Here is a 72,089-nt window from a genome sequence, read left to right as displayed (position 1 = left end):
GATCTTTTAAAAATTTAGTACCTAATTCCGGTCGCTGCGCAATTATCACATATTTCTTCGACCACGAATAACTTTGCAAAAAAAAATTAAATGTAAATTGAAAGAGTAAAATGAATATCTAATAACTAAGTAATAACACTTTGAGAGAGCTTTCAGGTCAACATGTTTTAGAATCCCAGTAAGAAGAGGAGACTGATAGAATCATGAACTAAAGGAGTGTTCATCGAAGCAACTATTTTGATACATGCAATTCGGTTCGATTACAGTTCAGAAAACAAAACAGAAGCTTGATACATCACTCAACTTGAACGACGTCTTTTATACTACCTAATTTTAGTGTAAAAAAGTTTCTGATACTATTTCTTCTCAAATTCGCAAATTATCACATATTTCTTCGACCACGAATAACTTTGCAAAAAAAAATTAAATGTAAATTGAAAGAGTAAAATGAATATCTAATAACTAAGTAATAACACTTTGAGAGAGCTTTCAGGTCAACATGTTTTAGAATCCCAGTAAGAAGAGGAGACTGATAGAATCATGAACTAAAGGAGTGTTCATCGAAGCAACTATTTTGATACATGCAATTCGGTTCGATTACAGTTCAGAAAACAAAACAGAAGCTTGATACATCACTCAACTTGAACGACGTCTTTTATACTACCTAATTTTAGTGAAAAAAAGTTTCTGATACTATTTCTTCTCAAATTCGAGGATAGAACGGAACTTTGTCACAGTCTAATACTAGAAAAAAGTTGGTTTATTTTGGAGCAATTGTTTTCCTTGCCCAAAATGCAGTTTGGTTTCCACGACTCATTTTTGAGCATTTGTTTTGAATATCCAAAAAAATTTTCCTTCAATTTTTTAAACCAAATAAAGTTTGTCTAATTTTGGTTTTCAGGTTTTGAAGCTCAAACTTTGAAATGGTTGAAATAATTGAATTTGTTCAACGGCAAATGTTTTTGTAATTTTTTGTTATCTTTGAGGTGTTTTTGATAGATTTTGAATGAGAGTGATTTTGGCTCCGTGAAATTGAATTTTAAAGTATATTAACTACGTTGATCTGCATTTGATAAAGTAAATTGATATACCCAGTACCATATTTTTTACCCACATAACCATTCAAAGATACAGATTGAGTTGTCGCATATTTTCACTAAACTCATTGCGTCTTCTTATTGTTTTTTGTGTTAATCTTTCGAAAACGATAGCATGCGCAACACAGCAAAACAAAAGGGCTGAAAATGCAAGCAAGCAAACACGAAAAGAACAATAAAAGATTTGCAACTCCGCGCCATAAAGGCATAAAATTGGACTCTTTGAAATCAAATTGAATAGTTCTTCTCTCAGATGCCATCGAATCAATAAACTTCTCCAGCCTCCGAGCAGAATCGACACTTGATTCTTCGTTTACTGTTTTAACATTTTTGAGATAAGTCGGCAAGTTTTGATAGACGTTTTCAACAGCTGTCAAGAGTTCGTGTTCGGAAGGGGCGCGACTTATGATTGTTCCGAAGTTGTACTTTGTGATGACTTTGGAAGCCATTTCCTGGTCACGCATTTGGGGACACCCGATGAAGGCTTTGAGATTAGACACGCCCTCCATTGTAGAACTAGCACCGCAGTGGGAAAGGAATACTTTACTAAAACCAGTTTAGCTGTTATTAGGGATCTCTTTAACTATATCCCCCTTTTGCAAAAGGGCAGAGATTCGTCTCTAGGTTTAAAGTTCTCAAATGCTTAACCGTTGATTTATTTCTTTATTGTGGGATATTCGTTTCTAGGTACCCGAGGGGGATGTAGTTAAAGAGATCCGTTATTATTTATTATAACCTTATTATTAGTACTAAAAATATTATTAACCTATTTTTTACCGAATATAGTTTGATGCCGTATTTGTTGAGGCTTGTGGTTTTGCTTCAATTCAATTGATTATTATTGTTCCGACTTTCGATACAAAAGTAACGGAACATTTGTGCTCGGGGTGGGTTTTTTTTCGTCACACAAATTTCGACTTTTTAACTAGCCATTTTTGTTTCAGCTAGATTTTCATGAAAAAATTTCAAATTTTAGAAAAAAATTTTCATTTTATTTTATTGCATTTAATTTTTTTGTCATTAGTTTTTCATAAACTTTAAAAGGCAGTCGGCACATTCAGAGCTTCGCCTTGATACGAGCAGTCTTGTTATTATTGTTCCGACTTTCGATACGAAAGTAACGGAATATTTGTGCTCGGGTTGGGTTTTTTTCTTCAGACAAATTTCGACTTTTTATCTAGCAAATTTTGACGGAAGTTTTTTCATATCATTCAAAAGGTATTGTTGTCATGAGCTTAAAATTGAAAAGATATTTCACCTGTGATCATTTTTCGTGAAGTTATGGGGGTTTAAAAACTGCCAATTTGGCCAATTTGCGACAATTAACGCGCGATATATTTCGCGCTATTAGCGCTTAAGCGAGGGATTTAATCCGTCTTAGAAATCGTTCCAAATTGGTTGAAACAAGCTTATTTGCCATAATTGATTCGTTACAAGGAGCGAAATCTGGTTGAAACAAGCTTATTTGCCATAATTGATTCGTTACAAGGAGCATAAACCTTAAAAGGCAGTCGGAACATTCAGGGCTTCGCACTGATACGAGCAGTGTTGTTATTATTCCGACTTTCGATACGAAAGTAACGGAATATTTGTGCTCGGGGTGGGTTTTTTTTCGTCACACAAATTTCGACTTTTTAACTAGCCATTTTTGATGGAATTTTTTCATATCATTCAAAAGGTATTGTTGTCGTGGGCTTAAATTTGAAAACATATTTTACCTGTGATCATTTTTTGTAAAGTTATGGGGGTTTAAAGATTGCCATTTTGGCCAATTTGGGACAGTTAATGCGCGATGTATTTAGCGCTATTAACGCGTAAGCGAGATTTAATCCGTCTTAGAAATCGTTCCAAATTGGTTCAAGGAAGCTTATAAGCCATAATTAATTGGTTAAAAGGAGCAAAATTTATCACTTTGTACTTTATACGTTTCTACAAAAAATCTCGAATTAAAAAAAAAATTTAATTTTATTTTTTACCTTTAAATTTTCATGTTACTTCTGCTTCATAGACCTTAAAAGGCAGTCGGAACATTCAGGGCTTTGCCCTGATACGAGCATTCTTGTTATTATTATTATCTTTCGTCGGACGTTTTTTTCAAGTCTATGAACTACGTTTTATCACCCGTGCTTTGTTGCCACTCTGGCTGGGAATTTTCTTCCCTCAATTCTATCGCATACTAAGGCTATGGGGAACGATCGCTGTTCGACTTCCGAATCGTAATGGCTGGTCTAAAAAATTGCTCCCTTTTTGTCAAGAAATATTGATATACACGCCCCCATCTGACGAATGATAGTCTGGCACGTTTTTCTACGAGGTATAATTTTGATTTCTCGGGCCCATTGAAGGAAAATTATATGGGAGAAGTGTGTGAAAAGGGGTATTTTTGCGAGAGAACTTACACTTTTGAATACGTGAAAATCTCTTTTTGCGGTTGTTTCTTCCTAATGAACATTCTGCTTCTATCATACTCTCCTTTCAACTCTTGCTCCTCACTCCATCCCGAGTGACTCCAGATTATATTAAATCTCTCCTGCTTCATAAACGCAGTCTTCATCTTTTCAAACTGCTCGTCACTGAAGACAGCGTATGTTCCGAGTGCCACGTAAAGAATGTCTAATTTGCTGTTCTCGATGAAGATGCGCAACTCTGCGCTCATTTTCTTTGGATCTGCGATTTCGGTGGGCTGCATTCCGGCGATGTATAATTTGCCTGGAACTTCCTTCAGGGGAAAAATAGGCGGGCCTGCAAATTAGCCTAAGATTTTAATTTATTCATATAGGTTAAGCTCTCTACTACAAATGGACAATTCGAAAAATAGGTTATTGTCAAAAATAAGCTGTAACTTTATAGCTTATAGCATTTTACACGAATTAAATTAGATATAATAGCGCAGTTTCCAAAACTTCCCAGAAGCTCTCCCGGAAGCGCAAGTTCAACTTGAAAGATAATATTCGTAGATTTTTTAATATAACGGCCTCAATGAATACCAAGGTAGTTATACTCAAAAGTTTTCGGAAGCTTTTAACTTTTTTTTCAGTTTACCTGCTAGAGCGAGTGATGGGTAGGAGTTCATGATATGGTATGCATTTTCAAACTCTTTGTTGACTCCTTTCTCTTTTACCATCGAATTGAACAACTCATTGGCCTCGCTCTGCAGAAAACCCCATAAAACCGCCACCTGAGAAAAAAACAGAGTTGTGAAGTAGTCCAGCACCCATCTTGGTTTGTCCTCGCTTGGTGTGTACAGGCCAATCACTCCAGCGTTCAGTTCGTAACCCGCTTGGTACATGGCGGGGTGGGGGGTTGCACCTGCCCAAATGGTAGCGTAGGGAATGCTGTTCAGTTCGGCGATGAGAGAAACCCGACAGTTGAAGAGTTCGGCAAGAATCAAGTCGGGTTTGTCGTTTTTGACGAGTGATTCAACTGCAGGGTATCCATATGTCAACGGACCTTAAAAAATTTAACTTGAAATCCATTAATTGAACTTAATTAGATTCATTTAAAAATTTAAACAAAGAGAACAGCCCCAAATGCCTAGGTTGTCAAAAATTTGTTTTCTCTGAAATTGAATGAACCAAATGTGAAGAAAGTGTCTATTTGCAACTGATATCAAATAATGAGTTCACCGAACGAAAAAGGTTTTTTCTTTTTAATACTCTTGCGATTAGCAAGCGTCATGAAACTGGAATATATACTTTTTTTCGGGTTAACAATTTGTTAAACAGAAACATTTGAATCACTTGTATCTTGGTTCAGAATGAATTCATTTTTTTTGCATTCTCAGCAACTTTAGCTTGGAGGTAACGATTATGCCTTGGACTGCAAAGGTCCTGGATTCGAATCTGAGACGGACATGTTTTTTTTTCAAACGCGAAATATTCTGTTTCAAATAAAATTTTCGGCCAATTATTTGTCTGCTTGTTTGTTTTCGACTTAGTTGCAATAACTTGAATTGTTTTTTTTTGCTGCGCGCAATTTTTTTATCGTTGCTTTAAGCGTGTGATTTACTCCTACAATATGTAACTTTACTTAACTTAATTTTGTATTTCCTTTTTTTTTGTTTCGCTGAAAAAAATCCTCGGCCCAAATTAATTCGGTCTATTTTTCATTGACTCAATGACCAAAACTTGAATCACTTCAAAGGAAACACAATTTCAACACTTTCCTCCGCACTTTTCATGTTGGTTGTATATTAACCAATCGCTTTGTTGAAATTAATTATTACGTTTCTGAAAATGTTTTCACTTTGGCAAAAGTTTTTGTTTTTCTCACGCAATTCATAAAAAGGTATCAATTGAAATACCGCCCATTTACCTGTATACCTGAATACTCCTCTAGAGTCTTTTTCACTTGACCCCTCTGTTTACCACCTTAAAAAAAGTGTGGGATATTATTCGAGATTTTTTTTTTTCGTTTTCTTGATAACTGCGCCTCTCAAATCTGCATTTTTGGTTTAAATGATTAGCACTGGTTAGGTAATGTCCCTGCATAAGCGGTTATGACCAATTTTTTTTCTATACAAAAATTTATGCTCCTCGGAATAGTCCACTTTTTGATTTTTGACGGTTTGGTGATTCTTTATGGCCTCGCTCAAAAATTTACATCTAAAATCTGATATTGCGAGTTCAAGGGAGTTAACAAGCCATAGGAAGCTCCCCTGCATTAGTGGCTACTCATAAAGTTTTTTTACACAAAAAGTTATCACCTTCGAAAAAAATGACCTCTTTTTAATTTCCCTGCCATATTTAAGATTTTGGATTCAATTCAAAGAAGGGGTTGTAAAAAGCTCATTTGGTTGTGCGACTACTCCCCAATTTCTTTGATATGAGTTTTTTTGGCCCTTGGCAATTTTGATTTTTTGACCGTTTTCTTATGAAAGTTTTTTTCTAATCGAAAACTACTCTCCCAAATCTGACATTTTGATTTTGATCGAATTTATAGGTTGCTTTAATTCCTTCTGCGTGTGCGGTTCGGCCCTAATTTTTGCAAAAAAAAAATATGGTTATCGGAATTGACGATTTCTAAATGTTGACCGTTTTTTTTTTTACTTTTCTCGCCAGCTATTCTGCCAAACCTGATATCATAGGTTTAATCAAATCAATAGGTTGTTGAACGACTACGTTTATAATTGGCCATACTCAGTTTGCTTAAGAAAAAAATTATGGCCTTCAAATAAGTCGAAGTTTTGAAACTTAGACAATTTTTTGAAAACTTTTTGACTTTTCGCGAAAACTAACGTGCCTTTTCTCAGGTTATGCTCAATGGAGAAACTCGGTTTTGGGAATCTTCTTTGCATAAGCGGCCACAACCTACTCTCTGCCGAAACATGTTGCAATAATTTTTCCTACAGAAGCGTCGGCTCTTTAATTTCTTGTAAGAGAATTGTTCTATCCTTGGGAAAATTGATTATTTCAAAATTAGTAGAGAAACAACTTAGGTTTTGGACAAAGTCCAATTTTTGAAATCACATTTTTCGTGACGCATGAGTATTGAAAATTCATTCAGTACCAAACACGTAGCTCCAGCTTTAGCTGAGCCTCTATTTGTTTTTTATCGAGACATATGAAAACTTTGGTTCTCTTAGTTTTTTCAACATTTAATTTTTTTTCCGACTTTTTTATGTTCGTGTTGTATTGCAAGTGGTGCGAAGCTCCGCCTCGCCTCTGTGTGAACTTTTCTTGCTGTAACTTTTTTCCTAAAAAGAGTTTTCAGAAAAGGAAGCGCATCTAACCCATCGACAAGTCTCGATTATGTGAATTGAATCCAGTGCCATTCCCAGGGTAGCCCCAGGGTCCGGTATCGTAGAAATCAGCACCCAATTTATCTGCAACATCTCGACACTGAGATCCGATGATAAATGTCACTCGGTACTTGTCTTTGACGGAAGAGTGGTGCAGTAGCGAGTAGGCGATGGGAGTCATTGACGAAAGGTGTGAGTCACAACCCGAGACAAGAGCAACGTGAATAGATTTTGGTTCTTCCGCTTCAAGAAGACCACTTAATAGCAAAACTGCTAAAATGTCTAGGAATAGCCTGAAATTTAGATATTCCATAGCTAGAGATAAATTAATTGAATTAAGCATAAATTGAGATTATAGATCAGTTCAAATAAACAATCTGTTGTTTAACTGAGGTTTGATTTGACATCCCAAATAAGGATCGAGGTTTGTTAACATGTGCTGCAAAAATTAGTCTAACCGTGACGGTATGCATAAGTGAGTTTTATCATTTCGGCATGGCGCCAGTAAAATTTTTTACCAGTTTATGAAGTTTGAACTGAGTGCCTAGTTTTTAAAAAACTTAGAAGAACATTTTCTTAGGATTTTTCAGCCCATTTGAAGGCTAGCACAATCAGTGTTTGAAAAAGGACACTTTCCACGAAAAATGTTTTAGGTATTTTAATTGTAAATTTATATCTATGAAAAATGCAAAGGACTAGATGTACTTTTTTCATTCTGAATTCAAGGCAGACGCGGATCTTGCGATTTCTTAAGGGTGGCACCAGCGGATTTAGGAAGGGGGAGGGGGGGTGTGGGCAAACGCGCTTCTTCCCTCCCCCTCAGGGATTCAACCCCCTGCCGACCCAAAGGGTCCCCCTTTGTACTATTTTGAGATATCCCTTTTTGGCTGACTGACCATAAAACTTTTCTTAAGGCGCCTTGGGCGCCAAATATACTAATTTTAAGGAGGGAGCGCTCGCCGAAAAAACGCGATTTTTTGGTTAACATTTTCCAAAAAGTGCATAAAACGCCTTTTTTGGCCTGTTTTTTTCTGGGTCTTTGTAGTGCTTTGGTAGAGCTCGGAAAATTAGTTTGGTCGACCTAAAAAAAGGTCGACAAAATTTTTGACATTTTTTCGAAAATCCCCCCCCCCCTCTGAGAAAATCTTACATCCGCCCCTGAAGGAGGAGTTCGGATTATCAAAAACTTTGATTGTCTATGATTGATTGTCTAAGATAGCTAGGATCGACCAAAACACTAAAATGAAAATGTCTTTTTCTTGCAAAATTTTCTGCGCCGCGTGCGAGTTTTAGAAGAAACAAGCCAAAAACACTATTTAAGGTTTTTTTGAAAGTTTTCAATAAAAAATTTCAATTTTTGGAGCGTGCTCCCCCTTAAACTTAGTACCAAAATGCCAATAGACACACTCGGTCTGAAAAAAAAAGAGTTTCATAAAAAATGCTATCAAAAGTTGGACATATCGGTCAGGTGGTCGAAGCTCTCAGAGAGGGGGCATCAGGGATTCGACAGGGATTCGATCCCCTGACCTCTCAAAGAAGTTGCAGTGTTTTGGACAAGTTTCGAAAATCAGTCTCTTTGAACCAACCCCTTCTTAAATAAGCTACAAATTCAATGCATTGGTATTTTATAGATTACCTAGAAAATTCAGCGATTTACTAATCGAAATAATTTTTACCCGGGAAAAACTACATCAATTGCAAACTTTCTGCGACATTTATAGAAAATCTTATCAAAATGTTGCGCAACCCTGTTTGTGCAATTCAGTGAAGTAAGCGAACTACAACAAACTGATTAAGTTTTTATTTAAAATTTTCAAATTAGATTTCCAACTTCTAGAGTCTAGCTAGCTACAAGTTTGAAAATACGAATATATTGTTTTGTCTAAATTTAATTTCCATTCCGACTTTAAATTCAATGACGGATTACCATAGTGCTTGGTGTTTTCTCTCCAGCATATTCAAAGATTGATTTTTGTAAATATTAGCTTGAACAAAGATTTAACTAGCATCACGAAAACACTGATACTCGGAGCTAACTAATCAAATAAAATTTCCCTTGCAGTCATTTTTGTTAAATTAAAGAGCAAAGTATTCCCACTCAGAAACTATTTCAAATTCAAATTTAATTGAGGAAAATTGATGCATGCAAATATACAACTTGATATATTGTTTGTTTATTGTCATCGCGTTTGTGGAAGATTTTCAAGAAAATTGGAAAAAAAATTGTTACTTATTTCTGAAATAACTGTTGAAAGAATTTCTCTGGAAAAATTATTTCAAACATATTAGAAAGCAATCAAAAAATGATTTTTGCCTTGATAAAAAAATTGCAGTGACACAGTATGGATTGGTTTTATTGACAAAAAAAAAACAGGTCTCTCCAACTGGAATAAATATTTAATTTGGACTTAGCAAAAAATATATCATAGTTTATATGCTAGCGAGCAACTAGTGTTTTAGTACCAACCTTCTTTTTTTCTAAGTTAACTCGCAAATAAAAGTGTTCATTAGAAGGGTTTTTTGTGTGCCTTGAACAATAATGAACAATCTGTAACTTTGGACATTTCATAGCATCTGTTCTCGGCTTTATTCGTGGCTAGTGTTTGAGATCGACTATGCGTCTGTGGTTGAGTTGTTAGTAAGTGAGACTCCTAATGTCTTGGTTGTATGTTCCAGTCCGACACGGCGCCGAACTTTTTCTAATTCGAGGCACGGCGCCGAACTTTTACAATTCTAGAGCTGCTTTTTGTCGTGTTCTCACTAATGTTTGCAAAGCGCAGCCTCGCCCCCATATCAATGTTTTTTGTGTTTATTTGTGTTTCATGCTCCTAGACTTTTCTTTCGTAAAATCAGTTTAACTGTTTCAGAGGAATAAACTGGGGCAGAGTCAATTTTCATAACAGTTTAATCGTAATTTGCATTTCAAAAAGATATTTTCTAGAGTTTTTCAGGTGTTGAACAAAATTTTTTCTACTTAACTTATTAACTCAATTTTTTTTGTTTTTTTTTTCTGCTACAATCCCCGCCTGAAAACTTATACATCTAAAACATCTGTTTGCATTATCCGATTGTTGTGAAAATTGATATTATGATTAATAACGCCCTGGAGAAAATATCAAACATACAAACTAAACTTTTAAAACCACTCGTCACACAAAAAAGTTGATCCTCGTGTGCGAGGTTGAAGGAGGAGGAGCCGAAAATTGAGTTTCTGTCTGTTTCTAGGACAGAGACGAACAGTTCAAACAAATATAAGAGACGGTTAAAAAATAGGGATCGCTAGTTCAAAAATTCCCGCAAACCGTTTTATAGGAGATCAATTATGTTGTTTTAAAAGTAAGATTGGGGCAAGATATATTGATCAGTTTAATAAAGAAAAATAATTAAAAAATACTTTTTGATCAAAGTTTCGAGTAATCAACAGTATAAATTACCTAATCCACGTCATTTTTTTTTCAAGCACGCTTATTTGAAGCGCTTTTGCATGTCATTTTGCCCGAGGTCAATTTGTCCTAGCTCATTTTTTCCTACTCCAACTTGCTCCACAAATCACTTTGTTCTATTCAATTTTGCCAAGATAGTAAAAAACAAAATATATTCTACATTCTTTAATACCCTTGAAGATCATATTGTTAGCATAAATTAACCTTGAATTAAATTGCGGAATCATTAGAAAATGTGCTAAATGAAAGGGAAATCAAAACGTGCATAAAGAAATTGAGAGCCACAAAATTTCATTACAATTTTCATGTCGAGTTGGCCATGCCAAAAAATTGATTGCTAATGTTGTGAGCTGACTTCGCATAGATATTAGTGCACAACATTCTTAGTCAAAAGTCAAGAGTTCAAAACTCGAAAAAGTGATGAACTTTAATATGAAATCATGAAACGCAAGCGTGCAGGTACTTTCCCATCCCAGAACCCCTCATACTGGGTACCACAGTCTGAGAAGAGGGATGAGAGAAAGTGCAAATTTGGCATATGGCCAATTATCCTGTGTAAATAGTCCTAACACCACAAAAAATAATATATGAACAACAAAATGAGTGTGTCTACTTAGTTGCCCAATTTTTCATATAGAGGTTAATTTGAAAGTATTTTAACAAAAGAGATGTTTCCCGGTTATTCGGTTCTAAGATTTGCTTTATAATCTATTTGCTGAAAAAAGGTTTGATAAATTCCCTTATCACACTCCTACTCTAACTGAGTTAATCAAAATTGCAGTTTCAGTTCAACGGTAGTCAAAGTTTTTTCTGGGTACGACGGAGGGACAAATGGGACAAAAAAATATTTATTTTGGTTTTCCAAAGATCAAATATACAAATGTCAAGTTTCTACAATCTAAAATATTCTTGAAAAGATCAGATGTAGATGATATTATCGATTAAACAACCAATATTTAGCACTTCATCGCAAAAAAGGCCAAAGGAAATTGCAGACGCATAAAAATTGTGTTTCAAGTTTATACCAGAATGTGGTACCAAGATTAGCTTAAAGTTACTTAGATTTGTCTTGGTACAAAATGGAGGGTTATGAATACTTTTATGCTTGTGTGCTTTAGCGTGGGGCACTGCAAGAATTTAGCAGTTTCTTTGATTTCTAGTTTAGTTTTTATATCAAAAACTTTGATCTATGCTCAGCGGCAGGTACCTAAGCTTTGTTGGCTCAATTACGGCTAGATAAATTTTGCCTGAATACTACTTTAAGCCGGCAATTTCGAAGGCATGTTCCCTCCGAATCGAATTTCAATCATCCAGACACGTTTAAAAATTTTGGTAGTGGCTATTCTTATTTTTTTCAATAGATATTTTTTTCTCAGGTGGTTTCTTCTTTCATGTCTGGTAGCTTGCCATGCTATGTTTGTGATGTATCGCAAGTGATGCTAAGCTCTTCATCAACTCTGAGTGTATGATACTAGTCCAAACTAGTCCAAATTGAAATAATTCAAGTATCTAATTTCAAATTTTACGCAAAAAAAAAACACTTTTCTCAAAAGTGTTTCTTGGTTGCGTTTCGAGAATGAGCTTTTTTGAATTATGATGAATGCGCAATTTTTTGGAGCTTGTTTGAAGTATGTTAGAGTTTTCTGTGCCTGACAAATCGCTAAGGGTGCTTAGCTTCGCTTGGTGTTTGTGTTCAGCTTACTTCAAAAATATGTTCAAAGATCTAGAGGAAACTTTGAGAGACCTTAAGTTTTAATTATTTGTTTGCAGCAACTTCAACTATTTTTATAGTATGCCAATTCATTTTTAATGCAGTATTTTGTTAAATGTTTCGCTTTTTCATCTACTTCTAGGGCTTTTTGAGAGATCTTTTTGTATTCAATAGATTACCCAGAAGTGTCATTTAGAGATTCTCGAAAGAAGACATCAAATTTGCAACATCGAATTCAAATGTCAATGTCACGCTCAATTGTGCTATAAAAAGAACATTACATTTTATGGAAAACAGTTGCTTATAATGGGAATTCTTCTAAAAAGAACACTTCAAAGCTGCGCCTTTTGTTTTCGTCTTCTGATCATCCGGAAATAATTTGAAAATCGTGTAATCAACTTATTAAAATTCCCTGAAACAAAGTAAATTAGATCATTTTCCTTCCTTGGGATTTTTCGAAATTATTCAAATTTATTTATGTCACAAAGAATTCGCTGCCTCATTCAAAATGCAACTCAACATCCATTTTCTTTTAGTCTGAAAATCAATTAAGAAGCGGAAAAATTTGCGACCGTGGAAAGTGAATATTCTGAATGCACTCCTTATTTATCAGCCAAATTGCTCTTTTTGTATGAAAACGAGTCAAAATTTACAATCAGAAGCGAATTTTTTCTTTAATATCTAACATGTTATCTAACCGTCCGACTGAAATATTGATTTGGATTGTGCAGTCTATTTTAGTAATCTAACGGGTTCTTTTCCCTGGGGATTAAAACACCAACAGGTAGTAATTCGAGATCGTGTTCTCGCCTGAATAAATGGTAAAGACTTCAAAGGATCTTTTTCACTTTTCATCCACATCGTTATGTTGCAAAACTTGAAAGCGATCGACACCATTTTCGAAGTCCCAATGGTAAGTAAATCTTATTAGTTCTGTAACGGATGTGCCATAGCCTTAAAAGGTTAAACAGTTTTTTTCTCGTGTCCAAAGCACCACCTCAAGAATCCAATTCAGCGGAAAATTGCTTCCTCAAGTTTTTTGTTTACTCTTCTTTTGATTACCTAGATAAATAAAAAAAAGTAAACAAGGAAAACACAGCATCGTGGTAAGGTAAGAACAATTGAAGTACTTTTCCGGCATATGGGCATTATTTGAACAACTGTCCCCAAAGTCTCAACGTTTTATGCCGAAAACACTTGTAGCTTTTTTGAAGGCAGGCTGTTCAAATCGGCGTTTGTTTCAAAAAGTTTCCTGTGCCTAATCTTGCCTTTTGAAAATAAAGTTGTTGATGATCGAACCGGTTCACGGAAACTGTAAAAAGACAATATTTAGGATATTGTTTCAAGATTTTTGTCTACACCGAGGAGGACTAATTATTTGCGGTTTTTTATCTTAGTTTTTGGGATCTGCCATTACCCATATATCCAAAAGGATTTTATCTGGATAAAACTCTAAGACCAACTTGTCCATTTATATTATCAGTTGGTAATGAAGTGTTAGCAGGCCGTAGTAACCTTGCATTTGTGTTCACTCCATGTCAACCATAAAGACTGTCTAAAAAATTGATTATTTTTCAAAAATAAAAGTTTGTAACGGCAGAAACGTCAAGTGAGGATTGAGAACAGGCGTTTTTTTATATCTAAAGGTATTTTTAAAAAATTTTTGATTAATAGTCTCAGAATCCTCCTCAAAAATTTACGTATTGTATTACCTGCCTCTTGTATCTTTATCATCGTACCTTAGCAAGAGCGGATCTAGGATTTTCTCGAGGGGGCGGATTTTCAAAAAATGTTCGAAAATTTTGTCGACCTTTTTTTAGGTCGACCAAATTGATTTTCTGAACTCTCCCAAATCACTATAACGGCCGCATTTTGACCAAATTTTCTGCGTCGCAGGCAAAATTTAAAACAAACAGGCCAAAAAAGGCGTTTTTGGGCAACTTTTGGAAAGTTTTGATAAAAAAATTAAGTTTTTTTGGCGCGCTCCCCCCTCAAAATTAGTATATATTGGCGCCCAAGGCTCCTTTAGAAAAATTTTAGTCCTTAACTAAAAATGGATATCTCAAAATAGTACAAAGGGGGACCCTTTGGGTCGGCAGGGGGTCGTATACCTGAGGGAGGGAAAGCATCCGCCCACCGCCGCACCCCCCTTAATTCCTCCCCTGCTGTAGATCATAAATCAAAATATCATTAACTCAGTAAAATCGTAAATTTATGATAAAAGTTATGACTCATTCTTTAAAACTTAAAAAAAAGTAGATCTAGAAAGTATATAATAAGAAAAACATATAAGTAGATAATAAGAAAAACACCATGTCAGACAACAACAAAAAATTGAATGATAGAAAAAAAATTTACGGCCCACCAACAATGGGAATATCTGCAAGACATTTTTTTCCGAGAACCAATAGTAGCCAAGGACGAAGTCAAACAGCAGCACATCAATCTCACTACCCATGCAGCTAGGCTCGCAATATATAAACATAAAAAAAACAATTGAGATACTTCATTAGTAACAACCACAGAGAATAGCTCAATATAAACATAAGAACATAAAATTAGTAGAAAGTATAATCGATTGAATAAAAAATGTAAAAAATGAATGAGGAGAATTCAGCCATTTTTTAAAATTCACTGCAAGCTCTGGTATGAACCAGCCATAAGTTTGAAGTTGCGCTCACAAAGCAAGTCATCAAACTACTCATCAAGTAGATGAAAACAATCGTAACTCTGGACGCTCCTCAATGCTACAAACAGCTACAATTGACTAGAGACCTAAAGACGCGGTGTCCGCGAAAAACGAGAAACAACTTTGATAAATTAGTTGAAACTCGCTCGGGATACCTCAGACTCGGGAATTAATTACGCTCTATTGAAGCACGCTCAAAATGTCTTTGTGATATCACACGCTCAGGACTTGGAGCGGCACTAAAAAAACAACCGACGAATGGGCGTTGCCTCTAGGTTCCCTAAAAAGTTCGGTTTACGAACTGAAGTAATAAGGGGTTGTGTGGGCAATTAAACAACTATTATATTATCAATAGCATTCACGATATTCACCGACCACCAACCGCTCGATAGGGCATTCAGAGAAAGGTCGTTGTCAAAAAGATACCAAATCCGCTTAAAACAGTGGGTAGGTTAACCCCACTTTTCAATTTCGAATAATATCATTTATATCGAAAAGCCCCCCCATTTGATCCATCAAACTGCGACCCGAAAATTATTGTATTCGCTTTCCGTTACTATGTTTCGAGCTTAGAAAGATCTGAATAGTCCTGAAAAAAAGCCAATCAAAACAATGCACCAACTAAGTTACGTTAATTAAAAAAAAAACAGATTAAAACTGAGCAACAACCATAACAAAAACGTTCGCATCAATCAGAGCCCTGAAAATTGCGATTATATTTTGAGGATTATGAAGTAATACTCACTTTGACAAACTGATGTAACTTTGAAAAAAGAAAAAAATCAAAATGTTTAAAAAAGCAACTTTGCAAAGCCTTTTTTTAACTATCCAGTCAGCATTTCGGCCTCCTGCATTTCGGCTTCAACTCGAATTAATTAAATGAACATCCCATCTAATCACGTTATTTAGAGGACCTGCATCCGATGTCGTACTTTTATTGTTGCCAGTTTTCTTTGGGATTACTTTTCTTCAGTCAAATCGAGTTGACATTAACAGTTTAATTATCATAGCTAAATTGGTTTCAATATTTGCCTCTTTTCACTCTTCTTTACAACACTACTATATGATTGCAACTTTCAAGCTATAATCTTTTGTCTTCCGCTTCAGATTCTAGTAGATAACGTTAATTTAAAGTAAGGGGACTTATATCCATTTTCAAGGGCCAGGAATCGAGAACAGGCTGGTTTTCCGATTTTTTTCTGGGGTTTTCTGAGTGAATTAGGGCAAAAGGCCGAATAGTCAGTTGAGGCTCTTCCCCCCCCCCCCACATCCCTCCCCCCCCCCCACAAATACGCCCGCTGGTGGGCACAACACCATGTTGGAGAACAACAAAAAACTGAAGGTTAGAAAATTTACGGTCCAGCGACAATGGGAATATTTGGAAAAATTTTTTTCAGAGAACCAATACCAATAGTAGCCAAGGACGAAGTCAAACAGGATCACATCTATCTCACAACTCATGCAACTAGGCTCGCAATAAATAAACATAAAAAACAATTGAGATACTTCATTAGTAACAAAACCACAGAGAATAGCTTAACGTAAGCATAAGAATAGAAGGTTCATTTAAAAAAACGAAAAAACCTTACAACAGCTGCGCAAACGAAGAAATAGTCAACAAGCTCCAAACAATTCAAAAAATTGCTTTTAGTATGGAAACGATTTTGACCAAAACCATTTATTAGAGTGCCAACAAAAAATAAAACTTGCCCAAAATGCGCGAAGTATACATTTTGCAAAGATGTGTAGATACCCGGACAGTTAGTGTTCGGAGAATCAACAGAACAACAACTAAGTTGCAGACATTGAGTCAAACAAAAAAACTAAATAGACCGGGTGGATCACGCAGAGTACTTGTCACGATCCAGTTGGGCCGGCATGTAGCAGAGGAGAATGAAGTGGTAGTGGCCAGAGAAGACAAAGTTCTGGAATATAAAGTTTAACTTGTATAAAAAAACTAGATTTGAACCGACACATTATTAAAGTAACAAGACTGCTCGTATCAGGGCGAAGCCCTGAATGTTCCGACTGCCTTTTAGGGTTTTATGGAGCAGTAATAACATTAAAAATTTAAATGCAATAAAATATAAAAAAAAATTTTTTTTTTAATTTGAAATTTTTTTAAATGAAAATCATCCCCCACACGCCATTTAAAGTATAAAAAGATAGATTTAGCTCCTTACAAATCAATTATGGCAAATAAGCCTCTTTCAACCAATTTGGAACGATTTTAAGACGGATTAACTCTCCGCTTACGCGTTAATAGCGCGAAACATATCGCGCGTTAATTGTCCCAAATTGGCCAAAATGGCAATCTTTAAACCTCCATAACTTTACAAAAAATGATCACAGGTAAAATATCTTTTCAAATTTGAGCTCAGGACAACAATACCTTTTGAATGATATTAAAAAATTTTGTCAAAAACGGCTAGTTGAAAAGTCGAAATTTGTCTGAAGAAAAAAAAACCCACCCCGAGCACAAATATTCCGTTAATTTCGTATCGAAAGTCGGAACAAAAACGGAACAAGAGCTGAAAATATGGCGATAAAAGATTCAATTAACCCAGCCGATTTTCTGAATCAAGGACTAATAAACTTCTGGAAAAAGCACCAAAAGGAGATCGAAAAAAAAACAGAAGAAAAATTAGAAGAAAATATGCCAAACGATCATCCTACTACGAATAATCGGAAAAAAACAATTGGTGGAATAACTATACCAATTGAGTCATTTGGGTAGACAAAAAACGACGCAGCATTCTTGGCGATGAATCAGGACAAGGCACACATCAGCGGCCAAAAATATGCGACCAAAATTTAAAAAATAACAGAACAAAAACTACCGCTTATCCACAATAGGATAAAAGTGACTAAACAAATTATGCTTGCTGAGCTGAGGATAAAAAACCTGTGATGTGAACACACATCGTCAAAAGGTTTTAAGGCGATTCACCCAAAGGAAGACTGCTCCAACACAAGACGAGATTCGAATAAAACGAAGCTGCAAAGAATAGTTTGAAAGCTCAATTGTAATTTTAGTAAAGAAAAACCAATCAAAGAAACTGGCATTAGATCCCAAACATATCAACAAATACATACATTCATTAAAACGAATATAGAATGCCTATTGTAGATATCTTGTTGGGTAACAACGCATAAGTGGTAAAAAAAAACAAGAAGTAGTCAATACTCGTCTCATCAATATACCCAAAAAGGCCTACAGCCAATAACCACTAAAGGAACCTCCACCGAATTTAGTATTTTCATTCTAATCGGAGGTGGAGAAACCGAAATACACCAATTTTAATCAGAATGTTCGACAGTTTTACCAATATGCCGATCCAATTTCAAAGAGTAGTATACCTAACAAGACAGCATACGAGAATTTATTCTCATTCTTGTATGACTTCCTCATCAGCATTTACATCATTATCCTCATCAAAAGACGATAAATCACATAAAAATCATAGAAAGTATAATCGATTGAAAAAAAAATGTTGGAAAAATGAATGATGAAAACTCAGCCAATTTTTTAAATTCACTGTAAGCTCTGGTATAAAACAGTCAAAAGTTTGAACTTGCGCCCACAAAACAGGGCGTCAAAATACTCATCAAATAGACGAAAACAAGCACAAATCTGGACGCTCCTCAATGCTACAAACAGCTACCCACTAGAGACCTAAAGACGCGGTGTCCGCGAAAAACGAGAAACAACTTTGATGAATTAGTTGAAACTCGCTCGGGATACCTCAGGTTCGGGAACTAATTGCGCTCCATTGAAGCACGCTCAAAATAGCTTTGTGATATCACACGCTCAGGACTTGGAGCGGCACTAAAAAAAACCGACGAATGGGCGTTGCCTCTAGGTTCCCTAAAAAAGTTCGGTTTACGAATTGAAGTAATAAGGGGTTGTGTGGGCAATTGAACAACTATTATATTATCAATACGGGGCAGCATTCACGATATTCACCGACCACCAACCGCTCGATAGGGCATTCAGAAAAAAGTCGTGGTCAAAAAGATACCAAATCCGTTAAAACGGTGGGTAGATTTACTCCACTTTTCAATTTCGAATAATATCATTTATATCGAAAGCCCCCCCCCCATTTGCCCCATCAAACTGCGACCTGAAAATTATTGTATTTGCTATCCGTTACTTTTTTTCGAGCTTAGAAAAATCTGAATGGTCCTGAAAGAAAAAGCCAATCAAAATAATGCACCAACTAAACTACGTCAATTAAAAAAAAAAACAAAAAAAAATAGATTAAAACTGAGCAACAATCATAACAAAAACGTTCGCATCAATCAGAGCCCTGAAAACTGCGCTTGCATTTTGAGGATTATGAAGTAATGCTCATTTTGACAAAGTGATGTAAATTTGAAAAAAAAATCAAAATGCTTTATAAAGCAACTTTGCAAAGCCTTTTTTTAACTATCCAGTCAGCATTTCGGCCTCCTGCATTTCGGTTTCAACTCGAATTAATTAAATGAACATCCCATCTAATCACGTTATTTAGAGGATCTGCATCCGATGTTGTTTTTTTATTGTTGCCAGTTTTCTTTGGGATTACTTTTCTTCAGTCAAATTGAGTTGACATTAACAGTTTAATTATCATAGCTAAATTGGTTTCAATATTTGCCTCTTTTCACTCTTCTTTACTACACTACTATATGGTTGCAACTTTCAAGCTATAATCTTTTGTCTTCTGCTTCAGATTCTAGTAGATAACTTTAATTTAAAGTAAGGCGACTGATACCCATTTTCAAGGGCCAGAAACGGAGAACAGGCTAATTTTCCGGTTTTTGGGGGGTTTTCTGGGTGAATTAGGGCAAGAGGCCGAATAGTCAATTGAGGCTCTTGCCGTTTTCTTCAGGCTCAACTTTTCTTTTTCGGGCACGAGTCAATTGTTTAAACAAATCTACAAATTTTTACCCGAATCACTTTCAATTATTTCATTCTTTTAAAGTCCATTATCACTTTTCTTTAAAAAATATAAATGCCAGGAGAAGCCGGAAAAGTTTTGTTTACGAGAGATCTTTTCTCGGGGTTGGCGTCTAATGTCGATTGCCTTCACAAAATCAATTTGCTCTTCTCATTATTTTGCGTGAGTTGCCTTTTTCTGGTGTCAAAAGTGTTTTCCCAAGTTCCAATAACTTTCGGTCCAACTGCAGGCTTTGTCTCAAGTTATAATACATGATGTATCTATCTCATCACTACCTATGGTATCACAAAGTTGTGGCTACTTGCGTTCGTTGGGGGCAGAACATTGACTTCTGAAAGTCAGAATGAAAACTATTTAATTAGGGCATAGCAGGGGTCCAGGGGGTCTGAGTATATAAATTTAAGCTTCCCTAAACTGGAAATGTGTCATACTAAGTTTTGATTTCAATCCAACTGCTTGTTACCGAGTCCTAATAGACGTTTTGCACTTCCGGGAACCAAATTGGGTCCTAAGGAACTGGGTGCTGGCATCACCGGCTCAAATCATTTCTAGCATGTGTCTTTTAAGTGTAATAAAGTTAGCTTCGGTATTTGCGAAGTGGAGGTAGTCATCACTTTCTGTTACCCCTTATAATTTTGACATGGGTGGGTTTAATTTTTTAAAGACCCGAACTATGTTAAAATCCACCATTTGGTTATTTCTCTACTTATCGCATTGACCAATTAATTTTGGGCTTAGTTTACGATAGAATGTAGCACAGTAGAGTCACCAATCTACAATGCCTTTTCACTACAATGCAGCAGTAAACTCAAGGCCACCATCAAAAGTATCAGTAGCGTGCCGATGGATCCCTCTTTGGTTTTATCTTACGACATTCATTTTTGGCTGATAAAACTCAAAAGTTTTCTAACGGCGCATTTGTGCCAATGTAACAAAACTTGAGGGGGAAATGAGCGCCAAAAAACGCAACTTTTGTAGGTCAAATGTTTTCAAAATGTGCTCAAAACGTCATTTTCAACCTGTTTGTTTTTAAATCAAAAATTCGCCTGCGCCATAAAACTTTTTTCAGAAAACAGAAACCTGAACTTAGAATATTTTCGAAGCGCTTAGAAAATCAAATTGGTCCACCTAAAAAAGGTCGAAAAAACGTTCAATTTTTTTTTCGAAACACTCCCCCTCCCCCTAGAAAGAGCCGCCCCATCGTGTACATGGAGTCCCTGAGGATCAAGCTTTTAAAAGACAGAGAAAAACAAGAAGGTGTTGCAAAGAATACTGTCGACATCGCTACGCCCGACCAATTGCCTCCCGCAACTGTAGACGGTGGCGAGACTGAGAAAAAGCGAACAAGACAGACTCATTTAATGAGCTAAAACTCAATGGCAAGTTTTTAAATTTATCCAATATATACCCATAAATCCAAATAGACCTGGAACTTTGCCTGAACATTTGAACACTCGCTGAATGGATAAATGATGTTATGTAACTGCAGTATATAACTAAAAGTGCGTAACTACAGAAGTGTCAAGTCAACATTGGAAACATTGTTGCGTAACTCAATTCTACTTCGGCGTAGATTCAAAAGATAGCTTCGATTAAAAGACTCTTAATCAATGGCTACTACCTAGTCTGCTCTACCATAGTAGGCCATATTATCATAAGATGTATAATAAGTTCAAATTAGCAAAATTTGCTTAATGGCTTTAGAATGCGACTAATGCTCTGAAGAATTAAAATTGCAAATCATTGGTATTTAGGCAGAAAGCGGCCCATTTGATTAACAAGATGGTCCTTGCGTCATTTCGAAGGCGGACTCGAAACAGAAAAAAAACAACCCTCGAAATTACTGCTAGACATGCCTTGTGATCAATCGCACACATAGCACTGAAGCGGTGGATATTAAAGTAAATCATCCCTTGAAAAAAGGGCAGAGCTTGAGCACTTAATTTTATCGATTAGTGTCCAAAAATGTTACGCAACAGTTAAATATTTGTGATGGGTCTCCCCATTTATCCACTTGTTTCCATTAGATTTACGCTTCCAAAATGTCGATTGAAGGACAGCAGAGATTTAATGGAATTAAATAGTATTTCTTTGTTCGATCAAGTAAATTGCATTATTGCTTGTTCGAACCAAATTTATGCCCAAAATACCACCCAACTTGAATTTAATCGATTTAAATAATACTGTTTCTGCAACTAGCAAATATAAATGCCTCAATTTTGTCAATTTTGTCCCGAATTTCACATATTTAGGCTATTGTTTCGATTTACAAAAGAAAAAAGCAGAACATTTTTTACCAATTATGGGCTTATCTTTTTTAAGGGCAGATTTGATTCTTGAAATAACAACATTTGAATTCTTCTATGAAGCACCAAATTTGCTCTGAGCTAAAATGGACGAAGAGGCTATAGCACAATACAGCATCTAGATTTTTTGATCAAAGAGAACTGATTTTCACAAATTGTCACCTTTTGAAGTCGACAGACCCGATTATCCGTACTCCTATATCCGGCATATATTGATATTGTACTACAAATGGGAAATAAATAGTTCAAAAACAATGAGTTTTCTCTTCCTATAACGCTACAAAGAGCATTGACAGCAATTTCTCGACGTTCTATGAGAAAATGGGCGCATCATATATGACTACAATGTTGCTACAACTTTCAACGGTGCCTTCCTATATACTTCTGAATTACAGTCAAGGGCACTCGAACACTCATTTATTTCAATTGTAACAAGATTTAACTGAGTTTGTTAGCTCCCAATACATTACGTTGAGCCAATGGTAAAGGTAAGTTACCAAAAAAGTATTTCTTTTTTCAAAATAATAATTCAAATAACTATATGGGAAATTTCAATTTCTTAATTTTTGTCTTTTCTTCGAGAGAATTTCTCTTCTTTGTTTTGAAGCTATCGTAGAATGCTTAAAAATTAGCTCCCCAAAGAACTACTAACACTTGTCGAAGAAAAAGCCAGTCTATCAAGAAAAAAGTTCAAACCACGCTTTTTCTCTACGAAAAATTAAATCGATGTCTCACGTTTCTCCCCTCTTAAATCAATGGCACACTTCGCCCCTCACACATTTCTTCCTCGCACGTTTCGCCCCAAACTTATTACACAGTTAATTAACCACCGCTTTCTTAATGAACAGTTTGAGGGGCAACATGTGTGGGGGGGGGGGAGCGAACAGTGTGAATACCTAATTACACTGTAGTTCAAATCGGTGTTCAGGATTTTTATTGCGATGAAAGTTTTGGCCCCACTTGACGATTATTTATAACAAGACTGCTCGTATCAAAGCAAAGCCCTGAATGTTCCGACTGCCTCTTAAGATTTATGAATCAGTAATAACGTGAAAATGTTATATGTAATAAAAAAGCTAAAATTTTTTAAGTTTGATTTTTTTATGAAAAACACCCCCTCGCACGCCATATAAAATACTAAGTAATAGATTTCGCTCCTAGCATTAAATCAATTATGGTATAAAAACTTCCTTCAACCAATCTGGATGGACGGTTTCTAAGACGGATGAAATCTCCGCGTACGCGTTAGTAGCACGGAATATATCGCGCGTTGATTGTCCCAAAATGACTAAAATAGCAAAAAATATATTTATATATATATTTACAAAGATACTTAGACAGCACTCAATTATTACTGATCAGAGCTTAATTGACAGTGAGCAGAGCCTACTCCATTGATACTACTCTATGCATTCTCACAGATTCAGCACTGTAAATTGAAAATTGCTTTGATTACAACCGGGATATTGTCTCAATTCTTCCTAGTAGTCCAAACATACACACACACCAATCCTACCACACACAAAAATATCCAAAAATTTATAACTATATATATTTAGCTGCGCAGTTCAAATCTGGAAACAGCTGGAAACATTTTTTTTAAAAGTCGCAAATCGGAAACTAGGCCGCGGGTAAAAATTCACAGTTCAAATTCGCTTTCTCACTTTTAATTTTTCTCATCATGAGTGCTTTTGACAACTGAATTGAATTGTGTTGTTTGATTTTTCAAAAGGAATTGATTGTTTTTTTAGTGAAAAATTTTCAAAAATCAATAATAATGATACAATAATGACCTAATTATTTTGTGACAATGCATGATCATTTGTTTCAAAATGTCTGGCCGACTTTTAGACAGTTGATGAGTATTGCACATAATTTTTTTTGCCAAAATCGTTTATGGGTGGTAATCAGTATAATCAAAAATAATTGGTTTTTTAATAATGCCAAAACTGTTACCCTTTGTATACTTCTTTTTTATTTGTAGCTAGAGCCCTGATACAAATAAATTAAATGCGTGTGACTAACAAAATGTGAGTTGCTAGTTTGTTAGTTTTTTGAGTTTTTTTTGCAAAAAAAAATAGTTTGCAGCGCATTTCCAATGATGCTGAAGCTTGAGCGAACAGTGCTCGTAGTATTTGAATTTTATGGTTCAACTAATAGTTTTAAAAAAAACTTGTCGCAAAATCATCATTATGAAGTTCCGGCGCAACGTGGATCGCAGGATTATGAAAACAACATTATTGAAATTTCACACCAAATGCACTTCAGTAACTTAACAAAGCCGGGGTAGCCAACAATTAATGCAGATTTGAACACGGATATATTTCAAATCATTAAAAACAATTTTGCTGGATCACTCCGGAACACATGTAGAAAAGGTGAAGTATCCTATTTCCTGAAAAAGAAATTGAGTTTGGCGATTCACTTTTAAGGAGTTTTAAGAGTGTGACAAACAAAAGAGAGTTATTTTTGCTTGAAGACGTGCAAAAATGGCTAAGCACAACAGTGCGAAAGCTGAAAATGCCAAAAAAATGAATATAATTGAAAATATTGAGTTCTGTTTGCAAATTGTTGCCTATATATTTGAATAAGGGTTTATTTTGGAACGAAACTGAAAATAAGAATTGACCATTTGCTGAATTAATTTTTGCAAATAACCAAAAATTTATAATTATATATTTTTAGCTGAGCAGTTCAAATCTGGGAACAACTGGAAACATTTTTTAAAAAAAAATCGCAAATCGGAAACTAGGCCGCGGGTAAAAGTTCACACTTCAAATTCCCTTTCTCACTTTTAATTTTTCTCATCATGAGTGCTTTTTTACAGCTGAATTGAATTGTGTTGTTTGATTTTTCAAAAGGACTTCATTGTTTTTTTTTAGTGAAAAATTTTCAAAAATCAATAATAATGATACAATAATAATGACCTAATTATTTTGTGACAATGCATGATCATTTGTTTCAAAATGTCTGGCCGAATTTTAGACAGTTGATGAGTATTGCACATAATTTTTTTTGCCAAAATCGTTTATGGGTGGTAATCAGTATAATCAAAAATAATTGGTTTTTTAATAATGCCAAAACTGTTACCCTTTGTATACTTCTTTTTTATTTGTAGCTAGAGCCCTGATACAAAAAAATTAAATGCGTGTGACTAACAAAATGTGTGTTGCTAGTTTGTTAGTTTTTTGAGTTTCTTTTGCAAAAAAAATAGTTTGCAGCGCATTTCCAATGATGCTGAAGCTTGAGCAAACAGTGCTCGTAGTATTTGAATTTTATGGTTCAACTAATAGTTTTAAAAAAAACTTGTCGCAAAATCATCATTATGAAGTTCCGGCGCAACGTGAATTGTGAATAAAACCTTATTGAAATTTCACACCAAATGCACTTCAGTAACTTAACAAAGCCGGGGTAGCCAACAATTAATGCAGATTTGAACAAGGATATATTTCAAATCATTAAAAACAATTTTGCTGGATCACTCCGGAACACATGTAGAAAAGGTGAAGTATCCTATTTCCTGAAAAAGAAATTGAGTTTGGCGATTCACTTTTAAGGAGTTTTAAGAGTGTGACAAACAAAAGAGAGTTATTTTTGCTTGAAGACGTGCAAAAATGGCTAAGCACAACAGTGCGAAAGCTGAAAATGCCAAAAAATTGAATATAATTGAAAATATTGAGTTCTGTTTGCAAATTGTTGCCTATATATTTGAATAAGGGTTTATTTTGGAACGAAACTGAAAATAAGAAAAGACCATTTGCTGAATTAATTGGTTGTCCAGAAAATTTTGTGACGCTGCGCAAAATTAAAGAACGCAAAAATATGCAAAAAAAAAAACGTTTTTTTTTAGATCCTTGTTTTTATGATGGGACAGTTAATATTAATAACGTCCCCCTTTAGGAACTTGATCCCCTGCCGACCCAAAAGGACCCCCCTTTGGACTATTTTGAGATATCCATTTTTGGCTGACGGACCATAAAAGTTTTCTAAAGACGCCTTTGGCGCCAATGTTTACTAATTTTGAGGGGGACGCGCGCGCCCAAAAAACGCAATTTTTAGGTCAAAATTTTCCAAAAAGTGCCTAAGAACGCCTTTTTGGATTGTTATTCAAAATTTTGACTGCGGCGCCAAAAATGTGGCCAAAACAGTGCCTTTGTAGTTCTGTGGGAGAGCTCAGAAAATCAAGTTGGTCGACCTTATGAAAGGTCGACAAAATTTTCAAATCCTAGATCCGATCCTTTTTTTACCAATTACAAAACTTTCAAAAAATATTCTCATCAGATTTTGGTTTAAAACGAACGCCTCACAATTGCATATAGAAATTATTTGCCAACGAGTGAATCACTATTGATGGCTTGTTTGCTTCAACTACCTAAGAGCACCACATATTTGGCATGTAATGAGGTCAACATGAGCCGAGGAGTAAGACCCAGTTCTAGGGAAATTCCTAACTTGTATAAGTTACAGACTGAAATAGAAGGTCACACTTTCAGTATGTGTGCAATTGAAATTTTTTTCTGATAAAAATTGAGTTGTGTTGTTCAATGTAGTTTCAGGGGACTTAAAAATTGGAAATTTTGTAAATCAATTTTTTTGTCTCAACTTGAGTCTACTCAAAGACTGTCGGCTTAGTTGTCTTATCACGAATTTTTCTCATTCTGTAAGCAACTTTCATTCAATTTAGTTTCAATGGAATTGAAATTTTTAATTTTTTTTTAAATTGTTTTCCGGCTCCACTTGTGTCTGCTCAAAAACGGTTGGCTTTGTTTCCTCTTCGTAAGTTTCGTTATGTTGCTAAATTAATATTCAAATGTCTGGCGCATCTATTCCTAAAAAAATTATAACGAGATGTAAGACAATTTTAATTTTGGTAGAACTAGTTTTTTCAACATTTTTTTTCGACTTTTTTAGTTTTTTGTTTGTGTTACAAAGCAACTGATGCGAAGCTCCATTTCGCCTCTGAAGGATAACTACGACAGCAACAACGCTTTATTGAGAAGTCGTCAATACCAAGTCAGCTAGCTGTGGGGACTTGCGAGAGGCTCTTGTGGATTCCAGAGAGGTCAACAGCAATCCAAGGACAGTTTGCAGTGACTATTGGCAATGAAGCGACCGGAAACTGGCAAGATGTCGAGTGGCATTTCAACCCCCATGTCGTCAAAAAAATTGTCAGACTGCCTGAAAAAAAACGATGTCTGTTCATGTGATGTTCAAAAACATCCCTGATGATGCTTTCAAGGTGTTCAACTCATACTTCTAGCATCGTTAGATCATGGCGGAAACATACAGTGAGAGCTTCCTAGGAAACTTCGTTGCTCCTCAAAAACAGGAAACCTCTTTTAGCATAAAAAATGAAAAGCCTCAGCAATAGAAAACGCTGGCTGCAACTAAGATGAACGGTTAACGAAGACCTGGATACAAAAATAGAATACCTGGATACAAAAATAGAATACCTAGACACAAAAAAGAAAAGATTTTCTGTGGGGTTAGGTGGTTTTTTTCCCAAAAACCTATTAATTTTATCGACCTTTGTTTTAAGTCAACCATTTTGATTTTCTGAGCTCTCCGAAAAAAGCATAAGTCAATTTAGGCTACTTTTAAGAAAAATTTGACCAAAAAATTGTGTTTTTTCGGCGCGCGATTTCCCCTCAAGTTTAGTTTTATTAGTGCCAAGGGAAATTTAGAATATTTTGAGAAAGGTTATCGCTAAATTATACCAAAAGAGAACCCTTTGAAAAAATTTGGCAATCAGAATTAAAGAAGGAAGGCGGTCCAACAAACACCCCCCCCCCCCCCGCTCCCTCGGCACGCTACTGCAAGAAGCTGAAAAACAGAAAATTGCTTTGAGTTTTATTAAAAATTAGGATCCATGTGATCAGTCAATCTGATTAATCAAGCTGAATGATATTTCTCAAAGCTATTACTGAGTTTTCAGGGGTTCACAACCAAAGTCCAGAAAATTTACTGTAGTTTTTTTTGCCAGAGTACTTGGGCTAAGTTTTGATGGTATGAAGACCACTATGCTCTCTACTACAATGCTCCCTACAACTTTTTAATAATTGATCCCCATTTTATTAACTCACAGAACTTTAATATCGTAAAATTTCAATCCTACCTTTTCTTACCTCAGCAATTGAAAATCAAGTAATCTCAAAGTCATTTCTATAAGTAAACACCGTTTGAATTCAAAATGAGAAGAAAACTTAGTTCAAAGGGGACTTCGGTAGTCATAAACAAAAGCGGAGCAACCTTTTTTTGGAGTTCAAAATCCTTTCAAGATAATTAAGCGTTTTAAAATAAATATAGCATGATTTTTCAGACATTCTGAGCCAGTGCAAAAATTGTACATTGCCAAAAAACTAAAGAGCAGTTATGTTAAAAATTATGCTTGCATTTAAATGTAAAATCCGTTGGTTTTGTTGAGTTTTGTTGAGCTTTGTTGAGCGTTGGTTTTGTTGAGCATTAATACTTAAATGCTTGGTCATCCCTCAGCCCCCAATTAGAATCCCGACATAAAAGCGTCTTGAGTTTAAACTGCTAGTTGCGTGATTCATTTTCCGGAAGTCCGCAAAAAAATACAACTTTGCAAAAAGCTGGTAAAAGGTACAGTAGGTACTGTACAGTACAGTAACTGAAAATTGGAATTTGAAATATGAATGAATCACACCAAAGCATTCCCAAGATATTTTTTATATAAGTAGAGCCAAAATAGGATAGAGTTTGTGAATTTTTCATTTTGTGGGAGTTCTGAGCAGTTTCTATTGCATTAAATCTGATTTGTTTTTGAAAATCGCTCATAGGATTCGCCGATCTTTTCATTTCAAATGCATGAGGTGCAGCACTCTTATGGCTAACGCTAACTCATGACTTGTTTCATAAGTCCATTTAGAGCCCATAATGTTAGTTTTTCTCATGTAAGAAATTAGGCCAATTAATGAGCTACAGGGAATTTTTTTTTGGAACGAATGAAGGGCAGCTTGCTGGAAGTCCAACACCTTTTTCCCAGCCATCTTTTTGATGCAAAACAAATCGTCGATTCATTTTTTTGAAAAGGTAGGCTTATCAACCAGCAGTTGTGATGCTAGTAGCTATACTAATTTGATTTGAATAGAAACAAATTTTGAAGAAATTTAACTGGTTTCATCGGAATTTGAAATATGAATGAATCACACCAAAGCATTCCCAAGATATTTTTTATATAAGTAGAGCCAAAATAGGATAGAGTTTGTGAATTTTTCATTTTGTGGGTGTTCTGAGCAGTTTCTATTGCATTAAATCTGATTTGTTTTTGAAAATCGCTCATAGGATTTGCCGATCTTTTCATTTCAAATGCATGAGGTGCAGCACTCTTATGGCTAACGCTAACTCATGACTTGTTTCATAAGTCCATTTAGAGCCCATAATGTTAGTTTTTCTCATGTAAGAAATTAGGCCAATTAATGAGCTACAGGGATTTTTTTTTTGGAACGAATGAAGGGCAGCTTGCTTGAAGTCCAACACCTTTTTCCCAGCCATCTTTTTGATGCAAAACAAATCGTCGATTCATTTTTTTGAAAAGGTAGGCTTATCAACCAGCAGTTGTGATGCTAGTAGCTATACTAATTTGATTTGAATAGAAACAAATTTTGAAGAAATTTAACTGGTTTCATCGGCTAACCAGAAAAGCGAATTATCTTAAACTCTCTGCGTTTTTTAATCTCAAGCTTATTCGATCGCAAAAACTGCTTTTGGTTTTGTTTTGATGTTTGCATTTGTTTATGTTTTCAGATGAGAATAAAAAGACTGACAAAAGTTTAAATTTAACAGAAATAGTATGTCGAATGGCTATCAATTAGTACCGGTATGTTTTTAGCGAACAAGTTATTTGAGTGAAACATTCAATTAAAATTCAACAACGAACATTTCGATAAAATTCTTTGGTAATTTGAAAAGCCTCATTGTAGCTTGCATAACTGAAGTGAACCAAATTATTGAATGTGGCGCAATCGTTAATTGTAGGATTAACTTCGTCGTTAAATCTTTAAATAGGAGATAAGACAAGGATTTATTACAGCTTTTGTTTTGGTGTTAAGTTATAAAATAGAGTGAAGTTTTAGGGGTTTACATTGTAAAAGAATTAGTGAAATCATACGCTGTTAAATTGGATGTTACTAAATTTTAGGACACTGAATATAGGATTCCAAGCCTGGAAAATGCACTTAGCAACCAAGGTGTAAACATGTTATGACACAGTTGAAAAAGTTAGATGATGATTCTTCAGAGGTGAATTTTGATCTTCCAGAGCAAATAATCCTTTACAAAAACAAAACTTTTTTTGAAGATTTGTTGTTTAGTTCTCTAGTTTCAAAACCGTTTATGGCCAATTGCCTTATTTTCAAGATCAAGTTTGAAACCTATTTTTAAGACATTTAAAACCAAGTCTTAAGGCGGAGATACTCTCTTGTTTCTAGAAGACTTTAAGGCAGTAGCTTCAGTGTCTTTCAAGCTAAGTTTTAAATTCAAAAAAATTTAGAGACCACGTTTATAGAAGGCTGGAGTCCAGAATAATCACCAGTGAGCTAATTGAAAAAACTGATTCGACTTATTTATTTTTGTGGAAAATGCAATTTTAGGGGTTTTAGATTACTTTTAAATCTAGTTAAGTTCTCAATATTTTTTAAACAAAAACCCAACATTAACCCAACGAGTTTTTTTGTTCATGGAATCATAATGAAATTTTGTTCATCCAATTGTAATGACCAAAAGTAATCAAATTCGATACAATGACTTTCAAACTAAACAAACAGCATAAATTTTTTGTGCTTCTTCTTAAAAATCAATGGGCAACGTGTGAAGTTGATGAATAAGAGAAATGAGGGGAGGAAGCGCCATTTTAGAAGAGAATAAGAAAACAAATTAGAATTTGTTTTGTGACATCAAAGCATTGATGTTTTATTTAAATTATCCTGATTTTTCGTTCATTAAATTTTTATCAAAGAAGCTGGCCAGAATAAATAATTGAAAGGTGTTGATCATCTTTGATTTTCTCATGTTCATATATAAAGAGACCAAAATTAAGTTTAACATAGGCGAACGAATATTCAATTCGGTTTGATTTCTAAAATTGAAAAAAAAATTAGTTTGAAGCTCGTAAGCTCTAATTCACTCAAATGTACATAGATCTCTTCTTCGCATCAATTCGGTATGAATTTTTTCGTGTATCTTCTTTTTTAATGTTTGTTTATTTGAAATAGAATTAAACAAATGCAATTCATTGCCAAGCAATTTAATACGTTTACAACTGTATCAAGGCACCAACGCGGCTTTAACAGCCCAAGTCTTAGTGGCCGTATAAATTTTCTTAGATAGCTTAATATGGCAATGAGCTATAACATGGGTTTCAAATCAAATATTCAAATGAACATAACAATCAATTCTGAATTGATAATGAAGCAAATTAGAACAATGCAGTGCCCGGGTCGAGATCCCGCTCAGAAACCGCTCAAGATTTGAGCGGTTTGAGCGGTTTTCCAGCAAGATTTGAGCGGTTTGGGCGGTTGTTCTGGAAAAACCGCTCAAACCGCTCAAATCTTGCTTAAAAAACCGCTCATTTCTTGCGGTGATTTTTGAACGGTTTTTCAAGCAAGATTTGAGCGGTTTTTGAGCGGTTTTGAGCGGTCTTCACGGGTCGAGGTCCCAGACTCATGTCCATACTTTCGCGACAAAACTTTGGCATGTCCAGACTTTCCAGACCAAAACATGGCATTTCCAGACTTTTGCGACCATGATGGCTTTTGCGTTCTAAATTTGGCAGTTTCCCTGGAGCTTAAAAAAAGTAATTTATGTAGGGGCGGATTTAGGGGGGGGGGGTGCAGTGGGGGCGGACGTTTTCCTTCAGGGATTTGACCCCTTGCCAAAAGCAACAAAACAGAAACAAAGTAACTGTATTATAAGCAAGATGATAAACTAATGAAACTTTAAAATACAAAACGCTACAGATGGTTGTATAAAAACAAAATGGTATTCTTCCCATGTAATTTATATTGGCTTCGCTGCGCGACACTAGTTTCAGGGCAGCATGGCCTAACGGATAAGGCATCTGACTTCGAATCAGAAGATTGGGTGTTCGAATCCCTCTGTGGTCGACTTTTTATTATTAAATCTTGCGCGGTTTTTGAGCGTTTTTTTTAGATAAACCGTTCAAAAACCGCTCATTTTGAAGCAAGATTTTGAGCGTAATTGTCTAAAAAAACCGCTCAAACCGCTCAAATCTTGCTTCAAATTAGGTGAAAAATCTCGACTCGGGTGGCGGAATTAGGGGGCAGGGGGTTGCGGATGCCCCTCAACCCCTTTTCAGGGATTAGAGCACCTGCCGACCCAAAAGGTACCCCCTTTGTACAATTTTGAGCGCCTTAGGCACCAAAATAAACTAATTTGAAGGGGGCGAGCGCCGAAAAAACATTTTCCAAAAAAAGCCTAAAAACGCGGTTTTTGGTCTGTTTTTTTTTCTTCACACATTTTCCTGCTGTGCAGGAAATTTATTCATTATAGGATCTTAATGGCGACTTGGGAGAGCTCAGAAATCAATTTGGTCGGCCTAAAATAAAAGGTCGACAAAATTTTCAAATTTTTTTTTGAAAACTAGCCCCCCCCCCTTCCTCGATGATGAAATCCTTGATCCGTCCCTGGAACAATGAAAAGAATTTTGAGGAACCAAAACTTTTTTCATTTTTGACCAGCAAAAATGCAGTGGCCCAAGGTCTAAAAAAATTATTAGCAAATTTTTTCAAAAATTGTAAAACTGTTTCTCAAAAAAGAAGCCAGAACAAAATCACACTCTTTTTCAATGCCAATAATTTCAATTGATCTAATTGATAGGCAATTTATCACTGTTAACAAAAGTCTCAAATTTGGTACTCTATAAATTGAACAAATTGAAAAGCTAACAAGTATAGAAGGTGTGTTCGTTCATAACAAGTATAAAAGAATGTTCGGACCATAGTTACAAAAATACAAGAAAAAATTAGTATTGTTTTTTTTTCTCCGTGGTGTGCAGAAAAGATCAGCTCAAAGAAACAAAAATTAACATTCAAAGTAAATAAAGCTCAAAGAAGCTATTTTAAGTCTGCTCGAAGTTAGAACTAAAAAATTTTATGTCGTTCGAATCACGATTGAAAGGGCCATATTATGATTTATTGCTAGAATAATTCCGATGACTATTTGCAGTACTTGATTTTGCGTGGAAAACAAAAAACACAATTGAATACAATTATCCCCGCATTGTTCAAATGGTCAGAACAACAATTGACTAAACACAACTTTTGTAAGTCAAAAACCTTTTGTAAGGCAAAATGATACTTTTGTATCTTTTGAAAAAAAAACCAAGAAGCATTCATGACTATTTCGTATATATTGTTCATATAAAATCAAAAAAGCAACACTGATATCTAAGTTTAAAGCCATTTAATATTTAAGTTCTCATTGAGTAGAAAAATTTATTGGCGGCAGCGCTCATCTAGCTGAAATTTATACTGTTTTTGCCACTTTTTCAGTTCATTTGATAGTCATTCGTGAGATATGGAATTTCATCAATGTTCAGATTAGTTTCTTTAGCCTTTGTTTTGCCAACTTATAACACTAATCGTCCAGTGGACTTTAAATACACGTTTGTAAGAGAGTCAAAAGTTACTCTTCTGCTTCATTTTTATGAGCATTGCCTAAATTGGTATGGAAAAGCTGAATAAAAAACAAACTTGAAGTGTTTATGTTTATATCAAGAAAAAACGTTTACATTACGTTTTCATGAAAAGAAGTTTTTCGTATCAAGCATAACACGGAAATTTTTATCTATTCTTATAAGTCACGTTCACTTTTAAAAATGTTTAGCTCAACATAAAATTCAAAACTTTCTGCTGCTTTCTTACTGTGATTTGCCTAATTTGTCTCCAAGAGTAATCAATGAGTTGTAGTTTTCTTGCCTCACTTCATTTTGGAAAACTTTGGATGAAAGTGGCTTAAACAAAAACACGTCCCGAGCTTAAAATTTATTTATTGTTTTCAAAAACAAACATGAAAATGGCATGGCTTCAAACAGTTCTTTATTTGATGATTGACAGCTCAGAGATTAATAAAGTTGAAGACAGTTTTTGCACTGGTGAAATTTGCTCTTGAGCAAAATCAAGATGGAACGATAACGAGTACTTTTCACTCGGATCATATCTCAAAAATGACGTACATACGTCGCAACTTTTTTGTTTGGTATACAGCTTGTTTACCACTGATTTTTTGGGAAAGTTTAAAAAATGTAACAGTTTTCTTTTCATTCGAATGATTTTCATGTGAAAATTTAATTAATTTTATATTGCAGTTAGAAACGAATCTATGCCTCTGCTTTTTTCTTAGTTATGTTTCTTTCAGGCAAAAATGAAAGCAAAAAGGGTAAATTATGTCTTAGTACTGACGTATTTATCTTATCATTATAGGTATAACGCCAAACAAATATTTTACATTAACAAAAGCAATGATAATTTTTTCTCGATAATTGCTAAAGCTCTAACTTCCACAATCATTTTCTTTGAAAAAATGCCCACTGGAAAGCACTGACTTAGTTTTATTAGTAGGAAAGCACTTAAACTTATCCACTGTGAAGCACTGACCATTGAACTGTGAAGCACTGACCACCAACTTTATTTTATTTACTTATTGCATTTGAGTTTATGGCTTTATTGTGTTTTTCAATGAGCTAAAACTTTCACGGTACTATTAGTGCATTTGATAGAAGTCATTTTAATTCAAACAAAACTGCTCGTAGACTTAAAGAAAACTGTTTTGCTCCAAAAAATCATTAGGACTCAAAAAACGAATTTCATTTCATTTTTGTCTTTCTTTTATTCCTCATACAAGCTACGTAAAACACAAAGAGATTTTTAAGCGTCTCGTATAGTATTAACATTTGATTGACTTAGCATGGGTTGTTCTAATGATGCAGGGACCAAATGAAGGAAAACTTTGAACCAATCAGAATCTTAAGAGGTTTCTATTGGCTGAACAACTTTCGCACAAAACTAAACTCATTATTAACAGAAAATGAATTATAGCAGCACAAAAAATATTGCTTTGCAATGCGTGCAGATATCTACAAAAAAAACTTGCTAAATTTTTATTTTTTAAAAAGCGATTTTAGGTTTTTTCCAACAAACGAATTCGATTTTGGATAATTTGACAATTTCTGTATCTACTTATTCTTAACTCGGTCAAAACTAATTTTAATGACCTTTGTTTATTCGTTTTCTTTGAGATTTTTGCATTTGCTTTGAGGTTTCTGAATACTCAATTCCCATTGGCTGTAAATGACTGCATATAATTTTCTAACATTTGGTCTTTTCATCATGATGAACGCCACCCTTGTGCGTGTTTTTAGACCGCAACATATCGCGCGTTAGTTATTGAATTGGACAAACCGGCAGTTTTCAAATTTTTCTAATTTAACAAAAAAGATCAGTTGAAAAAGTTTTCAATTTGAACTCAAGACAACAATATCTTTCAGATTTCAAAAAAAAACTTGACAAAACGCTGAATTAAAAATTGAAATTTGGCTGATTAAAAAAATCATTCATAAGTATAAATTTCTTTGTGCTTTCTTTGAAAATCGGAACAAAAATATGATCTTCAACGTAATTTAAATTATTTTTTACGAGCTTAAAAATTCGCTTTTTTTCATTTAATTCTGTTATCAAATTTTTGCAAGAACGCGGCTACCCCGGTTGACTACCATGACCGAAAATGCTAATCATACTTTGTCTATGGAAGAAGCTAGTCATAAAATTTTATACAGTTTTTTCAAAATTGAGGTAATCAAACTACAAACGTTTTTTTTGCTGTTGTTTTGGCATGAATATGGGTGAATTGACTTGAAATAGAAGTTTTTGATATAGTAATGATAATCATATTATACAGTTTCCATGTATGATAAATCCAAAATTTGATTTTTTCAATAAATTGTTTTTAAAATTTAACAAATGTTAGAATGGCCCCAATGCATAATACGTGCGAGATCATCGATGACCCAGCGATCGACCAAAGGGCTTTAAGCAACCAGTCTTTGTCACTTATATTTGGTTTTGAACACAATCGAAAAATAAATAACAAAAAGTAACATTTTTTGGTTTATAGAAAAATTCTTATACAGTTTCCGTATATATAAAAAATATAATCACAGACTAATCATGCAGTTTTCTGTACTTATGGAATTGGAATTGGACTATATTTTTCCATATCTGGAAATTGTATGATTAGCATTTTTGGTCATCCCGGGCATTCGGAACATTCTGCGCATCTTGTGTACACCCATCTTGCCACTCTAATTTTTACCTTAACACATTGATTGTGGGTACCATTCGCTTCAGGAAAAAAAAGAGCTCTGATTTTTTAAGTAATAGTTTCTCCAGGTCTCGGAGTAAATAACATGTGTTATCAATGGCGTCATCATCGCCCGTCATAGTAGCAAACTGATACGCAATTATGCATTTTTTATGACGAGTTACAGCAACGAGTACATGTGGTGGTTCCCGTTTGCTTACAGAACGCGAAAGGAAAAGGATAATTGATATTTTAACTGGTGTCGTGTCGATTTAGATACTGCATTGAAAAAACACCACAAATATATTCTCTTTAGATGCTCTTTCCTTTCATATTTCATATTGGTCGCTTTAATATCGGCGCATCTTTTTAATTCCGTAGATTTCCACAAAAAGTTGAAGTGTGTGGACTGGTATTTCCATTTGAAGGGATGATATTCTAGTTAGAGAAATTGTGCGATTGCATTGGTGACGGCGGATAAAAAGTTAGTTAAAATGTCATCTTGTAATTTAATTTTCCGCAGAAAAAATCCCCTTTTTATTCGCAATTGTGGTTAAACAAATCGCCTCAAGCTTTTGTGTCTCTCTTGTGCCGCAATGGTATTGAGTTCACCCAATTTGTTTTGTTTAAATTTCAAAAAGGATTCAATAGATTATTCACAACAAATGAAAATAGATCTTTCTGGGTGGCTCTGAATTGCTGAAAACGGGAATTTATAGGAAGGTAAACAGAAAGCGAAGCCAAACCAAATACAAAATAATTATATGAAAGTCTGTGGAAATCTAATATTTACTTTGTTCAAACATGGAAAAAATTGTACTAAAATTATAAATCAATTGCAACTATTTAGAGCATAACTAAATTTGAGTTTAAAAAACCGATGATTCAAATGCTTTAAAATCTATATCAATTTGAACTCGTTTGTATAACTTGTTATTTTAGAACAAAGCAACTTGGTTGTCATTTCGGACATATTTATGTTTACAAGTTAAGCTTGACTATAAAAAGTAATGGTCCGTTGGTAATATTTAAGCCACTGGTCCTGTGAATTGTCTAGCCTTTGATTCTTTCTCTTTATTCCAGAAGAGCCGATTACGTGCCGCGGCTCACCTCTTCAAAAGACCCATTTTGGCCTGAAGTTTAAACACGATTTTAACGAATCGATACATCAAATTATGCACTTATTCGATATGCTCGGAGATCATTACACGAATATTAACATCAGCTCTCATGCCGTGACCGGTGGTATAATTATGTGGTCACTTTTAAGTTACAAAAAGGTTGAATTCTTTCAACAATTTTCAATTATTTGCTATTATGATTGAGCTTCGTTATACTTCATATTAACGAGTTTATATCAAACACTTTGAGCAAACGATCAAAAAATATCAAATGTTTGAGTGAAACAAGCAAGAAAACATTATCTTAAGGCGCTGATTACTACAAAAAAATTATTCGGCATACGAATTGCTTAATTTTCTGATATGAAATGCAGCAACCGACGTCTGATAGAAGATTCAAAATGCATTAGCACGATCGCACGAAAGAGGAAACAATATGAATCAAATCAAACTCTTTCTTCCGGTAATTTCTTCGACTCTTGCCATCTAAAAGCTGAGCCAAAACTGGGATCATTCCAAAATGTATGTCGCGCATCAATAACATCTTCATTAAATTTTCTACTTTTGATTATTAACTTTTTGTCAAACTCTTTAATTAGTTTCAGTGCAAAAACTTGCCAAAACTTTTTCAAAAGTTTCTACTTTCAAGCGATGATTATTATCTCAGGAATAATTTGCGCGTCAGATTGTATGTATATGCCAATCTCAAAAAGTGCTGAAACAATCCAAGATTCTGTAAGCTCCAAGGATGCTTTACATGCAAACTTGATCTCTAAGCTCGTGAATTCTTCTAGTTACTTACAAACCTCTGATTCGTCATTTTCAAAATTAGAACCCTTTGAGAACTTGGGCGAATTTCGGGACCAAAGTAGTTCATCACGTGGATTGAAAACTCCAAAGTACCTCAGTAGTTATCTTGGAAAAAGCGATGGCATGACTAATTCGTCTCATTCATTCCAACAGATAGCTGAAGTGATTTTGAGTAATTTGACAAAAAAGGAAAGGGTTCATCAACCCGATACTTATCGGCCCTCGACCACAAAAACAGACAGTCTTTTGACAAAGTACAGCAATTACTTACAACCCACACAACTTCCTGCTTATTCTTATTCCCTCCAAAATAAATCCAAAACGGACCAACAAAGTTACCCCAGCGGAGCTTACACTGGTAGCCAGCGGGCAAAGCTGCGTAAAATCGGAGGTCCTGTATTTGATCAAATCCGGACTACATTTGACAGACAGACGTTAGCTGCTGCCGAAAATTACCAAACGGAAACAGGAATTAACTTTGAGGTTAATCTAGTTGAAAGGCCTTCTAATCAGAAAAATACAAACGCCAAATCAGTTCTTAATTTAAAACATTTGAGACGGGAAGAAAACTACTTAACAGTGGATCAGCAATTGAAAAGAGATCGTTTTCGTCCGGGCTTGATTTTAGAACGAAGTTCAGATTTAGCCAAAAACGGATTTTCGAATTCTATCGGTGATAAACTTTTAGAATCGTTAGCAAAAAAAGGTGCTAATTATACTCAGCAATCAAGTGAGGGTGACAATCAGGGCTATCAGTATCTGGACAACAGTTTCCCGAGTGGTATCAAAGTACATGACCAAAAGTTTCGTCTTCGACTGCGTTTTGCATATTTATTGCTCTCCTTGGGTGAAAAGTGTGAACACAAGGCGGCGTCAAATTTAGGGAAAGAAAGGGGCGATTGCACTTTAGAAAGTGTTGATTTACACCTCTTGCTACTTGCCCATTATTTCCCCATTCCCCTGACTACTAATGCTAATTTGTTCAGGCATAAAAGTACACTGCCAATTTTAGACACAGCCTTCCAAAAGAAGGACTCCGATGCTGTTGGAAAGCGCGCGTCGCATATGATCGAAATTTGCTCACAATTATTACACAGTAGGAATTATTACAACAAACAACCGTCTTCTTCTGCAAACCTGGAATCTGCTGAAAATTTCGCACCAAAATCGTCTGGTGAATACAGAAATTCTGAGCCCTCGGGACCTTGGAAAAGCGACCCAAGCGTGCAAAACATACATTGGGTGAAGAGAGTTAATACATTAAAGACGTCTTCTCAAATTATTAAGGAGGGACTGTTTCTGCAGTCTGACGAAAAAGTGACAGGCGGGGGTTTGAGAGAGAATGTTAATTTGACTCCGTCACAATCTGATTATAATTCATTACAGAGAGTAGAAAGCCACCCAAAAGTGACCCCAGAAGAACCGGAACCCAATTTGGCCGCTGTGGACAAAAAGCTGCATAAAGGTATGTCAAATTGACAATTATATATCAATCCATTCCCATCGCCCAGGCCTTTTCCACCCTAAATCCAACAATCTATTATAATGGTAACAAAAGTAACCAGTTACAGATCGAGTAGCAGAGGATGTTTCCACCACAGTAGTCAGTAGGCTATCAAAAATTTTCAAAAAAAAATTCCACAAAAAATTTGAAGTTTTTTATTCATTACATTTTTCGATTTTTTTGCGACTTTCCTAGATAGAGGGAGAGTTGAACAAATAAATTAATTAAAAGAATACGGTAACTAAAGCTAAAACAATGTAATAAAAAATAAGACCATTTATTCTCTTCCACACTCTAAAAAAGTTACTATCGGTATCCAAGTTGCGACTGAGATGTCTTGAGCCTAATTCATCAGTCGACCCTCTCTTAAGTTTATTTATGGCTTTGAATTGTGTGAAAAAACTCGGCATAGTGTCTCCCAAATCACTTCATCAAAAAGTCGCAACAATAAAACAAGCTTTATGACATATGTGTGAATAATAAATCATTTGTGAGTGAAAAAACTTTTTTATTCCATTGCATATAAATAGCACATTACAATAAGGTACATTTTCTAGGTATATAGGCTAATAATTAAAATAAGTATTAACAAGAATCGCTTAATTGGTTGAAGGTTTCTGGTTACAAGTGAAGTTTTGACAAAATGATTATGTTATTTTTTTTTTCAAAAAACCTATAATTTTGTATACAATGGCGCGTGTGACGTGTTGTTCCTGTTGGCCTTGGCCCAATCCACCTCTGGTTTTCAATTCTGCCCATTCCACCTCTCATTCACGATTACTGAAAAAATGGTTCTGGATCTTAATGACTTTTTAAGGGAGGGGGAGAGATGAGAAGCGTTAAGATGTCCTCTATATTTTGATTTCTTAATCAGTAGTATTATGATTCTGTACCGTAAAAATGTGAAAAATAATTACCTCGCTTTCAAAACCAAAAATGTCTGCTTTGAACTATAGCTCAAAGAATTTGACAGCTTATCAAGAGCTCATTTCCCTCAGAAAGAATTAGCCTTTTTCTCAAGGGATAAGTTTGAACTCCGCTAGAAAAAGAAATCGGTTGCTTTTTTGTTTCCTGTGATATTACAGCCCAATTCGCCTTGAGAACTGAATTAATGGTCATTAACGGTTTTTTAAAGCAATTTCAGAAAAAGAGACATCTTTTCAGTTTCGATTCAAAAGTATTTTATCTCTTTTTTGACATGTATCCCTTGTTTTTTGGCCTTGCTTTTGATGCCACAAATTTTATACTCCTTTATGAATATTCACTCTTTCTTTGGTTCACTGGACCATAGCCGAGGGAGCTTTAAATTTGTAGTTGCATTGCATATTCAATAAAAAAAAACTCGCCATTGTTTTGTGGGGCGCCGTTAAACCTATGCTCGGGAGCGATCGGCCTAGTTGGCGCGGCAATTCAACTGTGAAATAACGTCTACTCAATTGAAATTGCATTTAATTGAAAGAAGCAGGTGATTCAAAGGCACTTCGTTGTTTTGCATTTGATAAATTTGCATCATTGGTTAAAAAAAACTGGCACAAGGCTACTAAACTTGCGACTCTTTAGAACAATTTCTGTTTTGAAATACAAGCTCTAAAAGAGGCTAGGAAATTGGTAGCTGGGAAACTGAAACGACAGGATATTTGCGATTTTATGAGAAAAACGGGAATTTGAGACGAAAAAAACTGATCTAGGTAATCATTATACAAAACTAATTGAAATAAACCTCCAATTCGATGAATCCAAGTGAAAATTTAACAAAATTAACTGGTTGCTGTGTAGTTATCAATGCATGCTCTGTCTATAATTTTTGTGAGAAAAATAAATACAGAGGCGAAGCGGAGCTATTTCGAAAAATCGAAAAAAAAATTGTCGAAAAAAAATGTCGAAAAAAACTAGATCTATCAAAATGAATAAAGCTAGTTTTGGTGGAAAAAAATAACAATCCGAGACAAACGAATGAGAACTCAGCAACTGAAAAAAAACTTACCGAGCGTTAAAAAAGCTGAAAACATTTAAACAGAAATCCATTGAGCAAAAAAAATCAAAAAGATTTGAAACTAATAAAATAGTAGGCAAGTCCGAAAAAAAATATTTTTGAAGATTTAATTTTAGAATTCAAATCACGACTCAAATTATTTCAAGATACCATCAAACTCGAAGCTTTATGAGCTTTCCTCGAGGTGCAAACGAACAAGAAGTAAGCAGAGTTCATTGGCTAATTGCAATTAAAAAAAAAACATAATAATTTCGAACAAGACTAGCCGAGTTCTGAGCGAATGGCTCAGAAAAATCCGACCATAAACAGCCAACCAAAAAATCTCCAAAGCTTTTTTTTTTCAAATCCATAGATTTTTTTTCGGCGGAGAGGGGATGGAAACCCTTGCAGAACAAAACTTTAGTCAAAATAAAATAGAAAACGACAAAAATGAAAAGTACATCACCAAATTTCACACAAAATTTTCTGTCTAAATTCAAAAGCATATTTGCACACCAGAGTTTATCGACACCGAGAAAATTTTTTCAAAAGTTTGATGTATGAAAAAAATCACGACTGAAAGATTTTAAGTAATATATTTATAAATCAAACCTGTGTTTTATTGTAGCGACTTAATCTTGCGACAATAAAAAACATCCGAGAAGTTATTTCTCACGTCGTGTTAGCAAAGATTCTCAAAATTTTATTTTCAGAGAAATCAAACATTTGATAATTTTATCAGATTTTTTGCGCGTCTGCAAAATCAAAAACCGAAAAAACCATCAGCAAAATTGAGAGAATGGTTGCAAAAAAATTATCAGCGATTTTGAATCACCTTAACTATTCGGCTATGAAAATTATCTGACAAACCAGTTATTAGCGAAAACAAAGAGTAGCCAACATGAAATCTAGCAGAACAAATATTTGAAAACGAAATCAAGAAGACCAGGGTGAAAATCAAAAGCTAGTGTCCCAATTTGAAGAGCAAGATACTTATTCCGTAAATCCTATTACTGAACTTTCACAGCCCTTTTAGATGTACTTATCCTGAGTTTAAAAAAGCAACATGGATAGTGAAAACTAATCAAAACAGTCTGCGTACTACTTTTTTTAAAATAAAACAGACGAGAGTTAAAAATTTAACTATAATTAAGCCATGAACTGCTCGCAAGAGCTGTATGGAACATTGCAAACTAGCGACAAAATGATTCCATGCAAACGTTAGCAAACACTAGAGCTACTTGCAGCACAATGCCACAAACACTAAGCCAAAACATTCAAGCGATAAACGTATAGAAAAACGAGTCAGCAAACAGTTACTGCGCTTAACTAACAGATTTTTGCAGATGCTTTCAATTTCTTATTTTACAGCGAACTAATTGTTCCGACAATTTGAAAAAATTGGAGGAACTTTGTATTTAGGTGTTTAAGTTTCTTTGTTTTCCACAAAATCAGGTACCACAAATAATCATAAGAATGGGTCGAGTGATATACCAAATTGAAGCACTTTCAATTGGGACTCGAACGACATAAAAGTCTTATTCAGTTGTCAAAAAGCTTCTTCAGTATTGAAAAAAAAAACTGGTTTAAAACTGGTTTTTAATTCAATTTTAAGCGAATAAAGCGAGCGAGCAGCTTACAACAGCCTATCTATGATAAAGCTAAGTCCTAAAACTTAATTTTCGGAAAAATAAATAATCCTAAAAATAAAGTTAGCTTTTGGAGTTTTTTAACGCCATTTTATGAATCTTTTGAAAAAATGAGACGCTGCTAAGAACAAACAAATACTTTTGAAGTTCTGAAGCCAAAAACAAACACCGGTTTTAATTCCTTAAACTGCGGTAAGAAACTTAAGAAACTCCGGTCAGACAAAAACAAATTTAAAGAAAGAGAAAGTTGAACAAAACCTTAACCAAAAAAACGCAATTTAACTGATACTGCTAAAAAAGACGTATCATTGAGACATTTTATAAAATAAATATCCGTAAACGTATCAATATTATCTGCAAGTGAAATAAAAACAAACAGAACGTTTTTTTTTAATTGACAACGAAAATTCTTAAAAGCTAAAAAGTGTTTTCCTTACAATTTTAGCACATTGAAATTACTTTAATTACAGGAATACAAAAAGTTAATCAGGAAAATTAGCAGACAGCAACTCGAGTTGACAGAGTAAAACAACAAAAGCGTCTAGCAATTTTAAACAAAATTACCAAAAAATTTGAATTGATTCAATTCTGATTTGATAGCACTTCAGGCTTGCTTGGTCTTCATTTATCAAATGAAATGAATACCTCGATAAAAAAGGTAAGAACCCAATAAAAAAAATTCTTTAAATCAACTGTCAAAAAATAGTACAAAAAATGCAAAATTACAGTACAAAAGAGAATTAGAAGTTTGATTTTAACTTTTTCAGAATTTTATATTAGAAATCAATCACTCCCATATAATACCAAAAAAAGATATCGGAAAAAAACTATTCGGAAAATAAGCCGACAAAATTAAAGCCCACCTCTTCCTGCGACAAAATTCTACCCAAAATTTTCCGCACAGAAAAAAAACTCTTAACAAGAAACCAAAGCCCACAGCTAATAAGCAACTACTACTACACACTACACTTGACATGGTGCTATTGAAATTTCGTCCATTCTGTAAACAAAGTTGTTTACGGGAAAAAAAGTCTACTACCCGATTGCAATACCTTTGCTCATCGCAAGAGTAACACAGCGTTGAAGCTGTGCTTCGCAAAAATTTGCGAGTATACGAACAAAAAGCAGCTCTATCAAGTGAAATAAGAAAAAGTAGAAATAAGCCTCGAATTAGAAAAAACTCGGCTACGTGTCGGATTAGAATCTGCGTACTAGCAAATTGGAGTCTCAAGCACTAGCCATGGATACTTAACATCCATCAATGCAGCTACATATGCTAAAAAATTGCCAATTCGGTGCAGCAAAAGTTGCACGAAATACAAAAAAAAACAATTTTGCATGTAATAAATTGGAAAGCATAAAGCCAAATTATGTATAAATTATGCATTTCAAAAAAATTACGAAATCTTTTTGTATTTGGTGCTACTTTTGCTGCATTACATTGGCAATTTATTAGCATGAGTAGCTTCCTTGAGTTGGAAAATTTTTGAAAGCCAGCTTTTTATCATTGCACTGCTGTTTGAAATGTAATTTTTTTTCGGTTCAATTGATGAATTTAAAATGCATCACCTGAGTTAACTTTTTACTAATCAAATGTCAAACCACATATGACATCATACTGCTACCGCAGCCTTCCGATTCAAAAGAGCCACCCAAAGTAGCACTTTTATTTGCGACCTAGGTTGAAAAAAAAGGAAGTTCGTAGAAAATCAATCTAATCGACCTAAAGAAAGTCATTTCAAAAAATATTTTTAAAAAGGTCGACATTTCAAAAGATTATGTCGAAAATCCTTCCGCACGTCACCTTTTATTATTGGAATTTTTCTTTAATGCCGCTGTAGCTGCGGAACCATACAAAAAAAAACCACGTTTAAAAAACTACTATCCGATTTAGACGCTACTAAGTTTATCAACTATGCTTCAGCAGATCATATTTTTTACTGAACTACGGAGAGTTTGCGCGAGGGAGCAAAATTGAGTTAGTTTATACTGTGACTTAATTATATTTCATGCGACTAAAATTTAAATGTTATCCAGTATTTCAGCTTTTAACAATTCCCCAGGAAGATAAATTTCTCGCCTTCTTTCCCATCGGTCAAAAAGCGCGCAAATAATTGCATTTTTGAAAAAAAATACTGTGATCGGAGCTTTCTGTGATATTTGAATAGCAATCCATTATTTTTTATTTACCCTGAATTCACGACGTCGATATGTTTTGCTTATCCATTTGAATGCTATCACAGCCGAAAATAGAGATTTTATACAATTTTTCTCACGCTTAAAACTTATGCCAAGCAGCATGAGTTAGAAAAAAAAATAGATTTCTAATATTACGTAAATATATCTCGATTCCGTCATCTAATATTTCAGCTGTGAACATTTGGGTAGTTGAATTAATTGTGGCTTTCGATTGATAAAGGATCTGAATTTATTCTGCCCTTTTGAACTTGTGCTGTATGAGATTGTTCAAAACTGGTATAAAAATCGCCCGGTCGATGCAGATAATCATATTCCCATCATAATGTTATCTAAATGGTATTTGGAATAGGTGGGTGTGGGCGGGGTTAAAGTTGTTAATATGCGCGAATGAACGGCGAATTGCCATCATTATCACGGCGTGATGTAACCATTTTCTCCAAATTGGTATAATAATTTTTCCAATCGAATGGCACCAAGAGCTATGAACAAAAAAATCAAATTGGAATAGGTAAAACACTGTAAATAGAGATAATAAAAGGCACATATTTATGCCAACGGGTATAATTTAAAAGGAATTTTTAAACCAACTCATATTAGACATTTTCGCATTCATCGAACATGTACAGTTGGCAGAATCCATGAGTCAGAGGGACATAATTAACGATTCATTGAACAAAAAGGCATCCCAATTGAGCCAACTACCAACTTTACCGAGTAAATTGGCACGATAAAATCTATTTTAAAATTTTCTGGAAAACTAGATGCACTTCAACTTAGTGCCTAACAAATATACGGCCCTGGCTCTTTAATTTGCCTGACTAAAAACTGATGAGAAAGATATGTCAATTCCAATTAATAAAGTTGTCCAAACGCTGTCTTTTAGATGCGCCCTAAAACGCGCTCTATAATTGATGATGGTTGCGCAAAAAAGCAATGTAATCAAGTTGTCAATACTGGAAATATTTAGAATATATGCGAAGACGTAATTTAACAACAACAAAAAGGATGAGCAAATTTATCATCGACACCGTATGTCAATTTTTTGCTGCAATATTGATCACAAAATTGTAACCGTGTCGCAAAACTCACGGAACCCTCTGCTTATTATTTCCTTACAAAATAAATACTAATTTTCAGTTACTCTCTTCGGTGGTTCAGCAACAGTTGCAAGACAAAAATTGCTACACAGATTGAAACGAGAGACAGTTACTTCTCCGAGTTTACCAATCGTACGTGGAACACGTTCTTCCAACAGGCCAACAAACACTATTTCACCTACCGAAGGGCTAGTGGAAAGAGGGAGTACTAAGAAGGGGGAGGAGGAGGGGGAGGTGGGGGGATCCTCTAGCACCAGGAAGGTGGCGTCCAGCACCGTGTCCTCCAGTCGCTTTATAATCTTGGCCTTTCTGGGAGTAGTGCTGTTCTTCCTGCTGTTGACTGCTCTCTCCCTCAGATGCTAGTGAGTATATTTATACAGGATGAGATAAACTCAACATTTTCGGATACACCTGAGATCTTCAGACAGGTCAATTTAAAATACAAACAATAAAACATAGCCAACAGGCGGTTGGAAAAGAGTCAATGAACGAAAGAAAACAGAACAAAATACAGATATATTTTGTAAAAAAAAATCGAATTTCAACAAAAAAATAGATGGCCATAAAAGCTCTTTGAATTTTTGGAACAATTTATGATAGACACTTTTTTGATTAAATTAAACCAATTTGACAAAACTGGATCAATAGGTAAAATTTTTATTTTGCTGGGAAATTCGATAAATAAATTCCACCTGCGAAACTAGAAGTCGATCACGTTTATCGTGAACCTTCACACTTTTGCTGTTCGATATTGGAAATTGCCTTAATTCTAACAAAGCAAATGAACTAAACTTAAAAAGACATCAAAAGTCAAACAGCGAAAAAGGAAATTTGAGCCTGAACAAATTTTAAGACTTCTTAAAAAACGATTAAAAAAATCAAAGCGACCTATATAAAAGTCTGAACTACGTTCATCGACTCTTCAAAATGCCATTTGCTAAAAGTAACACAGAATTTTAGACCACAGTTGCTACCGAGCAAAGAAAGAATATTCGACCACAGTTTTTATCAAGCAAATAAAATGTTTTTTTTTCTGATTCCTTTTATTATTTTTTTTCGTTCTGGGCTGGAGGGTCAGTTACTTAACTAAGCATTACAACAGTTATTTATCGCTCAAATAATGTTAAACAGTACAAGGTTAAATGATTTTCTGAACATTTTCTTTATTCAATTCGAATCACGACTGAAAGGGATTTTTTTATGATACATTGCTCAGACCTGAACAACGCTTTTTTTGCACCAAATATAGCGTTTTCTTGAACCTGAATCAAAATTTTTCCGAGTGAGAGTTTAAGAAGAACAAAAAAGGTTGAAGACAATACTCCTTGGAAAATGGTGTAGTACCAGTAATATGATTCTTGCAGTTCCTGTTAGAGTTGACGAAAAACTGATACAGCCATTTTTACGTTTTCTTTAAGAAAATAAATTATTATAACATCAAAACTTTGCCAATTTTTCCTACATAAACTTGAGCGACTTTACTTAAAAATATGACTCTAAATTAGATTAAAGAAGCATATTTAAATAATTCGTACTTAGCCAGGATATTCAGTCCGAGAGACATTTAGAATAAGAATTAATTTATCAAAGTTACAGAGTATATTTTCAAACATTTTTCCAATTAGAACATTTCGGACATGAACAATTCTTTATAAGTTCAAAGTGCGGACGGAACAATCAAAAATATGCTTTGACCTGATACGCTCATATTTTTTTCAAGCCCTTTGCATTTTAAGCTTTTGTTCAAAAAATCACAGATGGATATTATTGAACGCCATTTGGTAATCTAAAATTGTATATACGCTCTCTTACAATTTGTTCAGTCAGCACAAAATCCAAACAAAGTGGCTCGCATTCCAAATTGAGAATGCTGCACACACTCCACTTCAGACACGTCTTCTTCTTCTTCTTCTTAGGAGCAGTTTCCTCCTTCAGTTTTTGAAAGACACATGTCTGCCATTCCGCCGGCTGCCTTGCATATTTAACTAATGAATCGATCAACTTGAAAAGATTTGCAAAAAAATTGAAAGATTTTTTTGTTACTTTGACTGTACCTTACGAATGAATAACAGAATGGTCTACTAAAACTATCTCAACCTACAAACCAGGAAAATCATTTTTTGGTAAATGATAAGATAGTAGCTAGACCTACCAGCGGAATTAGACCCCCTCATGGATTTAGACCCCAAGGAATCAAAATCTCAGGGATTCGACCCCCACCCCAAGGGTCGCCCTCGTACTATTTTAAGATCTCCATTTTTGGCTGACGGACCTTGAATTTTTTCTGAAGGTGCCGATATATACTAAACTTGATGGGGATTTATTGGAAACGTCAATCCTGCCAAGGAAAAGAAAAAATTATACATTAAAAGAGTAATTTTGTCAAGTTTTTCATTGAGTTTTTAAATATGTATATTGCTCAAGTTACTCAATTTATGCATAATCTATTCGTTTCTTGGGTAATATTCAAAAAAAATCTTATACTTCTTTTTACCGATTAGCTAATAAAAATTAATATTTTTCTGTTTTTCTGCTCTTGGACCCATTCCGTTTGTGGCTCCGACTCCGGAAAACAGAATAGGAATCTTTTGTACTATTTTGAGATATCCATTTTTGGTGACGGACCCTAAAAATTTTCTGAAGTGCCTTCGGCGCCAATATATACTAAATTTGAGAGGGGAGCGCGCGCCGAAAAACGCGATTTTTTATCGAAATTTTCCAAAAAGTGCCTTAAACGCCTTTTTTGGCCTGTATTTTTTTCAAAATTTCACCTGCGGCAAAAAAAAAATTTGGTCAAAACAGGGTCTTTATAGTGATTTGTAAGAGCTCGGAAAATCAATTTGGTCGACCTAAAAAGGTCGATAAAATTTCGAAAGTTTTTTGCCCCAAAACCGCAATCTTTAAAAGGCCATAACTTCACGAAAAAAGGTTCACAGGTCAAATATCTTTTCAAATTTAAGCTCAGAACAGCAATACTTTTTGAATGATAAAAAAACAAATTCAGTCAAAAATGGCTAATTACAAAGTCGAAATTTGTCTGAAGAAAAAAACCACCCCGAGCATAAATATTCCGTTAGTTTCGATGCAAAAGTCAGAGCAATAACACCAAAACAATATGATTCCAAATTAGAACAAATTAAACGAATAAAAACTATTAGCAAAATCGAAAAAACTGTATTTTAAAACTTTCTTCTAAAATCAACTGAATTTTCAATTTGATTTAAAATACTCGGCAGGGATTCATTCTCATCAGACCATGTCTGTGCAGCCAATTCGATTTGCTGCCTTAAGCAAGCAACCTACGTTTATACTCGTCTTTAGGACCATGATTTGGAGAATATTCTATATTCTAAACATGATTTGGAAGAAAATTAGCAAAATTAGTACGAGGTTCAAACCGAGGTTACTTAAATTAAGCCAATTTTTGAGGAAAAATTTATCGAAATCTAAGCTATTAAATTTATTTCTTTTGAAAATTGCCCGAGAGGTATAATATGTTTTTCATCTTGTAGATACAATCTTGTCTGATTACTGAAATGCTTATTGTCTAGGTTTTCTAATAATTGATATGTAACCTTTGCAACTACAAACTGAACTTAGCAAGACGTCCAATCAGAGGCGCATCTACGATTTTCTTGCGGGCGGTGCAATCTTTGTGCCGCCTTTTTTTATATCGGCCAAATTGATTTACCGAGTTCTCCCAAATCACTATAAAGACCCTATTTTGAACATTTTTTTGCATCAGACGCGATTTTTGGAAATTCGACAAGAAAAAAAGCGACAAGAAAAAACGACAAAAAAGATCTTTAGAAAAATGTTAGGTCGGTCAGCCGAAAATTGATGTTCTATAATTGTACCAACAGGGAAGGACGTTTTAGGTCGCCAAGCGATTTCATTTATTCAAATTAACGGCTCGTGATTTTTCGGAAGAGTTGAGAAGAGTCATGCAAAAGTCAATAAATCTCGAAATGAAATCAGTGACACTGATGATGAAATTGTCCCAAGATTTATCTTTTCTCCATAAACAAGAAATAGCAGAGGTTTTATGAGGTAGCAGCAAGAATAAAACCAAAAATGATGTATCAGAAATCTTTGGTAAGTTATTTACAGATTTTTGTGAGCTGAGATTTCACAAATTTAACAAGCATAAAAAGCAGACGTCTGTCCGTCTGATAAGCAGATGATTGCCTGTGTCAAAACGCTATCTACAAAAAATGAATTCTGAATTTGTTCAAATATATATCTTTTCGTTTATTTACATTTTAATCTTTCAGTTATGAGAACCGCGGTTTGAGTTTCTATCTTTCCGCATATTCTCTATTTTGTCTTTCATTTTCCCGTGAAGTCTAGCCGAGTTCTGCTGCTGACTTGTCCGAACCGGCGGCGGCGGATCTCTCATATTTTTCCTCGCTTTTCGCTTTACATCCTCCCGATCACACCCGTGGTTCTCGGGACAACGATGTTGCGAGCAAAATTTAGCCTCGCAATAATTACAGACAAACGATAAGTTCACAATACTCGTTTTACACTTTGTCTCATTGCAAACGCTATTTAACTGTTGGAAAGCGTCGCAAAGTTCATCAAAATCATCATCTTCAAGTGCGTCAATTTTTGATTTTGTCTTTTCCTTGAAAGTTTTCTTGCCTGTTGACTTTTTGTTCGGTTGACTCTTTTCTTGTTTCGATTTCTGAACTTTAGCACAATGTAAAACGTGAGTGTCAAAATTCGGTTTGGGTATGTTTTTGAAGCACATTGAACATAAAGTTACGCTCTGGTCAACGCTCATCATTGAGGAGCTAGGAAATGTCGACTCTTCGAGTCTTTCGGTCGACTCTAAATCATCTATTTCATTTTCTAAACTACAAATCCAGCCTGATTTAAGTCCATTGACCTCGTTATCATCAGAAAGTTTGTTTTGATGGCTATTTTCACTTTCCTTCTCAACCGAACTTGTCTGTATTTCATTTTGATTAAGAGTGTCATTTGGTTTATTTGAACCATCAATTAGATTTGATTCATTGACATTTTCACTTGTACCCGAATAAGATTTTATTTCTTCTGCAGCAAAATTACCAATTTCTTTTTCTTGCAAGGATTCAGTGTGATTTTGCTCTACAATTGACATCTTAGACAAAACAATTCGTCTATTAGATCCACTTCCAACACTTTCGTGTTTCAGTCCCATTTTTTCAGCCTCTTCGTGAACAAAAGCTCGAGCAGCGGCAGGTAAGCTTTTGGGAAACTTCATTTCCGTTCTTTGTTTCTTAGAAGCGAACTGCTCAATTTCACTTAGTAGAGCTTTCTTGTCGAAATAAACATCACCATTTTTATCGGTTCTCAAAATTGATTTTGGCTTAGTGCTTTTATTTGAAGAATTCTCGGAAACTTTTAATTTTGGAAGTTTTTGTAATTTTTCTGGTTTCACAAACGACCATTCCATGTCTTCTTTGTCCAGATAATCACCGGCTGTGAAAGCCACGCCGTTTGTTTCAATATACTGAACCAGACCTTTCAAAGTATTATCAATGCTAACCGTTTTCGAATCACATATCACACAAACGTGCCTTTTAGCACGAGTAATTGCAACATTCAAACGTCTAGATTCAGACAAGAACCCAATTTCAAAGTTGGGATTGCTCCTCACAAGTGATAAAACAATTGCTTCTTTCTCACGACCTTGAAACCCGTCGACACTTCTGATTTCAATATTCGCGTACAGGTGTGAAATCCTTGATCTAATGAGCTCAATTTGGAGATTGTACGGTGAAATAACCGCAATTTCACGCTGTGGAATTCCCAGTCTGATTAATGTTTTCACGTGATAAGCGACTAAATCAGCTTCCGCTTCGTTTCCTTTGCTTTCCTCGTGAGTTGATTCAAGTTCAAACATCTCGCAATCATTTGTATCAATTAGCATCATCCCACAGCTAAGCAGAAACTCATTTTCGCCTAGTTTTTCTCTGTCGGAAATGTTCAAATAATTTTCTAAACTACGATTTTCAACTTCCTCATTTCCGAATTTCAGCTTTTCGTCATAAAAAGCTTTCGAAGCCCAATTCATTATAATATCGTTCATTCGGTATTGTATGTCCAGTAGTTTCACCAATGTGGGGTGATTATGAACGATTCTCTCCAACAGTGAAACAGAGAGTCCGCATTTTTCTGCTTCCTGGGACATAACTGTGGGCGGTAATTGCATGTGATCTCCAGCTATTACCAATTTGCTTGCGTTCAAAAGCGGAATCCAGCTTTCCGATTCAATAGATTGACCACATTCATCAATTACGCAAACATCAAACAATAGTTCGCGTTCCTTTTTCTCAAGCAGTCTGAATGTCCCGTCTTCGTGTGCAGATGAGCATGTCGAAAGGACAACATTGGAGCTTTCAAGAAGCTCTTTGATACATTTTTCCTCAATTTTTCTCAAATCTTTCTTCAGCCCGGGTAGTTTCTTGGACGCTTCTCTGAAAGCCAGGTTCGAGTCTCCTTTCGAGTGACCTGAACTGACCTCTTGTTTGGCTTTGAAGATCTCCTGCCTCAAGTCACGAATGACATCACTGAAATCACTTTCTAGAATCTTCGAATCCACAGTGAACATTTTGCTGGTCTCTGAAGCCCTCGCAGGGTGACCAAGTCTGATCATTTTGATTGCAGATTCCTTTTTGAATTTAAAGAGCTGAGATACTAAGTTGTCCACAGCAACATTAGAGGGTGCACAAGCTAGCACTCGGTTGCCTCTTTTGATCTCTTGTAGAATGAATTCAACAACAGTCGTTGTTTTTCCAGTTCCTAATAACAGTCCAAATGAAATGTATTTTACGAGCAGAGTCTAAATCTTATATCAGTTAGCTGCAAAAAGCACACTAGTTGGGCACAGAGGCGAAGCTGAGCATCGCACCACTTGCGATACAAAACAAGAAAGCTGCTAAGTTGAAAAAAAATCAAAAATGTCGATAAAATTAGATCTATCAAAATGAATTATTAAGTCACAATCGCCATAAAATACCAACAGAGGTAACTTCATTTGCTTGTCAACTGCAACAATATGAGTTCAGATAATATAGAACGAAACCTATGAAGCCAAAAAAAAAGAAAAATTTAAAAAGCCGGAAAAAAATCAAGAAATTATGACCCCCTTACCATTAAGTCCTCACCCTCTCAATTATTAAGTCCCCCTCACCATCAAAACACACACGCACATAACAAGTTGCCAAAAAACAATAAAATATGAGGCACTTAAGACGATTTTATATAGGCCGCAACCCATCAAGCGGAACAAAAAAGAAAAAACAAGAAAAAACGAAAAAAAAATTGATGTCATAAAAAACTACAAATTCTATTCAGAGTTTTAGCATTTATGCAATCCAGAGAAGAGCATAATAACATGTTTCCCTCGAAACTACTCAAAAATAGGTCTTTAAGCCAATAAAAAATAAGTAGAAATCATTTGAGCAGAATAAAGCTTTTAAAAGAAAAAATATATACACGAAGTCAAAGTAAGTAAAATTACAAATAGTAGAAAAAATCACATCACTAAAAGCAACAACAAGATAATTTGCGTACAGCAAAAAAAAAACAATTATGCGATGTGGAAACTAAGCAGACAAAACATAAGCAGACAAATAATCAGCGACGATGTTTTGAAACGGAACATTTCCTGTCTTGTCAGATTCGAACCCAAGAACTTTGCCATCCCAGGCGTAATCGTTACCTCCAGACTAAGTGCACCGAAAGCACAAAGAAATATGAATTTTTATGAGCTGGGTCTAAATTAACCATTTTTAATTTTGACCATTCTGTGAACAAGTTATTTACGGGGAAAATTCTAGTAACCGATTGCAATACCCTTATAGTAATTATGCGATCGGCACCGTCAAAAACTTTGAAGAAAAAAACTATGGAATTCAAAATTCTATGATTTTTAGTACTTTTAAAAAGCTTTTAATTCCAAACAGATCAAAATTCTCTATGCGGAAACGCAATGTAAATAATTGACTTAAATAAAGCCTGTAATAAATTATAAAATTTTGGTAGGGCGACAATTCGCAACAGCGACAATTTGTAACAAGCAAAAATTCGTTACAATGTATTGCAAGTAGAAGCCGCTGCTCCTAAATCTGGCACGAGAGGAATAATGTGCGTGAATCAGTGTTTCCCGCGTAATCTACTGTTACGAATTGTCACCTATTACGAATTGTCGCCTGTTATGAATTTTCGCCCCAATTTTTTTTATTGCCGACAAAAAAAAATTGTTTCCATCATATTTAAATAAACTGTCTGCTAGGAAGTTTTTATTTTGATCTGTTGTTACTGAAAAAATGTCAATGCACAAAACGCAGTTAAATCTGCTATTTAATTGCATTATAATAAAACAGCAGTTAGTTTTAAATCAAGTTAATACAGGAGAGAACAATAATTAAATTACCCGGAGGCCCATGGATAACGGCCAAATGCTTTTGCTTCAAACAGAAGTCCACACATTTCTGCTGCGAAGCATTCAAATCAGAATTGAACCATCCCAGACTTACATCTTTGCTATCGAACGAACAAATAGATTCACTATCACCTATTTGCAAACCAGTTATATTTGATTTCCCCTCAGTTTCCGATCCACAATTGGCACTGTTTTCTTCCTCAGCTGGTTTGAACAGTTGAGACAAAAGCGGCCAACTTGCAACGTTGACTCCGCCTTTCAAAATTCCGTTAGCGAGTCGCTTGCCAACTTTGCTGAGTCTTTTGTACGTTACATCTGACGGCGTTTTGGTCACACACAGATCCTTAATGGAGGAAAAGTTAGTAGAGTAGCTATTCATTACAGCAGTTGGCAATGTATCACAAGTTATGGTTAATAAATTCGCTGAGATTTTGGTAATCGTCGCGTTTACACCTGCCGACGTTGCAGAAGTGAATTCGTAATTGTTTGTGTTGTTATTTTTGTTTTCGTCCGACTGGTAAGTACTTTTTAATTGATTTTCTGAACTGAATTTGACAACATCGCCCGATTTTAAAGCCGGGTTTCCCAAAGGACCATGATGTATCTTAGCAAGAGTTACAATATGGCGTCCAAACATACCAATACAGTGTTCAGAAATAACAAGATTGAATAGTCCATAGCCCATCCGCTCGAGTTCTTTGCAGCTGTTTGAGTGGAAAACTTCATTGTATGACTCGATTTCAGAATTGCGCTCCAGCTCGATTAGTCTAAGCTGTTTGTTTGCGAAATCTTCAATCAAATTTTCCATTTTGAGGAGAAACTCTGAAAAGTTAAATGAAACTTATATGTCACTTCAAAGAAAACAGTGAAGTAGTGAGAACATTCATGACATTGAGAAACTAGTGGTAAAATGTTTTTTTTTCAAGAATTGGTTTATTAAGTGTAAGAAAACGCGTTCATCCTCTTTCGATGATTTTTTAATCAGCAGCTATTTCCTCAAAAGAAACGTTTCTTTTAGAATTCGTTTCAATTCAAAGTTTCAACTAATATTTATGATATTTGGATCAATACTTGGAACTACTTTGTACTTGTTAATGAAGCCGTAACAGAGTTTTGATTTTTGTCAGTACGAAGCTGCAAAAACGGAAGAAGGAACGAGAGGCAGAGAAAAAGGCGGCGATTGCATTCGAAGCACTCGGACAGGGAAAAGGCAACACGAGTAGCAGCAGTAAATTAGACTCAACACAGGTAACACTGATTAACTTAAGACAAACTAATCAAGCCATTCAAATCAGAACATTAAGATATGTGTGATCTCTTCATCGGTAGCAGCCCCCTACTCTTTTACTTAAGCCTCCCCCCTTGATATCTAGCAACTATAGGGGCAACGTCTACTCGTAGAAAAAAGATATCTGGCAAAAAGAAGTTACATGAACACTATATTTTCCTTAAAGTTCTGACTGAAATGGTTATAAAACTAACATTTTACAATCAAATCAAGATTGTTTCAAACAAAGATTGTTTCAAAACAAAGATTAGTTTAAAAATACTAGATCAAAGTAATTATCCTCCAGCAACTATATAATTGTTTCGGTAGCCTTTCAAGGAGGGTTTTGTGTTGCAATTGGTATAGGGTCTGTTTTTGAAAAAAAATCTTTTCACGTTCCTATAAGTGTCGAGCCTTGAAGGCCTTCTTAAAAATTTTGATCACTTCAAACTTCAGAGAACTTTTCGCAATAAATTGCACTTTTTGTTCTATGTCGCTATGTCGGCTAAATGACAAGTCTGCTCAAAATTGTTTATCCGTATTTATCATTTTTTAGCCTTTATTAAAAAAGGAACATGTTTCATAGCATGTAGGAACTATATTTAAGGTAGGCAAGTTCAAAGAAAAAGAACACATTTTATGACCTCCATTTTCTACCTACAGATAGTAGTTAAAATGTAACCGACTATGACATCTAAAATTTGCTGCTAAGCCAAACAAGTCATAAGCCAAAAATGGTGAAATAAGTCTTATGACATCAAATATACACTTTTAGTACATTCGTCTCAGCATAAATTTCAAGCTTAAACCAGTTTATCATTAAAAAAACTAATTCCACATTTACCATAGTAAGTACTAAAAGCGGATTACAATGATTGCTTTTTATTTATGCAAGCAGACCAACTCACGTAATTGACTTTTGAAGCTGAAAAATGAGCCCACATTATTTGACTTAAATCAATATTACCCTGAAAGGTCAATTTCCCAATTAATTTGTTCGCCTCACTTTCTAATAAAAAAGAACCTGAGATTTAGGACTAAATAATAAGCAAATAGTCGCAATATAAAACAATATCGATAAAAAACAACAAAATAAACCAACGAGGGACTCTTTTTTTTCAACCACTATTTTCCTTTTGTGCCAGGAAGTAGAGACTATTTGACAATTTTACGGATTGCGAGAAGTTGACAATTTACAATCAATCTTTTTTGACCTGACAAAAAGGTACTTTGATGAACTTATGTCCATTTATTTACCTCTGACGAGCTACTCAATCAACGTCTGTTTCAGAGGCTGAACAACTTCTCAGCTGGGTCCAAACTTGAGGCAACTACAGATTCGATGGAGTGAGTTCATTTTCACTTTTCTTTATTTGTGGATTAGGCAGGCAGATTTCTATCCGATTTTGCCTATGTAATGGGAACCATCATCATAACCATCGCAAATGGAATCATCATCATAGACATCGCAAATGGAATCATCATCATAGACATCGCAAATATATCATATAGCTGACCAGAACAAAAGATTAATAATTTCTAAGATCTTTTGGTTTTCATACAAAATAGATACTATCGCAGCGCATAAGTCCAAAAAAAATTTAAAAATATACTTTACGGTTTTTTCTACGGTTTTTTTCCATCAATTTTTGATATTTTGATTGCGTTTACGCATTACTTCAGTTCGCCAGTGTCGTTTCCTGGCAAAAAAAAACAAATGGCTATTTTAAAAAAATAATAACAAAATAGGCCACAAAAACATAAAAATAGACATGATATTATAGAGTATTTTAATATTTAAACACATCTTCCGCATTTTCATTGCATGCTCCTGGAGAAACTTACTCAAATCAGTATTTTTGTAATGTCAGTTACGTAAAATGGTATAAAATATTAAACCTGTCTGGGATAAAAAAGACTCGCACGATTTCAAATTTGGAGCAAGGAAAAACGAACTAATTACTATTTATGGGTGACTTCCCGGTTTTGGGGAATGTACTTCCCAATTTACTAAAGCGTATTCTCTAGTAAAATGGGGAGTAGATATTTTACCGACAAAATTTTTTTATGGTACGAATCGATGTTTCTCTTCACGAACAAAAGTAGCGAATACGACACTTGTTTTCTAGCTATTATGTCTGAGAAAAATACACCACTCTAAATCTAAATAATTTATTGCTTTGAACAAAGACCACCTTGAAATGACCAATTTAAAGACCCAGCATGTAGTTCTGTTACCCAATATGCAGTAGTAGCAGGGTTGAACAGAAATACCTGTAAATTACTTTCCCTAAGTTAAAGAAGTTAAAGAAATTATTTTTCAGGAAAACTTCGCTGTTGCGACAGCATTCAGTAGACCACTCCCTTCTGTACAATGTGCAGAACTACAACAACTCATCGTCTCCATCCGCCCTTCAGCAGCAGAGAAGGGAGAGCAACTACCCTGGACAGCAAAGTTCATATGCAACACCAGGTCAGTTGGGAACTTCGCTCATATCCGACACCCCCCCCCCACCCACCTGGAAAGGTTTCTACAGGAAAGGTTATTTAAGGCAATAGTAAACGTTAACGTTTTTTATTTAAAATAAAAACAAGATTTCGTTCGAGCGGAGGAAATTATCATGGCACAAGGACCGAATGGCAGAAAACTTCGAACCAGTCAAAAAACTTAGCATTTTCCAAAACTCAGAATTAACTATCAGGCTTTTTACAGATCTTTGAATACTGGATTATGATTGGTTGATGTTGTTTTTTGAGAGTGTACCTTTACGCCACGAGGGATTAACCCGTTTTTGTTCCAAATCTTGAATATGAGAATGGTATTAAAATCAAAATTTCTCTCCGATTTCAAATTTGGAGCTAGGAAAAACGAACTAATTACCGTTTATGGGTGACTTCCCGGTTTTGAGGAATGTATATACAGGATCGTTTGCAACATCATATAAACGTCCGTTTAACCATAATATATATATTTTTTCTGGTATTATTGATGTCAAATAAAGCTCGTGGAGATTTCTTCCTTTCATTCAGTAGTAAGAGCCAACTTAGATGAAAAATGACATTTTTAGCTAAGTAAAGCGCTATCAAAAACGTACCTGATTTCATTTAAAAAAATTTTTGTAATCGCTAATTTTTTTAAAATATAATTCTTAAATAAATGATAGCGCAAATCTTTTGCGATCGAAAAAAAATAAAATCCACGCAACTTTCTGTCAAAGGATTTTCTGCATTATCAATAAACCGTGAAAATTACTCCTAATTTTTCTATTATTTCAGGAGGTGGGTACTATGCCCAGCAGGGGAGCCACCAATTGATGAGTCATCAGCAGAAGGCGCCGTCGAATGACAATGTGCTTCAGGTGGACGTGGAGCACTCGAAGAGACAATTTCCACACAAGACGGGATCTATCAGTCTAGAGGTGGGTCGCGTGTCACTTGAAATTTGTTTTACTTGATACAATATGCTTCAGCTAGGATATACTACTGGGTTTCTACCAGGAACCAATGAAATCGCTTCTCGAAGAGTGCTTACAGTTTCTCGATACTAAAAGCACTATGTTCGCTTTTAGCGGTTGCCAAACATGCGCCTAAAAATAACTACGATGTACAACAGGGACAATTGTTACAGCAATATAAATTGGTTTAAAAGAGTTAGACTGATTTGATTTCAGAATTCGGGAAAGAATCCCAGCCAACTAGAACTGTTCCGAAGAGCATCTCTACTGTCGCAGTCAAGTAGGCGAAGGGGGAGCTACATGTTCGTGCACAAAGACTCCCTCAGTTCATTAAATATGCTCGGAGTAAACGCGAACAACAACATTCCTTCGTCGAACTCATTCTCATTGAACCCACTGAACTACTCGAACTCAACTTGCAACGCCAAATCCAGCACCGCCTTGAATTCCTCACTCAACAGTGGAACTCAACTAACGACTACAGTATTCAGTAATGCGTCTCCTATTCCGACCGAAACACAGGTGAACGTTGGATTCCAGGCACGGGTTACGAACTCCAGTCCAATGCCTAACAGTTCGTACCCCTATTCGTCCAATAAATATCCTCCTGTAGCCAGTTCGGCCGGTTTCGAAATGGGTAAATCAAATACTCCTATAGCTATGAGCTCGCTAACAGCGCCAACTATTTTTGAAATCAGTTGTTCGAATCCAGATTTAACAGATGAAAATAACACTGCCACTCAGCCTACATTGCTGTACCAGCCTCATCGAAAAAGCGATTCCAGCTCAATTGACAATACTCAGAGGTCTCAGACCAACGAGGTCGCCACATCTTTAGGCATACCGAATGCTCCATTCATGTCCAAATCGCCTTTGAAGAGGTCAAGGTCAGCTTGTAAACACCATCCTCATAGGTCGAGGGGAGACTTTTCCTCTCGAAGAAGTTCAGGCAATGTTGGAATTGGCATCAACGATTACACCTCTCGGCGGAATTCCGGCAGCTCCTGGAAGGATGAGCGAATGTGTTTAACTCCCACACAGCAAAGACACCTTCGAAACTCTTACGCGGCCAATTTTTACTCTTCAAACTGTCTGATTAATAGTCACAACAGCAGCATATTATCAATGAATCAACACTTGTTTACAGCTGAAAAGCGAAATCCAAAACGGTATAAAATCAGAAGCGGCAATTGTGTTTGTCAAACTTGTATCCGATTTATAAAATTCGAGCACAATTCTAGTCAGCAGAATGACCTCCTAAATAAAATCACTGCAGTTCCTTACATGCTATACAGATTGCACTCACCCCAATCGCACAACTACAACTCTTTGAAGCCGATTAACTTGGCTGGCGTTCTCAATGACATCATGACAGATTGTTCTAGAATGTTCGGCAGCTACAGTAGTACTGCAAGTGCCTTCTATCCTCACAGAACAAGAATGAGTAGAAGAAACTCGAGCAAAAGAATCACCAGAAGTCAGTTGCGCCAACTCGCTTCATTAACTATGTCTTCCATTTGAATTAATTTTCCATCCGCTCAAACAGTAATTTGTTACTCACAAATTGGTCATATCGCTCAATTCCAATTCAACTATTTCCACATTATTTTTTTGCTTTGAAGTTGTATGTTGATGTCGATACTCTTTCAACACAGACGCGAAGCTGCAATTCGAGAAAACAAACAAAAAAACAGCAAAAAAAATTAAAAACAGCAGGAAAGTAGAGTTAAAATGCCTAGAATAATCAGCTTGACGAAAAAAGTGATGAAAAATATAATTAAGTCTAGTAAGCAAAATTGGGACTAATAAGCTGACCTTGATTATATTGGGATTATGATTATTTGATCGCATTTGAATGTGGATCAATTCACCGCGCTCAAAAAAGTCGCTCTTACGCTTTGAAGATGCTAGTGCGTGAAAAGCGGGCTCGCTTAATTCCAGTAAATTGACAAACTGCCAACTTTTAAATGTCCAAATTCTCAAAAAAAAACAGGCTCTACATTTCTTCACATTTGAGCCCAGGGTGTGGAGATTTTCATTAAGTATAAATAATGTTCGAAACTATAATTCCGATTCATTTTGAAGAAAAGTATAATATAATGCTTGCCATACGATTACCATAGAAAATTATATAAGCAATTTTTCAATTGACTTTACTTATAAAAACTATCTTAAAAGTGGTTGAACATTTTATTCTAACAAATAAAAAAATTTTATCAAAAGAAGCTTGTCAAACAAATTTCATATCTGAAAACTGTATGATATGCATTTTTGTATAGAAAAAAAAACACAGAAAACTGAGGTACAGTTTTTTTGCTTGCATGCAAAATCATTGCATGCAACATTTGATATTTTTGTTCCGACTTTCGATACGAAAGTAACGGAATATTTGTGCTCGGGGTGGGTTTTTTTTTCTTCAGACAAATTTCGACTTTTTAACTAGCCATTTTTGACGGAATTTTTTTATATCATTCAAAAGGTATTGTTGTCCTGAGCTTAAATTTGAAAAGATATTTCACCTGTGATCATTTTTCGTAAAGTTATGAGGGTTTAAAGATTGCCATTTTGACCAATTTGGGACAATTAACGCGCAATATAATTCGCGCTATTAACGCGTAAGCGAGATTTAATCCGTCTTATAAATCGTTCCAAATTGGTTGAACGAAGCTTATTTGCCATAATTGACTTGTTATAAGGAACGAAATCTATCTTTTTGTACTTTATATGGCGTGTGGGGGGATGATTTTCATAAAAATTTTCAAATTTAAAAAAAAAATTTCATTTAATTTTATTTCATTTTTTTTTATGTAATACTGCTGCTCAATAAACCTTAAAAGGCAGTCGGAACATTCAGGGCTTCGCCCTGATACGAGCAGTCTTGTTGTTTATAGCGTAGTCCAAGCTGCTTTTGCACAAAAAAAATCCACGAAAGTGTTTGTATAAACACAATTAGAAGAAGCTTTTTAGAAATTTATAAAAATTACGTTTTTTGTACATAATTTGTGTGAATGCCAAAGTATCTATTTTAAGGAAACTTACCACACGCAGTTAATGTCTGGGGTAACTCCAACTTACACTCCGCGTTTTCTTATTATGGAAACTCCTCGGTTATTGTGTTATAAGACAAATTACAAACTTTCAAGATGGATTTTTTAATTTTCAATTATGCAAAACATGCCTATCATACAATTTCATTTTGGAGATAAGCATTTATCATACAGCATTGTAGTAAAAAAAGCATATGCGGAAAAAAGCAAGAGCGTGGAAAAATATGCTGATTATTAGATTTCAATGTATGGAAAAAATAAAACTTTCGACTTGGGCTGAGAAAAAATTGAGTGACCCTGAAACACAGCGCTCACATCTCGGTTGTGCTAATAAAACAACAAGTTGAATTGTATCGTGCAAAGATGCAAGAACTTAAATGGCTTTATGAAAAAATCAACACTTAATGAAAGAAAAAACTTAGCTGTTGATGACAGAAAAAATCTGCGATCAAATTGTTTGTAGAAAAGTACTTCTTAAAGGTCTCATTATCGAAAACGCATACAGCCAACAGACAGGGTGAAGGAACATATGCAAACAAATTATACGCGTTTGGTAAATTATATCCTCGGATATGCAAACAAATTATACGCGTTTGGTAAAATATATCCTCGGTTATTGTGTTATCAGACAAAATACTAATGTTCAAATCGAAATGTTTTTAAATTTCGCTTATGGAAAACATGCTTATCATTCAGCTTCATATTATGGAAAAAATTTTTCATCAAACATCCTTACAAGAATAAAAATGAATATGCGTTTTTCAAACAAACTTAGTAATAAAAATTCTGTCAAAAAGCTTGTCATTTACTTCCAGAGTGTGGAAAAATATGCTAATTATTACATTTCATTGTATGGAAAAATGCGTGTCATTCTATTTTTATACTGAATTTTTCCGATAAAATTGTATAAAATTGTATAGCAAATATTTTCTCAAAGTATCACAAGAATTTTTTTGTAAAAGCAGGTAGGCGCATTTGCAAAGCTGAAATAAAAAGGGGCCATATTTGCTGGAAGCAAACTATGTTAAGCACAACCGAAAATAAACCTTGTTCTGCTGAAATAAATTAATCATTTCAATTATGCCAGTTCATATGCAGCCCTGAAAACAATGAATACTTGTTCAGCTGAGGATGACCTATACAAGTGTTTTCACCTCGCTTAATGAACTTTAACATTAAGACGAAGATTTTTGCGATTACGTTTATTCATTAATGATTTAAACTTTTTCATCTGGCTTCGCTGACAATTTAATAATTACGCCCAATATTCAGTTTTGTAAAAAAAATGCGTCTTATATTTATCTCACAGGCGGCGTCTTATTGTCTAATTTCTTGTTTTCCAGCTGAACTGTTTATTTTGCTGAAGGTCTATTATCATATCCACCTTTGAAACTATCCACACCATCATTTTCACTATTGTTACCGGAAAGTGCGCTTTGAACTCAGCGGGCCAAAATTATGTGCAAATAAGAAATCAATAATCAAACCAACTAAATATAAAAATGAGCCTGAAAAAAGCTCATTTGATCACTTATCAGCTATTCGCTTGATACTCTATGTTAGATGTTTCTGTTGTTGCTATTTCAAACCAAACAATTGAACGAAATTAGTTGCTTACATCGGTAAATTAAAGCTGTCAAAAATCATCATCGTCAATTCCTTCATATTGCATTGCGCCTCTAATAAAAAGTTGCATTATAATATATATCACTCTCGTCTTTTTTGATTGTATTTCTCAGTTCAACGAAGGATACCTTGCTGACAAAAATTTTTCATTAATCGCTTGAAGTTAATGTATAATTCAATGCACAAAGTTAAAGGACACATTCGACCCGCAATTCATTGCATTGATAATTCATATACTATTCTCACCTTTGACCTCTGCACAGTCCCCGCTTTCCCAAAAAAATGATAAAAAACGAAGAAATAGTACCAAAAAACTGGAATTTCATTGGCTTAGTTCTTCATTTTTTCATGCATAGATGAGACTGAAAGCAAGATCACTCAAAAACAAGCGAGCAAGGCATTATCAATACATCGATCCGTAGATACACTAGGGACAAAAATTGCAAGAAAAATGTAAAAACAAACTTTCGAATCCATAAACTGCAATGAAATTGATGATTGATACTGATTTGGTTCTTTGTAAACTTCAAAAATAAACTACTTGAGGAAACCGATGCCATTTTTCTCGTTATTTCCACTGTTGGTTTTTGTCACATTTTGAATAGCAATGTCACATTTTGAAAAGCAACTTTTTTCGTTTTCATCTGCGCATTACTCAAAGCTTTCAATTGTACTTCTAAAAGGACAGTCTGAAAAGAACGCTTTCCGCAGTATGTCAAACTATTGAAAAACAAAACTATTTTATTGGTTTTTATTCGATTTTTTGTTAAAAGCTTCGTATTCGTTCCAGCTGGCGGTTTCAACGAAATATGCGGACAAAAAGCTACGATGTTGATTCCTTAACTAAAAAACAACAAATGACTGGATCAACGATCGTTGAAAAAAGCTTTTAGATACCAGAAAAAAGAATATAAAAATCATGTACATTGCTGCATATTTCGTAAAAAGACGGGATTTCCAATGAGTAAAGATATCAGCACAAAGGCTAAGAGAAAATTCGAACAACTCACGTTACAACACAAACTTAGTATGGCAAACTAGCCGACAAAATATGAGACGGAAGCACTTAAGTTAAAAAATGCGAACAACTGATCTACGAACATTTTCATGTGTTTCTCTCTACTTGCCTTGAACGAAAACGCCAAGCCTATTGAACGTGAAGCTAGCATCTTAAGAAAACTTAAAAACCGCTAGCAAAACTGACAATACATCAACAGACACCCGCTGAGCCGAAACAAAAATTTTTCACGTTCCACATGAGCGCCAGAGAAATTTTTTTCGTTAATCAAAAGATGGAATCTAAATAAGGCCACTAAACCCATATAACACAAGCCGGAACCTTTTATGCTGAAAAGAAATAAAATTTTAATCAAATGGAATTCGTAAATTAACCATTTATATCAAAAGCGAACCTTCAATAGAACGGGTATTTAATGCATACATGCTCGAAATATGTCTGTTGGCTGACGAGAGTACAGATAGAGTTATGATGGCTAATTCCACCAAAATCAAACTAAGCAAAGTTATTTAAGGGATAAATGCTAGTACCCGAGTGCAATACCCTTGATAATCATGAAGTTAATAATCTGATATTTTAAAGTTACAAACAACATAAAACACAAAATTTATTACAGAGGCAAAGCTAAACTCAAAAGAGAAAGCTGCAAAAAATAGCTCTAAGGAGAGAAACAAAGCAAAATAAGGAAATAAAAAAGCATAAATAAACCTAGCAAAACAAAAGTTTTGTTATGTGCTAAAACCTCCGACCTGTAGATAGACGTCTCACAGCCTTACACCAGCGCAACGATCGCTTAAAAAATTACTATCACTAGCTGCAAATAAAGCAATTAGAGTAGCTAGTAAATTGCCAATGCTATGCATCAAAAACGCCACCAAATAAAAATGAAACCATTTCAGTATGCCGGAATTCAACCTCCGACCTGTAGATAAGAGTCTCACGTCCCCTTATCTGGACCAGAGTCGCTTGGTAATAAACTAGTCCAAGCCACCAATAAAGCAGCTACAGATGCTTTTAAATTTCCAATGCTTGACAATATAAAGTGCCACCAAATGAGCACCGTTTCTTGCGGTTAGCTTGGAAAAACTTATTTCGTAGTATTACACGACACTCCACTTGTTAAAATAGATTGGGTATCTATAATGCAGCCAGGCTCAACGAATTTCTGTTAGTTGACCAAATAACAGAGCTGAGGAAAGAGTTGAATAAATGATTCAGTGATTTCTATTAAAAAGTTTCCTACATGAACAACGTCTACGTTCGATAACGATTGGTGACCGCAATTGAAAGCAAAAACGTATTAAAAAAAAACAAATTGCAGTAGAAATAGATAAGAATTTCTATATCTTTCTTAAAATCTTTCTCGTAATTAAGTCGGAAAATTGCAGATGTTAATCTGTTGTTGTTATGTGCAGGTTGGTTGTTGTTGCAGGACGATTGGTTGTTCTTACAGGACTCTGAGGTCTGCCGCGTCTCAGGGGGTGGCCTTCCACTCAATTTCCTATGAGGCGCAGTGAAGAAGGAGGTGCTCTATATCTTCTTCTTTGCGGTATGGGAAGTTCGAGTCATCCACTTATCCGTGTCTGTGTTTGTAGCTTGAAGGAAAGCGCCAAAGTGATCCTCAGCTTCTGCTGTTTGGTGGTAGAGGATGCTCTCCTGTTGCTCTGCGGCGTAAAAGGCTCGCCGGGATTGTAGCCTTCTAGGCGGCGATCTTCTTTGTCCATGTTCAGGCTTCTCTAACTTCTGTTAGAGGCTAGACGTCTCGGAACTGTCGACCTCCTGTCGTTTCCTTTGTTCCCTTCTTTTGCCTTGAGAATTTGAAGTGGTCCTGCTTTGGTCAGAATGTGGAGGGGGTGTATTTCCGGAAACTGGCTATATCAGACCAGCAGTTTTGCTGCATAGTCATCAATCTCCTGTTTAATTGTCGTAAGTTCTACTTCAGCCCTGGTTGGAGCGTCCGTGGAGTCCTTTGGTGCTCCAGTGATGCTCTGTGCCGCTATCTTGTTGCATGTCTCGAGGTTCGCTATGTTGTTGTCTGCTGCGAACGGGCGCCACACTTCCGCTGCATACAACCAGAGTAGGCTTTGTAAAGTCTTTTGGAGTCAGTGGCATTCATGCTCCAGTCTTTACTGGCCAGAGCTTGGTGAATTTGGTTACGTTTCGGAAGCTTCTTGCAGGCCTTCTGTGTGTGGTAGCTAAACCTCAGCTGAGATTCGATCCTAACTCCTAAGATGGTGACTTAATTCTTGTAGTCAATAGACCGTTCCAGCAAGCTGATCGGTGGTTGAGACTTGCCCATAGTTTTGCGTGGATCCAGCAAGACAACTACGGCTTTAGTTTTCTCAACTGAGAGTATGACATGGTTAATCTCGACATAGACATTTTTAGCCTTTAAAAAATAGCCTACTAACTTTTATTTCGGTGAAAAATTCGATAAATTAATTCCACTTTCGAAAGAAGAAGTCGATCACGTTTTTCATGAACTTTACACTTTCGCTGTTCGATAATGGAGTTTGCCTTCGTTTTAACAAAGGAAATGACCTTAACTTAGAAAGAAAAGAAAAATCAAACCGCGAAAAAAGTAAATTTGAACCTGAACTAATGTTTCCTGACAAAAATCGAAAAAAGAAAATCATCGCGACCTATATAAAAGTCTGAACTACATTCATCGGCTCTTAAACGAATCACAACTAATAAGGCATTAAAATGATACCACTTTTGACCTATCTGAGCTTCATTTGATACACTACAATTGTCCGAAACTACGCCACAGTTCATTCTAGTCACTCCATGATCGACATAAAATGAGCGTGAAAAAGTTTTGAGAAAAACCACTGAGCCAAAAATTTGCTTATTCAGTTCTTTCAACAACACTTAAAACCTTGTTTTGTACTATTAACAGAAGCTTTGCTTGTAACGCACTATTCTTTTTCAAGTAATTTTCACAAGAAAACGTAAGGTTCAAAATTTAGTATTCCAAATCTCAATTCAAATAAGCAAGTTTATATCGGAAACGAATTGTAACGACTCCAACTGGTGAAAAACATAAGCTCTGTTTTCTTGAATGTAATTGTTTCAAAACTACACGTCATACAACACAAATGTCACGCACAAATTTCAAAAATTCAAATATTGCACTATATCGATTATCGAACCAAAAATGGCAAAACTGCCCAAGAAAGGTGAAAAAGGATTAGTTATAGAAAGTTTAGAAGGCAAAATTGTACGTTGCCAAAGGTCTGAATAGACTCGACATATTAACAGCTGAGAATGCACTTTGCTTCAACATTGCGTCGACTTGCTCTTTTAGCACCATGTACAGTGCTTTGCTTTGAGCCCCATTTCTCATCGCCAGATTAGCCTTCAGTTTATTGTCTTCTGGCATATTCATTAGAGCCCTGGCTGGATCGAAGACATACGAGAGATACGTCAGTTGATTGTACAAATCAGCTTCTGAAACCCGTCGAGACAGGGCGTGTTTCTTACATTGAGGGCACAGCGGGTGTCGACCTACGAATTTAAATGGGATACTTCTCGTTTTGAAATCACAATCCTCGCAGTAGTACATATTCGCGTAGTACTCGTTCACAAACGAGCGAAGCTGCAGAAGAAGAGCATTTGTGATTGGTCCACGAGACTCGAAAAGGTGATATTTGCACTTTTCGCACTCGAACAAAGCCAGATTTCCTGAAGTTTCGTTGAAGGCGTTCGACACACACGAAGGCGTTTTGCACTTCGGACACTTGAATTTGAAAGGCACGCAGTGTTGAAAACGAGTCTGCAGATCAGGTTCATCCAACTCGGTGATTTGCGTTTGCTCTTTCACGGCATATTGGGCTGGATCCAAGCCTAACAACAAGACCAAATATTTACTATCTGAATATGAATGGTGTTGGCGACTGGAGATATACTTAAATCGGAGTGTAAAAAATATTTGACACATGTTTGCGCAAAAAAATTCAAAAAAGAGTTATAACACAGAGGCCAAGCTGCGCTTTACAAACAAGCGAGGAAAAGGCAAAAAAGAGCTCTAAAAGTCTATTCATACAAAGTGAAATAAAGAGAAGATAAATATACACAATGAAAAAAAATTGCTGAGACAAAGAGTATCACGTCCTCCACGACCGATGGTAATTTTACAAAAACTAGCCACCAATAACATAGCTAGCAACAGACAGTTGCGAAAGATTCAATGAACCCACCCAAGTGAACAGAAAAAAAAAACTGACTGAATGTGGCTCAAAAACACTGACTTGTAGGTTTCAAGAATAATAGTTTTCAAGAACAGTATGTTTTCAAGAACAGAAAATAGTGAAAATATTTCTAATAAACAGAAAACTTTTCAAAAATTGGATTTATCCGAAGTCCATACCGACTTTTCTACAAAACAGATAGGGTGAAACGGTTTATGTAGGCAAATCTAAACACTGTCTTAATTTGAATGAACCATCAACCATCAGCCTCAGAACCACCAGGTTAGTTTTTAAGAAAGAAATTTCCAAAAAACGCGCAAAATTTCAAAAATTAATATAACTTCTTTCAAAACGTAAGCCATAGCCACTTCCACAGAGAAATGCGCAGAAATGGTGTTTTATCTTTCGATTAAGAACTTATCTTAGATTTGGCAAGATAGTTCAGAAAAATGAAGTTTCCAAAAAACAATCAAAATTAAAAAAAAAACGGACATTTTCTTAAGTCATAACTTTCTTGGATGAAAGTACGGGCGTAGCCATATCTGCAAGGAAAATTTCGACTGGTTGCTGTTGCGATTGAACCCTTAACCTCGGATTTGGCAAGAAAGAATAAGTCAAAAAGTTGAACCCCCTAATTTCAGATTTGTGGTAATATTTGAGATTATGAAAAAAAAAATCAAAACAAATAGTTCAAAAATCCCCCTATTGCAACTTTCGAAGGCCGTAGAACATTGGTTAAAATGGAATGAGACTAGCCAAAACACGCTGGTACACAAAAGGTTAGTATATTTTCCCATTGATACTACTTTTTTCCAAAATCGTCACAGTTTTTGAGAAAAACTGAAATTTCAGCAGAAAATTTACAAAGGTACGCAAAAAAAAACAAAAAACGAAACCCATACATTTTCATAATACCTATTTGTTTCAAACATTAACACTAGCCAAAAGGAGCAGCAAAATATGCTATTAAATTGCCTCTGCTTATATAAGCAAAAGATAAGATTGAATTTAAATGTATCAAAAAAGCCACCAAACGAGAACTTTTATTTGCAAATTAGATTTTAAAAAAAGGTTCTTTATACAAGTACACTACGTTTTGCTTGTGTAAAAAAACTCCAGAAGTCTTTCCGATATGATTAACCTGATATTAAATTTTTAGCAAAGATTTTTATTTTGGAGAAAACTAATACCATGTGGAAGATAAAAACATCGCCAACAGACAGTTGGAAAAGAGTCAAACAACGCAAGAAAAAATTACTGAAACTAAATAAACTTTCGAATTTCAAAGAAAAAGTATATGGTCTTAAACTTCTTTGAATTTCAAGAACAATTTATGCTTGATTTTTTCAAAAAAAAATTAACCCAATTTGAGAAAACTGAACCAATAGGTAAACTTTTTTATTCCGCTGAGAAATCAGAAAACTAGAACCCATTTTCGAAACTAGAAGTCAATCTCGTTTTTCTTGACCTGTACACTTTTGCTGTTCGACAGTGGAGTTTGCTTTCCCTTTATCAAAGGATATGATCTAAACTAAAATAAAATCAAAACTCAGACCCGAGAAAAATCAAATTTGAGAGTGAACAAAATTGAAGACTTTTACTGATGAAAAAAATACAAATACAAAACCATCGCAACCTATAAAAGATTCTGAACTACGTTCACCAACTCTAAAAAAAAAATTATAACACTATATAAACAGCCAAAAGGCGCTACTAGATAGACCATTTGAATGATTCTTGCTTTAAACTCTGAACTAACCGAGACACTGTGCAATACTGGCACTGCTGATCTCGTCAATAGGTTCACATATCCTGGCAATTACAGGGTGCAGCTGCTGACTGTAGTAGTAGTTTCTGTCTATGGCCAGTTTGCCCCCACTCTTCTCTAACTCCTCTGGACTGTAGCCCCTCTGAGTGGCCGACAACTCAGACCCGTCTTTGCACACAACATACGGCACAGTGTCGCCGCCTTGTAGCTTCTTACCACCTGAAGTCGACAAAAGTACTGTTAAACAAACCTACAACTGGCTTAATAATTATTTGCAATTTTGAACAGAAATTTCGCTCTCGTTTTAAAATTTTCTCTCGTTTTGTATCAGCTCGCATTCTTTCAGATCCCACAAAGAGTACCTTTGGCTTCATATTCGCCTTCAAATTTCGTTCCAAAAAAATCGGCATGTTTTGTCGACAAAACCATCGGTGGTTTTCTGCAGAAACAATTTTTTACAGACTGGTCTTATAAAAACCAATTTATGCGGGATATATTCACCACAATGACAGTCCTTTAAATACTTTTTAGTTGACATTTACCTTTACTGTTGAGTCGGGCCGCAACCTGCACGTGCGGCAGACTTCGCTTATCCGGGTAGCACTCCGGCGCCTTATTCAACGTCTTCCGGATAATAAATTTCTCCAAGTCAACCTTCCCGTTCTC

General features: G+C 35.2%; 4 protein-coding genes across 8 annotated transcripts in view; 1 reads left to right on the top strand and 3 right to left on the bottom strand.

Moving 5' to 3' along the window:
- Positions 1–1,023: 1,023 nt before the first annotated feature.
- Positions 1,024–7,252, bottom strand: LOC134856307 (uncharacterized). The gene is made up of 4 exons (XM_063872664.1): positions 6,829–7,252; positions 4,140–4,547; positions 3,497–3,839; positions 1,024–1,643 (listed from the first exon to the last, which is right to left on the bottom strand). Exons 1-4 carry the CDS (start codon positions 7,178–7,180, stop codon positions 1,163–1,165), a joined length of 1,584 nt encoding a protein of 527 aa, XP_063728734.1. The 5' UTR covers positions 7,181–7,252; the 3' UTR covers positions 1,024–1,162.
- A 5,460-nt stretch (positions 7,253–12,712) lies between these two features.
- LOC134856309 (uncharacterized) lies at positions 12,713–61,376 on the top strand. Of its 5 annotated transcripts, none has more exons than XM_063872670.1 (8): positions 12,713–12,904; positions 37,347–39,659; positions 46,656–46,977; positions 56,177–56,297; positions 57,608–57,663; positions 58,641–58,789; positions 59,593–59,735; positions 59,988–61,376. In XM_063872670.1, exons 2-8 carry the CDS (start codon positions 37,748–37,750, stop codon positions 61,290–61,292), a joined length of 4,008 nt encoding a protein of 1,335 aa, XP_063728740.1. In that variant the 5' UTR covers positions 12,713–12,904; positions 37,347–37,747; the 3' UTR covers positions 61,293–61,376. The 5 variants fall into 5 exon arrangements, with proteins under 5 accessions (XP_063728740.1, XP_063728742.1, XP_063728741.1 ...); XM_063872672.1 differs by lacking the exon at positions 12,713–12,904 and adding an exon at positions 13,058–13,102; XM_063872671.1 differs by lacking the exon at positions 12,713–12,904 and adding an exon at positions 22,398–22,414.
- LOC134856310 (DNA-binding protein SMUBP-2-like) lies at positions 50,818–56,001 on the bottom strand. The gene is made up of 2 exons (XM_063872673.1): positions 55,041–56,001; positions 50,818–53,404 (listed from the first exon to the last, which is right to left on the bottom strand). Exons 1-2 carry the CDS (start codon positions 55,855–55,857, stop codon positions 50,886–50,888), a joined length of 3,336 nt encoding a protein of 1,111 aa, XP_063728743.1. The 5' UTR covers positions 55,858–56,001; the 3' UTR covers positions 50,818–50,885.
- A 7,054-nt stretch (positions 61,377–68,430) lies between the features above and the next one.
- Positions 68,431–72,089, bottom strand: part of LOC134856306 (DNA polymerase alpha catalytic subunit-like) — a 14,162-nt gene continuing 10,503 nt past the window's right edge. Inside the window, exons 10-12 of the mRNA XM_063872663.1 lie at positions 71,966–72,089; positions 71,415–71,642; positions 68,431–69,311 (exon numbers count right to left, since the gene is read on the bottom strand). The exon at positions 71,966–72,089 is cut by the window's right edge and continues 552 nt beyond it. Of these exons, the coding sequence (XP_063728733.1) occupies positions 68,671–69,311; positions 71,415–71,642; positions 71,966–72,089 (993 nt within the window). The 3' untranslated portion in view covers positions 68,431–68,670. The remainder of the gene's footprint in view (positions 69,312–71,414; positions 71,643–71,965) is intronic.

This window comes from Symsagittifera roscoffensis, unplaced genomic scaffold, assembly GCF_963678635.1.
Source record: "Symsagittifera roscoffensis unplaced genomic scaffold, txSymRosc1.1 SCAFFOLD_61, whole genome shotgun sequence".
In the NCBI taxonomy this organism is placed as follows: Eukaryota; Metazoa; Xenacoelomorpha; order Acoela; family Convolutidae; genus Symsagittifera; species Symsagittifera roscoffensis.
The sequence above is the reverse complement of the archived record's forward strand: the minus strand, read 5'-3'. Positions and strand labels throughout refer to the sequence as shown.

Coding starts and splice junctions, on each gene's coding strand:
- LOC134856307 (XM_063872664.1), bottom strand. CDS start 7,180: ATGCTTAATTCAATTAATTTATCTCTAGCTATGGAATATCTAAATTTC. Junction 4,548..6,828: donor TAATCGAGACTTGTCGATGG/GTTAGATGCGCT, acceptor AAATTTTTTAAG/GTCCGTTGACATATGGATAC. Junction 1,644..3,496: donor ATTTTCACGTATTCAAAAGT/GTAAGTTCTCTC, acceptor AACTGGTTTTAG/TAAAGTATTCCTTTCCCACT.
- LOC134856309 (XM_063872670.1), top strand. CDS start 37,748: ATGAAATGCAGCAACCGACGTCTGATAGAAGATTCAAAATGCATTAGC. Junction 58,790..59,592: donor AAGTTCATATGCAACACCAG/GTCAGTTGGGAA, acceptor CTATTATTTCAG/GAGGTGGGTACTATGCCCAG. Junction 59,736..59,987: donor CGGGATCTATCAGTCTAGAG/GTGGGTCGCGTG, acceptor ATTTGATTTCAG/AATTCGGGAAAGAATCCCAG.
- LOC134856310 (XM_063872673.1), bottom strand. CDS start 55,857: ATGGAAAATTTGATTGAAGATTTCGCAAACAAACAGCTTAGACTAATC. Junction 53,405..55,040: donor CGTTATCCATGGGCCTCCGG/GTAATTTAATTA, acceptor GACTGTTATTAG/GAACTGGAAAAACAACGACT.